This window comes from Macrotis lagotis, chromosome 3 (genome assembly GCF_037893015.1).
Source record: "Macrotis lagotis isolate mMagLag1 chromosome 3, bilby.v1.9.chrom.fasta, whole genome shotgun sequence".
NCBI lineage: Eukaryota > Metazoa > Chordata > Mammalia > Peramelemorphia > Peramelidae > Macrotis > Macrotis lagotis.
In genome coordinates this window covers 291565843-291637931 of record NC_133660.1, presented here as the reverse complement: position 1 = coordinate 291637931, position 72089 = coordinate 291565843, and the positions used below count along the sequence as shown (strand labels likewise).

The 72089-nt window shown below is 36.9% G+C and overlaps 1 protein-coding gene, 1 long non-coding RNA gene and 1 pseudogene across 2 annotated transcripts; 2 read left to right on the top strand and 1 right to left on the bottom strand.

The window, feature by feature from the left end:
• Positions 1 to 479: 479 nt before the first annotated feature.
• LOC141519009 (uncharacterized) lies at positions 480 to 13258 on the bottom strand. Its single transcript, XR_012477338.1, has 3 exons — positions 10350 to 13258; positions 2668 to 2843; positions 480 to 2405 (listed from the first exon to the last, which is right to left on the bottom strand). It is a non-coding gene; the product is annotated as an uncharacterized LOC141519009 (long non-coding RNA).
• A 7179-nt stretch (positions 13259 to 20437) lies between these two features.
• LOC141519008 (glycine N-acyltransferase-like protein 2) lies at positions 20438 to 47952 on the top strand. Its single transcript, XM_074231443.1, has 6 exons — positions 20438 to 20544; positions 24752 to 24857; positions 27587 to 27694; positions 37476 to 37602; positions 39854 to 40034; positions 41531 to 47952. Exons 2-6 carry the CDS (start codon positions 24780 to 24782, stop codon positions 41955 to 41957), a joined length of 921 nt encoding a protein of 306 aa, XP_074087544.1. The 5' UTR covers positions 20438 to 20544; positions 24752 to 24779; the 3' UTR covers positions 41958 to 47952.
• On the top strand, positions 47232 to 70869 carry LOC141519487 (uncharacterized; annotated as a pseudogene).
• Positions 70870 to 72089: the final 1220 nt, after the last annotated feature.

Here is a 72089-nt window from a genome sequence, read left to right as displayed (position 1 = left end):
TTAAACTGCCTCAATTTGAGTCAAGACCCTCATAACTAGTGACCTGAAGATTATACTGATCCCTAAATACTTGTGTTTGAACAACTCAATAAACATTATTTTGCAAAATCATCATGTGTTACTTACTGTATAGAGGACTTACAAAGACCTACTCTAACCTGAAGACAACAAAGGATAGAATGGGAAAAAATAGTTGCCCACAATCAAGGGAAATTTTTGTCCCAACAGTGCAGTAGGGATATAATAGGGAACAAAGAGTTAACTGAAATTCAATATCTCTCCTTCTGGTGAGAAATCAAACTGCATGTTACAGAGATTTCTCTTGTCCCTATAAATTAGAAAGCATTGCAACTGGGCATCTTTATTTTATATTTTAGAATGATTTTATCTATTTTGAGTTTTACAAATTTTCCCCCATTCTTGCTTCCCTCCCCCCACTCCCCACAGAAGGCAGTCTCTTAGTCTTTACATTAGTTCCATGTTATGCATTGATCTCAGGTGAATGTGATGACAGAGAAATCATATCCTTAAGGAATAAAAATAAAGCATGAGATAGCAAAATTATATCATAATAAAACTTTTTTTTTCTAATTTGATGGTAATAGTCTTTGGTCTTTGTTCAAAGTCCTTAAATCTTACTCTAGATACAGATGGTATTCTTCATTGCAGATCACCCAAAATTATCCCTGGTTGTTGCACTGATAGAATGAACAAGTCCATCATGTTTGATCATCAACTCCATATTGCTGTTAGGGTATACAGTGTTTTTCTGGTTCTGCTCATCTTGCTCAGCATCAGCTCATGCAAATCCTTCCAGACTTCTGTGAATTCCCAGCCTTCCTGGTTCCTAACAGAACAATAGTGTTCCATGACATACATATACCACAGTTTGTTAAACTATTCCCCAATTGAAGGACATTCACTTAATATAGAATTTTTTTGTCACCACAAACAGGGCTACTATAAATATTTTTGTGCAAGTGATGTTTTTACCTTTTTTTCATAATCTCTTCAGGATATAGACCCAGTAGTGGGATTGCTGGGTCAAAGGGTATGCACATTTTTGTTGCGCTTTGGGCATAATCCCAAATTGCTCTCCAGAAAGGCTGGATAAGTTCACAGCTTCATCAACAATGTATTAGTCTGGGACAGACTTCCCACATCCCTTTCAACATTGATCATTGTCCTTTCTGGTCATATTGGCCAGTCTGAGGGGTGTGAGGTGCTATCTCAGAGATGCTTTAGTTTGCATTTCTCTAATAAGTAATGATTTGGAGCAATTTTTCATATGTCTATGGATTGCTTTAATTTCCTCAGCTGTACATTGCCTTTGCATATCCTTTGACCCATTTGTCAATTGGGGAATGGCTTGCTTTTTTGTAAATTTGACATGTCCATCTTCTTCCCTGGAAAAGAAGGCTCAACTTTGCTGGTAGTGGATTCTTGGCTGCATTCCAAGCTCCTTTGCTGTTCAGAATATCTCATTCCAGGCTCTTCAATCCCTTAATGTCACTGTAGCCAGGTCCTGCATAATCCTTACTGTGGTTCCTTGGTATTTAATTTTTTTTCTGGCTGCTTGTAGGATTTTTTCTTTTACCTGATAGTCCTGGAATTTGGCCACAACATTCCTTGGTATTTTCATTTTAGTATCTCTTTCTGGAGAGAATCAATGTAATGTATTCTTTCAATAACTATTATGCCCTCTGGCTCCATAATTTCAGGGCAATTTTCCATCACTAAATCCTGTAATATTAAGTCCAGGCTTTTTTTTTTTCTCTTCAGTGTTTTCAGGAAGGCCAATAATTCTCAGATTCTCTCTCCTTTATCTGTTCTCGAGGTCAGTGGTTTTGCTGATGAGGTATTTTACATTTTTTTCCTATTTTTTTTTTGATCTTTTGGTTTTGTTTAACAAAATCTTGTTGTCTCGTGAACTCATTAGTTTTCTTTGATTCCATTCTTTTTTTTTTTAGAGAAGATTTTTCTTTATTTATCTTTTGCAACTCCTTTTCCAGTTGGTCCGTTCTATTTTGGAAGGAGTTTTCTATTTGGCAAATGTAGTTTGGAGAGAATCATTTTCCTTTTTGCATTTGTCCAATTGAAGATTTGAGTCTTTCTGGGCTGGAGACCAATTCAAATTCTCCACAGCAGAGCTAGATCTCTCTGGGTTAGAATCTGTTTTTCTAAGTATTTCTACATGGACCCCCCTTTTCTCTGGTCTTTCTTCATCTTGTGTTGGGGGGGGCCGATAGCTGACTCTCAGAGATTGGCTTTTGAAGATCCTAGAGGCTTTGTTCACTTGCTTTAGTAATTCCAAGGGCCAGCCAGTAGGGGGTGCTGGTTGCTTTCTCTGGAGTGAGGTCCTCAGCAGCAGGGTCTGAGTTGACCTTGAACACGGGGGCTGGTCCCTGGGGGAGAGAGTTAATCTCCTTCCCTTGAGTGAAGTTTGTTGCCCTGAGGGGGTGGTGGTGGTACTGGGGGTTCTCTATTATTTATTCTGGCTAAAGGGCTCTGCTAAGAGTATTGAGCTCAGGTCCCAGGCCCAGCTGGCTGTTCTCCAGGCCTGCTCTGAGACTCTGCAGGAACTCACCCTCCCACTGCTCCTCTCCCCACCCCCCTCCCCAGCCCAAAACTCCACAGTTAAAGTTGGATTTTGCACCTGCCACTCACCAAAGTCTCCACAACTGAGGCCAGTCCTCTGGCTTCCTCTAGCTGCTGTACCCACTGATCCTCTTCTCTCATCTCCCAGTTCACCCATGGTCCCCTGAGACAGACCTTCTTCTCCTAGCTTCTCTTTTTAGGTTTTGTTGATCAAATTTCGTTAAGAGGTTACTCTCATATTATTTCTGAGGAGAAAGAGAGAACACCTATCACAGTGCCTGTCTTCTCTCCACCATCTTGGCCAGAAGTCATGTCTCTGCAACTGGGCATCTTTAACCAGAATTTCCAGTAGGTACCCACCACAGATAGGGAGCATAAAATTTCCTCAATGGACTGCTAAAATACATAGAGCATAATAAATATAAGTTAGAACTTACCCATCATTAGAAAAAGCATTAGTTTAAAACAAATCAAACTTCAGAAAGGCCAAAAGAAGCTCAAGTTCCCCAGAAAAAAAATTAATTCCTTGGAGGTGATTAGTTGTGGATTTCTAGATCATCAGGTTTATCTAACCTCATTGATTTGCAGACCGTAAAAATCTTTGGAAAACTTCCTAAACTTACATTATAACATAAAACAGAACAGTGCATATTACATCTTAAGCATTCAACAAATATGGTCTGACTTGTAATAAAAATAGAGTCAGACCATATTTGTTGATATATTTGATTTTCCTTCAAAAATTGTAGAGACTATTGGAGGGATTTTTCTTCTTATATGACTTAGTATTGCAGTACTTTTTTCTCATAAAGTGCTGCAATACTAAGTCATATAAGAAGAAAAATCCCTCCAATAGTCTCTACAATTTTTGAAGGAAAATCAAATATATCCAAAACTCCCATAGTATAACAACTTCTCTGTTCTACCCCACCGCATCCACATCATTCTTAGGTTTATATATTAGGTTCCCATGGATAACTTCTACTTTAGGTAATACTTCAGTTATAAGGTAATCTGTAAATTTATTTTCTTAAAACTATAGCTCATGAGCCTCTACTAGAAAGCTTTTCATTAGCAGTTAACCAGTAGACAGAATTATCTTGAAGCAAAGGGAATGTACAAAAATGGCATAGTAAGAATAGTTATATAAACAAATGTGCATAGTATCCTCAGAACTCAGTCCTTTATCAAAGTAGTTAAAGAAATACAGTATAAGAAAATAATGTATATGTCTCAGAATCAAAAAATGATTGATATCAATGTATCTCTGTAAATCTTTGAATCCAATCCCCTCTAGTAAGAAAGGGAAAAATAACCTGAGCTTCAGAGAGAAAAGAATGAGATATCCAAGATCATGCAGTAATTCAGTCACAAAACCTAGGTTACCTGACTCCCTGGTCCAGAAATTTTTTTTTTCACCATCTCATCAGGAATCCTATTTCAGGGAAGTTATAGGGTAACAGGAAAGAACATCATATTTCACTTCAAGAACTCGAGGTTAAAGTTCTGGTTTGGCAATTCATTGACCATTTTGGTCTTCACTTTTTATTGTTCTTTTTTTTGTTTTCAACATGGGCTTAATAAATGCCTACACTCTCCACCTCACTAATCTAACTTAAGTTATAGATATTTGTGCATTCATCTCCTTAATCAGAGTGAAAGTTTCCTAAAGGCAAAAACAAGTATCTTATTTATTGTTCTAACCTCAGAATTCTGAATGACAGATTGCATAGAAAGTGTGAATTTATTTTTTCCATTCATCCCACCTTGGATAATTAGGTTTTGATTCCAATTGATGACAGTATCAGGTTCCTGGATCTCCTGAAGTTTTTTAGGAGCCTTTACATAACTTTGATAAAAATTCATGTTGTAATTCATGTCTCTGATCGTCTAGAGAATAGACGAGTATCCTAGTATGAATCTGCCTTTCATAAGAAAAGTGTGCTCCCTTGCTAGGTCTAGATAACAAGGAGATCAATAGAAAAGAAAGCAAAAGGTCATCCATAGACAGATGTAATTATAACAGTTCTTTCATAATGACAAAGAATAGGAAACTAAGAAACTACTTGTCAATTGGAGAATGACAGAAAATTATGAATATATGAATACAATGGAATACTATAATACTTTAAGAATTAGAAACATTACAGAAAAACTTGGAAAATTCATATGGAATAATCTAGAATGTAGTGAGCAGCAACAGAACCATTTATGTTATCACATTATTTTTTACAAAATGAACAGTTTTGAAATACTTAAGAAATCTGGTTATTGCAAAAGGATTATATGATTTCAGAAGACTGATGATAAAGCCTTCTACCCATATTTTGACAGTGAAATAATGAATTATTATGAATGAGGCAAAAGTTTTTAGACAAGGATGATATAGGAATTGTTTTGCTTTGCTGCTTATTTGTTGCAAAAGTTATATTTTTCTCTTTTTTCTTCTCCAAGGGTAGGATAAAAGGAGAAAATAAAAAACTCTTGAAATTTTTTTTTAAATTAAGAAAATAAAATATATTGTAGCCCCATTCATACAAGGACTGACAATTTAAAATCATGGGGAGACTGAGAATGGTCAAAGTTATAATGTGATGTGAAGTCCTAATATTTCCTCTATCTGAGAAGTTCTCACTGCCCATACCACAACTTCTTTTCCTGTCCCAAAACTCATCCTTTCTGTCTTGTGCCTCTTTTCCCATGCAACATCAAAGATTTGGTCCTTTTGCCTATGACATTAGGTGTGACCCCATCAAACACCAATATCTTTTTCTGTTTTCTCCAGCCACCATGATTCTTGAGGTTCACCAATTCATGGAATGGCAATAGACCCCAAAGTCAAACTGATGAGAAGTTAGTATATGAAGTATAATGACGCATGTCCAAGGCTTATAAATGATCTCTAAAGTTTGAGTTTGTAGAGAGGAAGAATCAATTAGAAATGTCATTAATGAGAACCAAGACTTTACTTTTAAAATGTACCCATTGGGTTACACTTTTGAGGGTTATTCTGCTGAGTCTTGGGTAGCAGATGGACTGTCACTGGTCCTTGTTCTCAATCTTCAGTCTCCATCAATCTTTCAATCAATCAGTCTTTCAGTCTCAGTGGCCCTATTCTAGTACCTTTGGTATTCACTGATCTTGCCTATTTTTGAGGCTAGGGAATAATAATCTAATACTCTGGTCAGGAGTCTATATACCTTTAGATTGAAAAGGTTTCCATAATTGCTATATAAAATGGAGTTGAAGGAAGACTTTGAGATGTTGGAGAAACCTAATTATGTCTCTGTTTCTGATCTCTGTCTGTTGCCTGTCTTTCTGTCTGTGTCTCTTTCTCTCTGTCTTTGTCTCTGTGTCTTTGTCTCTGTGTGCATGTATATCTCTCTGTCTCTGTCTCTCTCTGTCTCACATGGATAAAAATATGCTCTCACATGGTTTCTTCAAGATGGGATGGGATAGTGCGATGGTGCTGTTAACAACAGCTGGATTTCCAATCTTTCCCAACACCATAATTTTTCAGTCTACCCTCCCAGCTTTATTATACTTACTCCCCTTTATCAAATGTGCAGTATGTCTACATTACCTTTACACATGTCATTAGATCTTCCATCACTGGCCCTTGATACTGGTTATTCAATATGCCTAGAATGCATTCTCTCCTCATCTCTTCATCTTCCAAAATTCCTTGTTTCCTTTAAGACAGCTTGAGTATCATATTCTACCTGAAGCCTTTCCTGATCTCCCCCAGTTGCTAATGCCCTCCTTCCCCGAATGATCTTGTATTTAGTATGTGTGTGTGTACCTCGATGAGCCTATATATACATGTTGCCTCATATTCTAGGATGCACTGTGCTGAGAGCATACTCTCTAATGCAATGACTGGTAGGTGTGCGGGTCAGGAATTAAGAAGACCTAAGTTCAAATCCAGCCTTCGATACTTAGTGACTGTGTGACTCTGGGCAAGTTATTTAACTACTTATGTCCCAATTTCCCTAACTGTGAAATGGGGGTAATAATAGCTCAAATCTTGCAGGATTGTTCTGAGGATAAAATAAGATATTTATCAACTAGTACATAGGTTCGAAAATGAATGGGAACTATTATGATTATGATTATGATTATGATTGTCTAGTGGCAGGACCTGAAGGGGGAGTGATGACTCTGGTGTCTTCATTAGTGAGCATTAGGAGAGCGCGCATATACCCAGACAGTCTTTGTAGACTTGGATATACACAGTTATATCCTGTTAGGGCAAGCATCTATAAAATAGCAGTTCCCCCTCACAGTAGCTGATGCCTAGAAAGGAGTGGACTACCAATAGCTATACCTAGGACCATCAGACATTTGGAGGAAAAAAAAAGACCACTGATCTTGAATTTCCAAAAATTATTGGATGAGGGCTTATTGACATTTCATAATTTTGGTGATGGTAAAGGGTCAGACTTTGCTTCCTTGCTGATGGGAAGGTTTTCTCTTGACCATGGCAAGAAGTCCAGGCTGGAGTTCACCTCCTGCCTAGTCCCACAGATATTTATAGAATTGTACAATTCCAATCTGACCACAATGGAGCACTCAGATTGGCATGGTGGACAATGAGGACATTTATGACAACTGCCTCTGGAACCTAGACATTGAGATTCCTACATGCACCAACTTCAAATGGTTCATCAGCCAAATAAAGTTTCTCAATTATCCTGTGTTTGATGGTTCTCTCAGTGTGGACCTTATAGAATTGTTCACCAACCTTGCATCTTTCTATGAATCCACTTCTCTCCAGTCACCTACTGAAAAGACCTGTCATGAGCAGCATCCTATAGCAAAAATCATGGTGTTCCAGTGTCCTTATTCATAAGTTCCCAAGTGTAGTATCTGGTGGTGACCTGGCTAAACTATAGAGTATACATGCTAAAACTGTACATGCTAAATAAATCATTGCAAAAGCCTGAGGCCATCACAAGTGGACAATTTAATACACACCTACACTCACACCCATAGTAAGGTATGTAAGAGAAGGTATATATAATATGGTATAAAGAGAAGAAAGTAATCATATATTAAGTGCCAAATCTGTGCCAGACACTGTACTAAGTAAGCCCTTACTAATTTCAATCATCACATCGAAGCTGAGATAAACAAAGCTTAAGGGGCAAGGCCAGGCTCACACATTAAGTGTGAGATTTGAAATTATCATTTATCAAGTACCTATGTTCCAAGCCTACAGGAACCTGGCCTCCAGAATCTCAGAGATAATAAGTGGAGTCATCTTTCTAAATCCTTTCCATAAATGCTAATACTAATGATATAATTAAGAGTTTTAGACATAAAAGTGGAAAATTGGTGGTATCTATGTCCCAGATAAATATGTGGTTTAAGTATGAAATGTGGTCCAGGGTTCAGCAATCAGGAAAGTCCAGTCCCTCAGTAGGCTCCAAAGTTTAGTAGATGACTCCGCCAAAGTAGGGGTTGAGATATAAGGAATCAAAGCACTGTTCCAGGTGAAGACTTGTGCTCAACTATCTGAGGTAAATGGCTAGATAGAGAACACAGACTGATATACAATGTTTTTTCCCATTACTCCCAGGTGTTTAAGAATGACCTCCTGCTTTGAATTTGCATCCTAAGTACCTAGGACAAGGCATGTAACATAATAGAAATGTAATAAATGCTTTTTTATAGACAAATCAATTATAAAATACCTACCCATAATTTCAGAAGGCAATTTCAATTAAGCATGGCAGAGCAGAACATTCTCTAATTTGGGGATCAGCAGGTCTGGAATTAAAATCTAGTTCTTTCCCTTTTTTCCTCTGTGACTTTAGTCAAGTTGCTTAACTTTTGTGACCCTCAGTTTCCTTATCTGTAAAATGGGATCATCTGAGATCCCTTTTAATTCTAAGTGTCCTACTCATAGTTTTTTGGTAAAATTATTTATTTCCTTTCCTCATTTGTTGATGCATTTCCTGAGCCTCCATTTTTTGTCAGTTCTTTAGGACTAATTTCCCATCTACCTAAAAGAAAAAAAAAACTTGGAAAGTTCAAATAAAAGAATTTTTAAGTATTTCATGTATGAGTGTTCCATGCTTTGCATATTCTAGGGAAGTGTCTGCTTCCCTCTGTGATACCCTGCACCAGATAATAGCAAACAACCCCAAATACATTAAAACAAAATGAATTTACCTTCCTCCATCATCTCCCTCAGGTTTACAACTGCCTGGGAAGTTAATATTGCAGTTCCCATTCATCTGTATTTGTACCTGATCTCTGTGGACAGATTTGTGACTTATTTCAATAATTGGCAGCTGTTCTCAGTTTGAGTGTCGTTGAAGTTTTTAAAAGCATATTTTGTTCACAATTTTTGATGTGACTTATTTCCTTGGTGTCCCAAATGTATTTTATTTTATGCATTTAAACTCATAAAACCAAGAAAGGGTTCCAAGACTTTGTCAGACTTCCAAAGGGTAACACACACACACACACACACACACACACACACACACACACACACACACACACACAGACACAGACACACAGACACACACACACACAGACACACACACACACACATACACACACACAGACACACAAACACACAGACACACACACACAGACACACACACACACACACACACACACACACACACACACACACACACAAAGAACCCTAGGAGAAATGGGTCTGTGAGGCATGAGGCATTTTCCAGATTTGGATCTATGATCCTAAACTTCTGTAACAACACTTGCCTTAGAGACTAGTTTTGAAAAAAACCCTCTGTATATTTGGATACTTTGTTGTGAGGATAAAATAAGATATTTGCCAACTAGTACATAGCGGGTTCTTAATGAATGGGAGTTTTTCTGATTATTGTCCAGTGGCAGGACCTGAAGAGGGAGTAATGACTCTGGTTTCTTCATTAGTGAGCATTAGGAGAGCGCGCATATACCCAGACAGCCTTTGTAGACTTGGATATACGCAGTTATATCCCACTGGAATAGATGATGTTAGGGCAAAAATGTGGATATTTAGGGTCTCTTACTAGCCCGAGTCATTCACTCATGATTGATTTCCCCAATCATTAACTAAACAATCATTTTTGCATGTTAACATCATTGGTCTTGACTCCCAAGTCCATTCAACGATTTATATTAAATGTCTATTGAGAGTGATGAATGTCAGGAACCCAAAGTGGAAATAAGTCTAAGTCTAGGAAATAATTCTTAGTATCTTACTCATAGTCTATAAATGAAAAATTATAGTGTACAAATGCTCACAAAAAGATGAATGTTGAAAACTCACTTTGCATGTAATTGGAAAAACATAATATTCCAAAAAAGAAAAAATCTATAATGTAACAAGGACCATCTTATAGAATAGAGTTATCCCACTTGCTTCTGGATCATATACTTAAAGGAATTGATATTTAGTATGATAAGGCAATTTTTGATTTGGTCCTCTTGTAGCTGCAGTGGTGGATAGGGTACTGTTTTAGTTAAAGAGAGGGAGGGAGGGAGAGACAGAGACAGAGAGACAGAGAACTAAGAGAGAGACAGAGAGACAAAGACAGAGAGAGACAGAAAGAGAGAGACGGAGACAGAGAGAGAGACAGAGCGAGAGAGCGCGCGAGAGAAATGCATCAGGATCATATTCTCAATTGTTAATTCATAAAAATGGGCAGCAAGATGGTGCAGTGGATAGAACACTGGCTTTGGAGTCAGGAGGAATTTGAATCTGGCCTCAGATGCTTGATACTTACTAGCTGTATGACTTTGGGTAGGTCACTTCACCCTGACTGCCTTGCATCCAGGGCCATCTCCAGTCATCCTGATCCATATCTGGCCACTGGACCTAGATGCTTCTAGAGGAGAAACTGAGACTGGTGACTTAGCACAGCCCCCTTCACTCAAATCCAATTCATGTGCTTGTCATGGCTTCACCTCCTTGATGTCATGGTCTTCTTCAAGAATTGAAGGACAAACATCGATCAATTGACAAGAATTGTATTAAATACTTACCAGTCAGTAGGGGATACAAAGAAAAGCAAAAGACAGTTCCTATCCTCAAGGAATACACAACCTAAAAAGGCAGACAAAAATCCATATGGCTAGGCACAAATAGTTTGTATAAGTGGATAAATTATGAATAATTTCAAATTTTCACTATATTTCCTGGACTTCCTATAAAAGGGTAGAGAAGTGTCCACTCTTCTCCAACATAGTATCATGGAACTCTCGCCCATGTAGAAACTAGTACAACTAAATGAGATTATGGGCCCAAGGATGCATTTTTTGTTTTGGTGCTGATTCTTTACCCCTCTTAGGTGACATAATAGAGAAATCCTTTTAGGGTCATTGTCTCTTTTTCCGGTGTGGTCTATTCATTTGTGATGCAGAGGCCAAAGTTCTAGGACTTAAGAGCTAGAAATGGCCTTAGAAACAATCTAGTTCAATCCCCTTGTTTCACAGTTGAGGAAACTGAAACCCAAAGGAATGAAGTGGACTGTCTCAAATCCTGTATGTGACAGAAATGCCATAGGAGTCTACTCTAAATACTAAAGTGACTTGGCTAATCAAAATATGCACCAATTATTTGTTTCAAATTTAGGATCATAGATTATCTCATTTTTCCAAATATTAGTATGTTTAAGTCATTAATATGTTATAACCAAATCCCAAAGTAATGTCATCCAGTTAGTTTATTCCATTATAAAGAATTAAAAGTTGCAAATAAATTAAAAGTTGCTAAGAAATTAAAAGTTGTAAATGCTAATACAATAGGAGGCAAATATTTTTGAAGTTTCTACAGAACTCATTAATAGATAATCTTGAGTGAGTTTGGGGAAGTCATTTAACCTCTGAGTTTCAGTTTCCACTTCCATAAAATAGGAAAATGAAAAGCTACATTACCAAATCTTAAAACACTATAAGAATATTACTTTTGTAGTAGTAGCAATAATTGTAAGTTGAAGTAAAAGCAATTTTGTAAGGATAGTAGCAATAAATAGTATTAAAAATAAATTCGTACTTGCAGGAATAACAATAAATAGTATTGGTCCAGTGATCCCCCAAAAATGTGATGGGAATATCTTGTGTCTCGTATAGCAAAAAGAGCACTGAATTTGGTATTTGAAAACATGCACTCCAACCCTGGTAATCTTGGGTAAACCTTACTATTTCTCTGACCTTAAGAGAAATAATTCCCTAAACCAATAAGAAGTCATTTTTACATAGTAACACACTGATCTTGCATTCTAATTCCAGTCAACTCAACCTTTTAAAAAAGGAGATCAGTCCCTGTTGTCTTATTAAGATTAAGCTCTTTACATGTCTATGCCTATCTTTTCTGCACCAAAAATATTATAGACACATCTTGCACTTGTCAAAGGCCAAGGCTCTGTTGATTATGAATCTCTTTAGGCAAGATCAAGTGTGTGATAGTTCCAAACCTGCCAGAAAAAAAACAAACATACAGTTGCATCTGGATGAAAAAAAAAGGAAGGGGGAATATATGAAGACCAGAAAGTATCATTTGGGGGGGGGGGGGATTTTTAACACGACAATCATACAAGTTCAGTAAAATTACTATTAAATGTTGAGGAAATAATTTTCAAGAGGTTTGTGCTATTTTTTTTTTTTTAAGTTTTTGCAAGGCATGGAGTTAAGTGGCTTGCCCAAAGCCACAAGGCTAGGTAATTGTTAAGTGTCTGAGGCTGGATTTGAACTCAGGTACTCTTGACTCCAAGGCCAAATGCTCTATCCACTGTACCACCTAGCCGCCCCTGTGCTATATCTTAATGTGATTCCCATACTGGGATCCCCTTGTATAGGCTGGGGTCATCTACTCACTTTCTGTTCCAGCTCATCCACTTCCACCTGATGTCACATTGGTAGTTCTGGATTCCCAGAGAAAGATCACAATAATCTAGTTACAGTCAGACTACCAGATTCCTTGGGTTAATTCTGTTGTGGAAGAACCTACTCGCAATAGCTCTCAAACCCCCATTGGTAAGCTACCATTTGCACAAAACCTACTTAGATAGCTAGTAGATCTTAAATATAACATTTGATTATAAATTTAACAAAACTGATAATAAATAATAATGCATCACAGGCACTCAATATAAATTAAATGCAAAAATATGCAGTACATCCAGTACTTTGTACAGTACCTAGTATGCAGGGAGCATTTAAGAAATGATTAATTGATATCACAGTCTACACATAACCCTTGGTTATACTCTTCTACCAAAGCACTCAGATTTGTGGAGGAGTGCACGCAGAGACCTGGCCTGGAAGTTCAGAGTGGGTAAATTGTCTGTACCTAGGGTGACTCACAATTCTAAATAAGACATAATTTTGTGAGTCTATTTAGAAAAATCTCCAGCACGTGAAGTGAGTTTTATGCTTACTTCTTTTCCTGGTCCTCATTGCTTTCATGCTGGAACTGTCAGAGATAGAAGGTATAGATGGTAAATGTCAGAGCAGGAAGGAGAATGTTCTACCATAAACCAGGGCTTCTTAACTTTCTTTTTGTCATGAACCTCTCTGACAATTCAGTGAAGCTTCTAGATGTCAGGATAGTGTTTTTCAAGGCAAAAAATAAAGTATACAACATTATGGAGGAAACTAAATCTATTAAATTTTGTTTCTTTAGATATTCATACATATGTATAGCTGCATGTAGGTATGCATATGTGTATGTGTGTATCTATGCATATATACATATTTAATCAATGTACACCTATATATAAATATATATTTATTTATATAAATATATAAACATATATATATATATATATATATATACATGCATACATACACACAGACATGTAAATATCTAATTCCTGGATCCAAGGCTTAAAACCTCTGCTGTAAATAGGAAGTGCCTGAAACATGAATATTTATGGTATGGGAGTGAACTGATTGATCCTTAGATTGTACAATCTAGAATCTTAGAGCTGTAATGGACTCTAGAATGATAATTGGGTTGTTGTTATTTTGTTTTTGCAAGGCAGTGGGGTTAAGTGACTTACCCAAGGTCACACAGCTAGGTAATGGTTGTCTGAGGCCAGATTTGAACTCAGGGGCTACAGACTCCAGGGCTGGTGCTCTATCCACTATGCCACCTAGCTGCCCCCGCCCCAGAATGATGATGGTTAAAGTAATAAAATGTTGGTATTAGAATGTTAGAGCTGCAATGGACCTTAGAAAGAACTAGAATGTTGTGATGGAAAGAGATCTCAGAAAATAGGAGAGTGTTACAACCGAACAGGACCTTGACAACACAGATCACAGAACATCAGATCTAAAAGGGACAATAGAACAGCAATTAATTAGCAGATATTAAATGCTAATTAGAGACTACCAGAACTGGAAAGAATCTTATAATCACAGAATCACGGAATGGCAGTTCTGGCAGGGACTTGGAAGTCATCTAGTCTAACCACCTCTTTTTTTACTTTTTTTTGGTTTGTTTTTGTTGAGGATAGGACTGCCAATGTTTTTATTACAGAAGTTGATTACCCTGTTAGGGATGTCTGTTTCTCATAGACAAAAAAGAGATCCCAGGAGATCTTTGTAATACTGTAGGCCAAAACAGAAGGATTATGTGAAATGTTGGGGTTCAGTATTTTAAATTATCCCAAGGGGATAGAAACCACTATCTTTGGTTATACCTGAGGTAGCTGTTGGAAGCACTTTAATGCTCCCCATAATTTGTACCCTCATAGTGGTATTTCTATCTATTTCCCCTCCCCTTCTTTACTCTCTCACTCATTCTTTCTCTGCCCCTCTATCACTCTGTCTCTGTCTCTCTGTCTCTCTGTCTTTGTCTCTGTCTCGGTTTCTCTCTCTGTCTCTGTCTCTCTGTCTTCCAATCAGTGGTCAGCTAGGGGATCCAAAGACAAAGCAGCAAAGTCTGTCTTCTTTCCTTTCTCCCTTTCTCTTTCAAACCAGAGGAATTAACAGAAAACATCAAGCAACCTAACTCTTTCAAATTCTTGTTTTTGCAAAGACTATCTCCCTCAGATGCTCGCATAGTTATTTCTCTATAGGAAGACGCTTTAATGCATGAAACCAATTTCATCTGTAGTGTCAACTCCAGTCTCACTATCCCAAAGTGAAGTAATCTTCTCTTCAAAGCTCTGGCCATCCCTGAAGGCATTGGGAGGTTCTCATCTAATGTTGACATCTCACTTTCCCATTCTAGCATGTTTCTGCAACTGTTAGCTGCCGGTAATTAATTCACCAGTTTCATTTAGTCGACTAGCATGTTCGATTTTACCCAGGAATACTTGTTAAAAAAGAAAATACATACCAAGAGTAGGAATATTTTCCCTATTAAACCTTCCATAGACCTTGCCTAATTCAGTTTTTTTTTAGGTTTTTGCAAGGCAGTGGGGTTAAGTGCCTTGCCCAAGGCCACGCAGCTAGATAATTATTAAGTGTCTGAGGTTGGATTTGAACTCAGGTCCTCCTGACTCCAGGGCCGGTGCTCTATCCACTGCGCCACCTAGCCACCTCCTAAATCAGTTTTTACACAGCATTGAACCTACCAAGTTCACATTCAAATAGAGCCTCATTTTTGGAAGAGCTGGCTGCTGTGATGAAAACTGCCTCTTCCTCCTCAAATCATTGATTCTAGATTAGTTGTTAAGTTCATTGTTGGGAGCCAGGGTCTCTAAGCTGTTTGACACAGTCGCAGCAAGAAGACTCAAGGCAGTCACACCACCTGATGGAACAACATTTCCTTCTTCAATATACATATATATATATATATTTATACGGATTCCATTCATACCAATATTTATAGGTTTATTATTGATTACAATATTTACTCACCCTAATGGTGGAATGACTATAAAGGAAGGATTTCAGAAAAATTCCTTGAATAAAACAGATTGTGAACTCTGTCCAAATTTAACAGGACTGCCTCTCCCTGAGGCATACAAAAGGCTTCAACATTATGAAATCTCTGGAAAATCCAACACTGAGAATTCCAAGATGTCAGAATATATACAGGGAAAACAGATACAAGAGGGGTCAGATAGAATTCCAGGGAAATTAATAGTTTTGCCCCCCCTTACCATACACAGGAATATATGAAAAAGATGATGAGAAAATAGTACAGGTCACCGATATGTGAACTCCAGCAGCCTTAGTTTCATGGGAAAGAATAAAAAAGTCACAGAAACTGTGGCTTCTACCAACAAGGCCTGAAAGAAAAATTGGTTATTGTAAGAGTTAACAGATGGGTGGACAAGCATAAAGACCCTCACTATAGATTGTTAAGGAAGTGTATGGAAAAACATTACTTACACAAAAAATATAAAAACTTTCCATTAAAGGCGGCTAGGTGGTGTAGTGGCATCGGGCCTGGAGTCAGGAGTACCTGGGTTCAAATCCGGTCTCAGACTCTTAATAATTACCTAGCTGTGTGGCCTTGGGCAAGCCACTTAATCCTGTTTGCCTTGCAAAAACCTAAAACAAAAAAAACTTTCCATTAAAAGAATTACTTAATTAATGACTTTAAATGAATTAACAATTATACAATGTAGTAATAAATAAGGTAACAGACAGGTTGAGGTCATCATGGTCTGAGTAGGGATAAGAAATCAATTAACTATATGATTATTACTTAAACTTGTAATCACATGGTTAAAACTTGTAACCACATGAACTATATGATTGTTGATGAATATTGCACACTCTTGTAACCAAGGAAATGATCTCAGCTTGCTTGCTTGAAACATACATGATTCTGAGACTATAAAAATAAACCCAAGCAGCTGACAGTCAGTCAACCTGCTCCTGCCTTTACCCCTTTGTTGACTCAACTCATTTCGCCGACTCTATCCCTCCTGTCAGGTCCCAAGGACCCCACGGAGGCTGGACCCCCGCAGTTCATATAGGATTACTTCTGCTGGCTTAAATTTCACTGCAGATCTCCTCTCCTGATCCTTCAAAACCTACATCATCACCCCCCCCCTTCAATCTCTATCACCTGAAACAAAAGAACAAATATAGGGACAAAGAACTGATTTTTCCCATATTCATGAGACATATCAGCCTCATATATAGAGAGGACCAAAGTCCTCTTCCCTTGAATTATGTCTCTTCTCTCATTGGGACACAAGCAACAAGGAAAGATTCAAATCACAAAAAAATACAGGCTTAGGTTGGTGCATACCAGTTCCAGCTGAGTATAGTCAAAGAGAGAGGTTCCTCTTTGCCAAATGGGAAGCAGACCAGAACATAGTACAGAATGCCTGTGCGTGCTCCAAGGTCCACATGAGGATTGCATCAACCAAACTCATTGTGTGCTCACAAGAACTGATCAAATTGGCCAGTGCCTACATATACACAAGAATAACCACTGGGGGGGGAAAAGCAGGCTGATTGAAACACAAGAGTCAGAACATTTTACTGCAATAAACAGAAAGCATCCAGGTACCTAAAGGGAGAAGATAATTAATAACTTCTTCTTTTGGGGGGAGGAATAGAAGAAGGAGAGAGGAATGACCTCTCTGAGACATTGTCACACTCATCCGGATATAGCAGCATTGTCAGTAATTCTGCTGTTACCACTTCTCCCAGCTATACTTGATGAGATTAGCAGGACCCACATGCCCCAGCAGCCTTCCTCAAGGTGCTGCTCAGTCTGCCGCCCCTCATTCTCCTCTATCTTCTTTCTTCTTCCCAGGAATATCTATAAACCAGTTATAGTTCCATACCTACATGCACAATCTTTGGAAGTTTTCCTAAACTATCTGTCATTAACCCTTCTTTGAATGTGAGCCTCCTTCATTGTGGTTACATTTGTTTAGTCTGCCAGCTATCTGGTGAAGCGTTATACCACAAAAGCCAGTGTTCTGGCATTTATATAAACCAATGACCCTACTTGAATGTGTGCTCTAATACACAAAAAAAAATGGTCATTGGTTTTAAGTAGAAAATAGGATATTATGATTTTGAGATCCCAGATGAAGGGAATGGTGTCATGGTCATATTTCAAGGCATTCTGTCCTGTGATAAAGGTAACACATCTCTTTAATTAGAAACCATTTAAAACTCTAGACTTTAATTCAGGATCAATCCATTAGTTAGTAAATCTTTCTTAAGCACTTAGTATTTTCTAGGCACTGTGCTAAACTCTGAGGATATAATGAATGACAAAAAGATTCCCTGAAAAAGAACTTATATTCCAGTGAGAGAGATAATATGACATTTTTCATACAAAATAATGAAGAGATGGAAGTTAATTTTAGAGGGGGAAGTACTAGAAGCTGGTTAGAGAGGGGACCAGAAAAAAAACAGCTTTTGAATTATTAAAGGATGTCAGTGATTTTTAGAACTAGAAGCAAGGAAGGAAAACATGAAACTATATCCTTAAACCTTGACCTTTGTTTCCTATCACGTCTAAAATAAACTATAAACTGTTTTGTTTACCTTCTCAAGCCCTGCAGAACCTGCTTTACTATTTTTCAATTATGTCTGACTGGATTTTCTTGGCAGTGATATTGGATAATTTGTCATTTTTTTCTCCAGTTCATTTGACAGATGAAGAAGCTGAGACAAACTGAAGAGTGTCTCAAACTCATTCTTTTTAGAACTTATAGTATTAAATATGACATTAGGCCTTCTACCTCCTGCTACACCTGTCCCATGAAAGAAGAGGAAGATGAAAGTTGGTCGGAAATGAGATGACCTTACAACTTACCAAAGCTAACCCCTTTATCTTTCAAGAGTACCCTTTCCAGTGGCAGCTAGGTGGCGCAGAGGATAGATAGAGCACTGACCCTGGAGTCAGGAGGATCTGAGTTCAAATCCAGCCTCAAACACTTAATAATTACCAAGCTGTGTGATCTTGGGCAAGTCACAACCCCATTGCTTTGAAAAACCAAAAATAAAAAAAGAGTACCCCTTCCATCCCATCTCCTCCCACAAAATTTCTTTCCCTTTGTCATCGTCAATTTTTTGCTTATTTTCAAACTCTTCCCATCTACAGGCTCATTTCCTACCACCTACAAAACATGCCCACATCTTCCTTATCCCGAAAAAACTCTCATTTGATCCTTGGCTCCATGACAACAACCATCTTATACATCTTCTGCCCTTTGTGACTAAACATAAGAGGTCTTATAGGGTCATATAATTAGTAGGTATGAGACTGGATTTGAACTCAGGAATATGAGTCTTCCTGACTCCAGACTTGGCTCTCTATCCACTGCCCCATCTAGTTGCCCCTAGGAAGTTGATTCCAATCTATCGGTTCAATCTCATCAGACAATTAACATCCCCCCCCACACACACATACACAAAGACACACAAACACAAAGACATACACACGTCATATCATGTGACATTTCTAAAGTAATCATCATTCAATTCTGGATCTCTATATTGGCATTTCTCTAGGACTGTCAATAATGTGCTGAAACCAGTTCTAACTTGTTGACAAAGTTCAACCATTAAATTTTCAGTGGTAGAGAGCATTTCCACCTTAGAAATCAGCAACTTTAAATCAGGACTCTTTTATTGGTTTTCTAACCTTAAGAAAACAATGGAGAAAGTTTTAATGAAGCAGATTTCACTCAAAAGTGAAATGGATTTTTTTATATGTATTTTTCATATGTACTTTTTCAAGAACTATTTGTACAACATTTCTCATTACAACACTTGAATGAACACTCTACTTACCTCCATTTCACTGCATCCTTGCTTCCATTAAAATGCAACATGAAACTTTTGCATGACACTTTGGTCCAATTCCCTCAACTACTAGTGTTTCCTTCACATACTACCTTACAATGAACTATTTTGTAGATATTTGTACTAATTAACATTAACAAGTATTCTTGTATTTACCTGTTTCCCTCAGTGTAGTATAAAAACCTTGACTATAGGGATTTGATATATATGTATAAAACCTTGGAAATCTTAAAACCTAATATAATTGTTAATCATTATGATGATGATGATGATGATGATTATTCAGCTAGATGGCACAGTGGTTAGAACACTGACTCTGGAGTCAGTGGAATCTGAATTCAAATGTGACCTTAGACATGAGCTCTATGATCCTGGACAAGTCACTTAACTCTGTTTGACTCAGTTTCTTCATCTGTCAAATGAGCTGCAGAAGGAAAATGTCAAACCACTCCAGTGTCTTATCCATGTAAGCTTCAAATGGAGTTATGGAAAGTCAAAAACTACTAAAATGACACAATAACAAATTATTATTAATTTTCTTTATTGTCATTATTTGAACTTGTGAAGCTAAAATAATATTTATGGAATATTTTGCAAATCTGAAGTACTATATAAGAGATACTTAACATTATTAATATTAAGGTTATTTTTATCTTCACTACCTAGCACATGGCTTGGTATATCATAAAATATTAATGAATAATAATTTGTCAGTGCTTTGATTACTCATGACAACTTTTTAAAAGAGATAGGTGTTCTTTCCCCCATTTAACAGATGTGAGTACTGAAGTTTAAAGAGGGGAATTGTAATATCAAATAGGATTGCAGGCATCATACCAAGACTTCCCTTTTTTAATATCAGTGCCTCGGTATAACATCCAACATATATGCCGATAAAGTTTTAGATAACACTCAAAATAGAAACCAAAGAACCAGGGAAATCCTCAGAAATTAATGATTACATATTTTCCTGAGACTTATGAAGTCAGCTTTTAATGAGAATCAGAGGATCAGAGGATCAGAGTATGTGTTCCCACTGCCCACTTCTCAAATTCTATTTATTATTTGAAATACTTTACTTAGTATAAGAAACAGAACAGGATTAATTTAGTTAAAGATTGGTTCAGGGTGGTTCTGGACAAAGGTTAACTTCAGCAAGGGTCAGATTCTAACCAACAAACTTAGGGAACTGGGAAATAGGCAGATGACCTCCCCTCATTCTTCAATTTCTCCATTTTCTAGGTAAGTTCAATAATTTTATTATATATTTTAAAAACTAATTCCCCAAATGGAGATATAGCAGTAGCTTGTTCCAAAAAGTAACAAATCAAACAGTAACTGTGTTGGTCTAAATAGACAGTTATTTTTTCTCCACCAAATCAGTTTGCTGCTTTTTTAAAAAATTCAACATGAGTGTCATCTATCAGAGAACACTTAATAAAAGAATGACAGTGAAATGTATGAGATCATGAAAATGGTGGTGATCAAAATGTTTTTGACATCTATGTTAGAAGCATTATCTATTAGATTTTCTCTTTCTCTCATTCTTATCTCCCTCAATCACTACAACATAAGTTAGGTTAATTTTCCCCAAAGATTGACAATTTTTTTCCCCAGGACCTGATGGACCTAAGAATAGGGAAAGGCTTAAACTGTGCCTCCCTTATCTTATACTGAAGTATCTTATACTTAGGGATAAATAAATCTTTGATGATTGTTCCATGAACTCACAATATCTCCTTTCATTCCAACATCAACCAGAAATAATAGAATTCTAGAATTTCAGTCCTACTCTTAACAAAATCTTTACCTGAAATATTCCCCCCAACATGAAATATATATACCTATTTAAAATAATTATATTTAAAATATTTATCATATTAAATAATTTAAGTTTAAATTTCAAATAATATATAATGACTCAATATATAAATAATTGTATTCTATAATATTACATATAATATTGTTGTGATAATATTAATATATTGTACAACACATATTATATATTAATATATTATAATATAAACATAAATGTATTCTATATGCTTAGAAGTATGCATATAAGTTGATTCAATCATTCATTTATTAATATTAATATAGTTACTCAGATCCACCACTCCTTACCTATTTCACCTTAGCAAAGGTACAATTATTCTGGGTTTCAACTGTCTCATCTGTGAAATGAGAAGGTTGGGTTAGGTGACTCTGAGGTCCATCCCAGCACTACTTCAATGTGCCTATGATTTAACTAGAGACTACCTAAGTGCAAAGTTCAACTCTGCAACTTACTGTCTCTAACTTAAACAGGGCACTTAACCTCTGATTCCCAGCTATAAAATGAAAAGCACTCACTTTGGCTCCTTTTATAGCATTGCTCATAAACTGCATATCTGTGTTTATGTAGCTATACATGCATACAGAAATCCATCCATGTGCATGCACACACACATATATGCACGTATGTATACATATATATGTATTTTCCATAATTGTTTTTTCACAGCATAGCTATATATACATATACACACACATATATACATACAGGGTTTTTTGGGGGAGTGGTTTTGTTGCTTATTTATTTTTTGAATCAAACCCATGATTTCATTGATATGGAGAATTTATAGTAGAATTCTTCTATCACTGTAGATGGGGCCTATAACTTACAGTTTCAGTGAGTTCCCTGGTCTAAGTGACTTTAACAGGGTTAAAATAGCTATCTCATATCAGAGGCAGGATGTGATCCTGAGTCTTCTATTCTAAGGTCATCCACAAGACTGGGCATGCCTGTCTATTCTGTTCTAGAAGGAATTTTAACAGAAAATATATCATTCTTCTTTTCAAAGATGTCTCATTTTAGGACTATGGCCTATATTTGAAGATACCCCATTTGGAACTAATAAGAATTTTATGAACAATACTCATATGACTTCAGAACCAAAGGGGCCAAAAAGCAATCACCTATCCCAGTTCTGCCATTTGATAGCCAAAGAATCTGAGACCTAAAGAAATGAAGTTGAGATTTGAACTCTACTTTCCAGAATCAATCATAAAGTTGGGAGACATCTCACTGGTCCCCCAATTCAGTCCAATTCCAAGAAATTAGGCAATTGTTCCGCCACAAAGCTAGTGTCAGAAGTAGGATTTATACCAACATCTCCTGATTTCAGAAGTTCTAATTATTCCACAGTGTCATGCTGCCTCCAAGACCCACAACCCATCCACTCTGCCATAGTACCTATAATGACTAAGACGACTTCCCTAAGGTACAGAACCTTATAGTGTGCATCCTAATCTGTGATCACAGATCACCTATCATATTCCATGCCAATATCAGTTCTGACAGACCATGGCATTGTCCAGAGTAATAATATAAGTGCTTAGTTGAACAATCTTTTTATTACTGCCTACTTAATAACTTGTAATCAAATCTTCTGTCATACAACTACTTGAAAGCACCTTCCCACCCACTTGACCCTCCAGAATCTTACTGTATGATGGAGGATAGCTCATTTTATCTGCTCAATCCTTCATCCAAATGTTTCACAAATGTCACATTGCCACACTTCACCACCCTCTTACTTCTTACCTTTTGCTCTGGGAACTGTGACAAAATCAATTCCATTATTTTTTCTGGAAATAATGATGATGATGATGATGATGATGATGATGATGATGATGATCCTTCATTCTTGAAGACCATGACCTCAGGGAGATGCTGCCATGAGATGCATGTGAATTGGATTTGAATGAGGGGACTGTGCTAAGTCACCAGTTCACTTTTTCCTCCTGAGTCATCTGGATCCAGTGGCCAAATATGGATCAGGATGACTGAAGATGGCCCTGAATGCAAAGCAATCAGGATTAAGTGATTAGCACAAGATCATATGTCTAGTGTCGAAAGCTAGATTTTAAATCAAGGCTTCCTGACTTCAGGACTGATGCTCTATCCATTGTGCTATCTAGCTACTCCCATTTATGAAAAAAAGTCATGTCAATGAACTGTCCAGTGTCTTCACTCGTTATTTCCATGACTCCACAGACCAAAATTCCCTTCCCGAGTCACCATTCCTCTATTTATGATGTCTCCCTGATTAGAAACTATGAGTCTTGAAATCAGGGATGATATCATATGTGTAATTTTATCCCTAATACTTACTAAAGTGCCGCACTCATAGAAATCATTTAACAAATGCATTTTCATCTACTCATTTGTTTGTTCCTTCACATATCAAATAAACCATTTCAGGGAATAAATCACAGATCTTTGATGAAGAGTACCAGCACTGGCAGTCTTCTAACTCCTGGGATGGGGAAGGGCATTTCATTAATTAGTATAGGAAAAAAAAGATCTTTAAACTTGGAGTCAGAAAAACCATTCTCTGCTCAGATACTGGATGAATGGACCTAATCAGCATATTTCTATTCAAAGGGTCTTGGCTCTCCTCCTCTGTAAAATGGAAATTTTTCTGCAGAAATAGAAATTTACATGGGAACTTTATTATATATTTAAAATGAACTGCACTTTGTAAATAAGAGATTTTCAGCTTCATGTGTAATTATTCCTAAATTAAATATAAAATAAAAATAAATACAAGAAAAGAATTATTTTTGTGTTGTTTTTTTAAGACTGGAATTAACAATAGCTGTCCTGGATACTTGACACAGTTGTAATGAAGTTAATCAACCACTAACAAGCATGTATGTGAAGTATCTAATATTTCTACTGGACTGAAATGGTAAAACACATATTAAACACTGGGAATAAAAAGGAAAAGAAAAATGATATAATTTCTGACATTAAGGAGCCTACAGTCTTTTTTTTAGGTTTTTACAAGGCAATGGGGTTAAGTGACTTGCCCAAGGCCACACAGGTAGGTAATTATTAAGTGTCTGAGGCCAGACTTGAACTCAGGTACTCCTGACTCCAGGGCCAGGGCTCTATCCACCATGCCACCTAGCCGCCCCCTTACAATCTTAAATGTATGAAAAATCCCAGAAGCAAAAATGGCCCGATAAGAGGCAATAATATACAAAGATCATTTGCACTGTCATATTGCTCTTATTAGGCAATTTTTGTTGGATTTTATGTACTAGTCAGAAAGGAATAGATCAAGGTGTGAGTGACCTTGGTTCTCATTCACTCTGGTGACCTCACAGATTCAAAGGTGAGTGCTATGGCATCCCTCAGACTTCCATGATACCAAAGGATATCGTGCATTCCCTAAGGGAAACCACTGAAAGACTGAATTTCCCATGGCTGGCTACCCAAACAATTAAATAACCTAGGACCAAATTTACTCCCTTGGCCAATGAGTTAAGTCAGACTGAAATGGAAAAAGTTGAATTCACAATGTGTCACCAATCACTCATTTTATCTCTACTTCCTTAAGTTTTTGAGAAATCCCATGGGATTCCTTAACTCTTTTTATTCCCAATGTTTTGGTTAAAGGGCAAAGAGGTGGACAGTGCCATAAAAAATGTTTCTGTTGAGAGAGGTCCACATGCTGCAGATTCTACACCAATCCCTGGCCAAAAGCATCCCAGAGTCCCTGAAGGTAAGTCAGGTGGAAGCCACCAGAGACAACAAGAGATGTGGTTAACCCTGATGATACCCTGATGTGGATAACCCTGATGAAACTCAGCAAACAAAAGCAGGAAGCAGAGAAATGGGAGCCTAGAGTGACCACTCTTGACAGCAGACAAATCCACTTCATATCTTGGACACTCAGTTTCCTCTACTGTCAAATAACATTTTGTTCTTTTCTTTGTTCCATCCCAACCCTTCTTATCTCCTCATACTTTTTAAATTTTATTTTATTTTATTTGCAAGGCAATGGGGTTAAGTGGCTTGCCCAAGGCCACACAGCTAGGTAACTATTAAGTGTCTGAGGTCGAATTTGAATTCAGGTCCTCCTGACTCCAGGACCGGTGCTCTATCCACTGCGTCACCTAGCCACCCCTCATCTCATACTAGTACTCTACTCTTCTTCCTTTTAAAACTGCAGTGCAATCACTTTTAGCTGCATAGTACATTATCTCATAAAACTTCTAGAGACAATTTACTCAATGTACTAAAAGATCTTTTAACATTTCAAGGGCATTTGAAGGCCTGGGACTTTCCCCCTGTTATCCTTCCCACTCTATGGAATCTATCCTTTCTATCTAAGTAATGGCAGCATTAATAGAGTTTTGACAAAGCACGTTACATATGCTATGCCATTTGAGCCTCACAATAATCCCATAAATGTAGGTGTGATTATAATTTTCATTTTTTTTAAATTGTGGAAACTGAGATAGATGACTTTTCCAGGATTATAAATTATTGTCTGAGCTTAGGACTTCTGATTCAAAGCCTAACACTATTTATTTTGCCACATAATAGTCTTTAATACATGTAACCGACTCCTTTTCCAATTCATTTCTTAGACATTTCCCTTAACATTCATGGAATCACTGGAAATGTGGTGCTGCTTAGTTGTCTATTTATAAAAATTCTCCATCTCTCCAGTATTCTTTGTTTTGCTCACAGTTTTTAAAATGTTCACTTTTTTAATTCAATAATTATTTAAAATCTTACTTCATATAAGATAATATGCTAGGCTCTGATGCTATAAAGTAAAAAATGAAACAATTCTATCTCTCCAGAAGTTTACATTCTACTAAGAGAATACATTATGTGTTGTACTCATGAGGTACTGGAAAGGAATTATGAAGCAAATTCAGGAGAGAGAGAGAGAGAGAGAGAGAGAGAGAGAGAGAGAGAGAGAGAGAGAGAGAGAGAGAACAATTTAGAGGATTAACATGATACTTGGAAGAGTAAAGATTCTAAGAAATAGGAGAAAAAGGAGTGACATGAGCAAATAAACAAAAAGATAAAAATTGAATTCCTAATTTGAGGAACAGCAAAGAATTCAGATTGCCTAGACATAGTTGGGGAAGGGGGGGTCCAAAGCTTTGAATTTATTGCTGTAGAGACTTACCAATGTGCAAACATCTTCTGCCAGTGCAGTTTCGATCTATAACTTGCTTGGCTTCCTAGAGAATTGAGAATTTAAGAGGCTTTAAAATCTCCTAACTAGCACAGAGTCAAGAGTTGGATCTGAGACCTTGATTCCAAAGTCAGTCATGTTGCTTCTCTGTCAGAAATGCTGAAAGAAGGGAACTCATGTGAAATCACAATGAAGAAGCAGAGGGAGAAAAATTGTGGAAGAATGTTAATGCCAGGCTAAGGAGTTTGGGGTTTTTCTTCAATGGGGAACTACTGAAAATCACTAGACAGAACAATGAAGTCGTTGGTGAGGATTTCAGCTTCTGTGTGGAGATGGCTCAGAGAGCTAGAAGCTGATGGGAGGGAGACCAGCTCGGGGCCTATTGAAACAGTCCATGTGTTAGATGAATGAGTATAAGTAGCCTGTGGTGGGACAAATGAATAAGATCTTCAGGTAAAATGGGATCGAAACTACAATTGACTGGATGTGGACAGTGAGGAGGAAGGAAGATAATTCAGATTATAAAATTGGGTACAAGAAGCCTAGTCACAATCTTTACAAAAATAGTGAGGTTTTAAAGGATAATGAGATTGGGGGGAACTGAGTTTTGTCTAACCCAAGTTGATATTCATGTGATAATATACAGCAGTAGTTGCTAATGAAGAATTGAAGTACAGAAGACAAAATAAAGCTAAATAAAAATAATGATGACTAAGTTTATAAACTCATCTCTTTAGTCATCATTATTTTTTAGCTCTATTTTGTCTTCTGTACTTCAATTCTTCATTATATATATATGTATATACATATATATATATATATATATACATATATATATATATATATATATAATTGCAACACAGGCCATTTTGGGGGGGTTAATTTAAGACTGAGGAGTGACAAAATGGAAGCTATTCCTATTATTAGTATTCACCTACATCACAGGATGAAATGTAGCATCTTCATCTCACATAGAAACACTAGTTTTTTTTTTGAAGAAATCTGCAGTACACTCTAGAATGATGGGAAATAGGAAGAGAAGACAGGAATGATAGAAAGAGATGGGATTTAACAGAGAAAAAGAAAAAAATGGAATTTTCTGAGACATTAGCAAAATATGCATAAATATGAGCATCAATGGTTCTATTTGTCACTGAAGTCACAATTGACCTTGGAATAATGTTATCATTTTCCCACAACTACAGGTCCCACTTCCATTTTACTACCCTGCCTTACTACTTTGATGAAATGATAAAGCTTCTTTGGTCTTACCTGTCTCTGTCTTCTTACTGAAGGTGTATGGTTCCATTTTCCATATAATTAGAGGAAACCCCTTCAAGTTGGAGGTTCTTGTGGACTCCTGGCCAGACTATCAGAATGTCATTACCCGGCCTCAGAAAGAGGTAAGATTATTAATTAGCAAGCATTTATTATCCATCTGTTACATGCTAAGCACTAGGAACACAAAGACAGAAATGAACACACTCCTGACCTCCTTGGATCTTTCATTGCATTGAGAGAGACAATATCCATATGTTAGTAGATATCCAATATATTAAAAATAAAGACAAGGGAATTTGAAGGGAGAGTTCTATTACTTGAAGGTGATCAGGACAGTTTTCAAGTAGTTCAAACTGAGTTTTGAAAGAAATTTTGAAAACATTCTAACAGACAGAGAGGTAAGAAAAGAGAGTATTCCAGGAATGGGAGACATTCTCTACAAAAGGTATGGACATTTGATGGAGAGAAAAGGCTGAAGACTAGGAAGACTAACAGCACCTACCTCAAACCAATCAGATCTTCTCTAGAAGTCATAGAAAGCTGGGAGCCACCATTAAAACACCTCTTGACCAAACCAGGAAGAGTCAAAACAGAAACCAATTATTATAGACTAATTTCCCTAATGAATGCGAATGCAAAAATCTTAAATAAAACCTTGGCAAAATAATTACAGCAAGTTGTCATTAGTATAATACATTATGACCAAGCAGAATTTATTCCAGGAATGCAGGGTTGATTCAGTATTAGGAAAACTGTCAGTATTATTGAGTATATCAATAAGAAACCTAACAGAAATCATATGCTGAAAAAGCCTTTCACAAAAAGCACCCAATCCTACTAAAAACAGTAGAGAGCATAGAAATAAATGGATTGTTCCTTAGAATGATAAGCAGCTATCTGAAACCATCAACAAGCATTATGTACTTTGAAGACAAGCTAGAGGCATTCCCAATAAGATCAGGGTAAAACAAGGATGACTGTTATCACCACCACTATTCAATATTATATTAGAATGTTAGCTTCAGCAATAAGAGAAGAAAAAGAAATTGAAGGAATTAGAATTGGGAAGGAGGAAACAAAGCTTTCACTTGTTGCAGATAACATGATGGTATATCTAGCGCAGCCTTAAAAAAATCATCTAAAAGGCTACAGGAAAAATTAGCAACTTTAGCAAAGTTGCAGGATATAAACTAAACCCACATAAATCCTCAGCATTTCTATATATCACTAGCAAGATACAGCAGCAAGAGCTAGAGATAGAAATCCCATTTAAAATAACTTCAGACAATATAAAATAATTGGGACTCTACCTACCAAGGCAGATTCAGAAACTCTATAAAAACAATTATAAAACACTTTTTCACACAAATAGAATCAGATTTAAATAACTGGGTAAATATCAACTGCTCATGAATAGGCCAAACTAATATAATAAAAATGACAATTCTACCCAAGTTAAACTATTTCTTTAGTACCATAACAATCAAATTTCCAAAAAATTACTCTAATGAAGAAGAAAAAATTCTACCTAAATTCATATGGAGAAACAAAAGGTCAAGAGTATCATGGGATTTAATGAAAAAAGTGCAAAAGAAGATGGTTTAACCATACAGATCTAAAATTATAAAGCACCAGTCATCAAAACTGTGTAGTACTGGCTAAGAAATAAAATGAATAAAGTGGTAGATCCATGGACTAGATTAGGTGCAAAAGAGACAGCAGGAAATGATTATAGTAATCTGCTGTTTGATACACCCAGAGTCCAGCTTCTAGGATAAGAAATCACTTGTAAATTAAAAACTGTTGGGAAAATTGGAAGATAGTATGGCAGAAACTAGAATTAAACCAATATCTTATACCCTATACCAAGATAAGATCAAAATGGGTGCAGGATTAAGACATAAAGGCAACATTATAAGCAAACTGGGAGAAAAAGGAATAGTTTACCTGTCAAATCTATGGAAAGGGGAGCAGTTTATGACAAAGGAAGAAATGGAGAACATCATTAAAAACAAAGTAGATAATTTTGATTACATCAAATTATAAAGATTTTTCACAAAGAAAACCACTGTAACCAAGATCAAAAGAAATGTAAATTGGGGGGGGGGGGAATTACAGCTAGTATTTCTGACAAATAACTCATTTCTAAAAAATATAGAGAACTGAGTGAAATTTATATATAAAACAAAAGTCAATCCTCAATTGACAAATGGTCAAAGGATATGCAGAGGTAATTTTCAGATGAGGAAATCAAAACTGTCTATAGTCATATGAAAAATTGCTCTAAATCATTACTGATTAGAGAAATACAAACTAAAGCATCTCTGAGGTACAACTTTACACCTCTCAGATTGGCCAATATGATAAGAAAGAACAATGATCAATGTCGGAAGGGATGTGGGAAATCTGGGACACTAATGCATTGTGGATGGAATTGTAAACTGATCTAACTTTTCTGGAGAGCAATTTGGAATGGCGCTCAAAGGGTAATGGAAATGTGCATACCCTTTGATCCAGCAATATCTCTACTGTGCCCATATCCTAAAGAAATCATGAAAAAGGGTAAAAACATAACTTGTACAAAAATATTCATAGTAGCTCTGTTTATGGTGGCAAAGAATCGGAAATTGAGGAGAGGTCCATCAATTGGGGAATGGTTGAACAAACTGTGGTATATGTACATTATGGAACATTATTGCTCTATTAAAACCAGGAGGGATGGGAATTCAGGGAAACCTGGAAGGATTTGTGTGAACTGATGCTGAGTGAGATGAGCAGAACCAGAAAAACTTTGTACACCCTGACAACAACATGGGGGCGATGATCAACCTTGATGAACTTGCTCGTTCCATCAGTGCAACAATCAGGGACAATTTTAGCAAATCTGTGATGGAGAATACCATCTGTATCCAGAGAAAGAACTATGAAATTTAAACAAAGACCAAAGATTATTACCTTTAATTTTTAAAAACAAGTTGTCTTATGTACTACATAATTTTTTTATTTCTAATATTTTATTTCTTCCTCAAGGATATTTTTTTTTTCTCTCTCAACACATTCAATTTTGAACAATGTATATCATGGAAACAATGTAAAAATTATCAGGTTGCCTTCTGTGGAGGGTGAGGGGAAGGGAAGGTGGGGGAAAATTGTAAAACTCCACACTTTATAACAAACATGATAGGTAGAAATTGCTATTGCATATAATTGGAAAACAAATAAAATACTTAAATAAAAATAAAAAATAAAGCACCTCTTAGATGCTTTGTATTAGTTGATGATAGTTATCTCATTACGCATTTCTCCTCCCATACATGAAGATTTCCATTAAATGTGTCATTATATTTTCTTACTGGATGTTACCTTTATCAGGTAATCATTCTGTTCTCTTGCTTTCTTGCCAAACACTTTTATTTCTTTTTTTTGTCGTTTATTTCCATTATGTTTTCCCCTTTGTTTTACAATTATATACAATGTTAGTTTCTACAATCTCTCTTTTTCAAGGTTTTGAGTTTTAGAATCTTTTCCCCCTCACTCCCTTCCCTCTTCCCTCCCCCAACAGAAGGAAATCTGTTATAAATTTTACATTTGCATTCACAATATACATAGGTCAAAATAGAATGTTTTATGAGAGAAGAAACAGATCCAAAAGGAAGAAAGAAAACATTTGAGATAGCAAAATTACTTAATACATAAGACAATTTGTAAAAATTAAAGATAATAAGCTTTGCTATTGGTTTAAAGTCCACACTTCCTATTCTGGATACAGATGATATTCTCCATCACAGATCCCCTAAAATTATCTCTGATTATTGCACTGATGGTTTAAGCAAGTCCATCGAGGTTGATTATCACCCTATGTTGTTGATTATGTACAATGTTCTTCTGGATTTGTTCATCTCACTGAGTATCAGTTCATGAAAGTCTTTGCAGGTCTTTCTGAAATCCTGTCCCTTATGATTTATTAAAAAATAATATTCCATCTCATACATATTCCACAATATGTTCTGCCATTGCCCAATTGATGGGTATCCCTTCAATTTCCAATTTTTTTTTGCCACTTGTAGCAGAGCTTCTATGGGATTTTTACCCTTTTTCATGATCTCTTCAGGATTCAGAGGGTATGCACATTGTTATTGCCTTCTGGGTGTCATTCCAAATTGCTCTCCAGAAAGGTTGGATCAGTTCACAACTCCACCAATAATGCATTAGTACCCCAGATTTCCTACATCCCCTCCAACATTGATTCATATTGGCCAATCTGAGAGGTGTGAGGTGGTACTCTCTAAACTCTCTAATTGATAATAATTTAGAGTAATTTTTCATAGTACTATCAGAAGCTTTCATTTTCTAGTATGAAAATTGCCTTTGCATAGCCTTTGATAATTTGTCAATTGGAGAATGATTTATTTTTTAATAACTTTGATTTTGTTGTCTATTTATTTTATAAATAAGTGCTTTCTCAGAAATACTAGATGTAAAAATTATTTCCAGGGGTGCCTAGATGGCGCAGTGGATAGAGCACTGGCCCTGGAGTCAGGAGTACCTGGGTTCAAATATGGTCTCAGACACTTAATTGCCTAGCCGTGTGGCCTTGGGCAAGCCACTTAACCCCATTTGCCTTTGATTCTTGGTTACAGTGATTTTGCTTGTGCAAAACCTTTTTAATTTAATGTAATCAAAATTGTCCAGTGTATTTTTTCAATAATGTTCTCTATCTCTTCATTGGTTATAAACTGCTCCCCTTTCCATAGATATGACAGGCAAACTACACCTTTCCCCTCCTAATTTGGTTATAATTTTATATATAATTTATATATATAATATATATAATTTATAATAACTTTGACCTTATGTTGGTGTAGGGTGTGAGATTTTGATCTAACCCTAGTTTCTGTCTTACTGTCTTCCAGTTTTCCAAGCAGTTTTTTGAAGAGTGAGTTCTTATCCCAGAAGCTGGACTCAGGTTTATTAAGCAGTAGTTTACTATAATCATTTTACACCTCTCTTCCACTGATCCACCATTATTTCTGAGTCAGTACCGTAGCCTCTTGATAACTAATGCTTTTTAATATAATCACAGATATGGCATGGCTAGGATGCCTTCTTTTTGCATTTTTCATTAATTCCATTGATATTCTTGATTTTTGTATTCCTCCATATGCATTCAGTCATTATTTTTTTAGCTTACTAAAGTAATTTTGGGTAGTTTGATTATATGGCACCAAATAAGTAGTTTCATTTAGGTAGAATTGTCACCTTTATTATATTATCTCAATCTATCCCATGATATCGTTGTCCAGTTATTTAGATCAGATTTTATTGGTGTGAAAAGTATTTTATATTGTTTTCATGGAGTTTCTGAGTCTGCCTTGGCAGGTGGCTTCACAAGTATTTTTATGCTGCCTGAAGTTATTTTAAATGGGATTTCTTTTTCTAGCTCCTGCTGCTGATTCTTGCTAGTAATACATAGAAATGCTGAAGATCTATGTGAGTTTAGTTTATATCTTGTGACTTTGCTAAAGTTGCTAAATCTTTCCAGTAGTTCTTTTTAGATAACTTTTTAGCATTCTCTAAGTATACCATCGTAACATCTGCAAAAAGTGAGAATTTTGTTTCTTCCTTCCCTAGTCTAATTCCTTCAGTTTCTGTTTCTTCTCTTATTGCTAAAGTTAACATTTCTAATACAATATTGAATAGTAATGATGATAACAGGCATCCTTGTTTTACCCTGATCTTATATGGAATGCTTCTAGCTTATCTCTATTACATATAACACTTGTTGATGGTTTCACATAGATACTGCCTATCATTTTAAGGAACAATCTATTGATTCCTATGCTCTCTAGTGCTTTGAGTAGGAATGGGTGTTATATTTTGTCAAAAGCTTTTTCAGCATCCATTGACATAATCAAATGATTTCTGTTAGTTTTGTTATTGATATAGTCAATTATTCTAACAGACATCCTAATATTAAACCAATCCTGCATTCCTGGTATAAATCATGCTTGGTCATAGTAAATTATCCTTAGTGATACCTTTCTTTAATAGCTTTGCTAGTGTTTTATTTAAATATTTTTAATCTTAATTCCCTAGGGAAATTGGTCTCTAATTTTCTTTCTCTGTTTTGACCTTTCCTGGTTTATGTATTAGCTCCATATTGGTGTCATAGAATGAATTAGGTAGAGTTCTGTCTTCACCAATTTTTTCAAAAAGTTTGTATAGAAATGGACCCAATTGTTCCTTGAATGTTTGATAGAAATCATTTTTGAATCCATCTGACTCTGGAGATTTTTTTCTTCATTCCATTGATGGTTTGTTGAATTTCTTTGCTGAGAGAGGGTTATTTAGAAATTTAACTTGGACTATTTATATTTTTGTAAATATTCATCCATTTCATTTAGATTATCACATTTATTGGGACACAGGCAAAATAGTTCCAGATTATTACTTTAATTTCCTCCTCATTGGTGATGATTTCACCTTTTTCATTTTGGATACAAATAATTTTGTTTCTTCTTCTTTAAAACCAAATTTACCAAAGGTTTATCTATTTTTGCTGATTTTTCATAAAACCAACTCTTCACTTTACATCCTTTTTTTTGGCAAGGCAATTGGGTTAAGTGACTTGCCCAAGGTCACACAGCTAAGTAATTATTAAGTGTCTGAGGTCAGATTTGAACTCAGGTCCACCTGATTCCAGGGATGTTGCTCTATCCACTGTGCCACCTAGCTACTCCCTCAGCTCTTCATTTTATTTATTAGATCAATAGTTTTCTTACTTTTGATTTTATTAATTTAATCTTTAATTTTCAGTATTTCTAATTTGGTATTTATTTGAGATTTTTAATTCATTCTTTCTCTAACTTTTTTAGTTACTTTCTCAGTTCATTGATTTCTGCTTTCTCATTTTATTCATGTCCATACTTAGAAATATAATATGACCAAATACCTACTTTGGTATTTGGCTCTATGCCATAAGTTTTAGAAAGTTGTCTCTTTATTGGCATTGCTTTGAGGAGATACAAGTTGTAACTGTGAAAAGTTTTTCATTTGCTTGTTTGTTTGTTTGTTTGGTTTGAAAGAAAAATCAGTAGGGAAGTCACCTGGCCAAGGCTAGACCTAGACCTCTCTGCTTCTCCAACCCCAAAGTGAGTCCACCTCACAGCCATGTTTACTCCACCTCTTTGAGTAAATCCAGTACTAAGTAGCTTGATAATGATACATTTCCTTGGGAAACACATTTCCTCAGTCTATCTAAACACAATTTTCCAGAACTATTATTTCAGTTTGAAGGACTTTTCTAGATTATTATCAGGTAATTAAAGTATCAATGTTAAAAGAGGGTGAGGCACTTTAGAATTCACTCTTCTGCTAAATGTTAGCCTAACTAAATCCTACAAAGCAAGAAAGTCCCAAATTCTGGAAGAGTTAAATAGTCAATGCTTCTTTGATATCTCAAGGGATACGTAATCCCAGTTTAATGAATCCTCCCTCCAACAGTGTCAATTATAACTCATCTTTAACTTCTCATCCTAGGAAGTTCTTGCCTAGGATTTCTCATTAATCATCTAGAAAAGATGTCTTTAAAAAGAGCCTCCCAAGACACTGGTACCTTTTTTCAAAATAGTGACATCCCATAGCTATCAGTGCAATTTTGGGGTTTTCCATTTTTATTAACCTTCTTTTAACTACATGTCCATATCATCTCTTTTTTTTCTGATAATACATTTAATAGAAATATTGTATGAGAAAGTGGGGCAACTAGATGACGCAATAGATAGAGCTCTGAGTCTGGAGTCAGAAAGACTCATCATTCCTGAGTTCAAACCTAGTCCCCGATACTCATTATGAGATCCTAGGCAAATCACCTGACAGAAATTGCCTCAGATTCCTTATATGTTAAATGAACTGGAGAAGAAAATGGCAAACCACCCTGGTATATTTGTCCAAAAAGCCCCCAAACCCCCAAAGCAGTCATGATGCATCAGATGGAACTGAAATGACTGAACAACAAAAACAAGAAAGAATGCAATAACGGTAAAAACAAAGAAAAGTAGTTGAAAAATCTTGCCTTAATAATCTCCCAGATGGAACAAGATTGGGTTGAAATTCTGTTGTAGTATAGAAAATGATAAGCTGGTTAATTGGAAAACCATGGAAAGATTTGGATTTATGAGGGAAGACATTTTCCAGCTTCAGAGAAACAAAGGAAGAAATATGTATGAGTATGTATGTATGTTTATAGGTATCTAAGTATATAGATATAGATATGTATGATATATTTAGATATCATATATCTATATCTCTATATATGCATATATTTTTAAACTTATTGAAGTCTTCTTTAATGTGGGATGAAGTGAGAAAGGGGAAAAAATAAAATAAAGCAAAAGGTGCATAGCAGAGAACAAAAGAAAATCAATAGGCAAGCAAACAAAAGCTGGGTAGCTTTGAAAATAATATACAGTATATAGTATATAGGGTTTTATAATAGAAATCTGTTGTTTTATTGAATCTTCTCTTTTTGTCTGCTGTGTGTATGACAATGCATTTTTTCTCATTTTATATTTAAAGTAAAAATTTTAAAAATTGCAAAATATATGCAGCATAATACATAGAGTATGGTTCCCTTAATGATTGTTCTCTTCCTGAAATCTATGTCTTTCTTCTAAAATTCCTCTCTTCTGTAAGAAGTAGTGATAAAAATATCACCTATCCTAAATGATATTTGGTTTTTAGTCAAATGTCTGTCTAGGATAAAAATTATAATAAAATCAGTCAGGGGGACCAGAATTAATGATATAATGCCTAGGAACTCATAACGAATATCAGAGACTAGATTTGAATTCAGAAATGATGAGTCTTTCTGACACCAGACTCAGAGCTCTATCTACTGAGTCACCTAGCTGCCCCATTTTCTCATAAAAAATTTCTTTTAAATGTATTATCAGAAAAAAAGAGATGATATGGACATGTAGTTTAAAAAAAAGGTTAATAATAAATGGAAAGCCCAAAAGTTGCACTGATATAATTTTTACATTGATATTGAGGATTATTAATATAGCAGCTAATATTAATTTGGGGCTTTAAGGTATGCAAAGTACACTATATACACTATCTCATTTGATCCTACAACAGTCCTGTGAGATAGGTATAATTATTATGCTGATTTCTTACATGAGGAAAATAAGGCTAAGAAAGACTAAGTGTCTTGCCTTGGGTCACCCAGATAATAAAGGTCTAAGGTGGGATTTGAAATCAACTCTTCTTGAGTCTAAAACTCATATTTTCTCTTCCACGTTGCCTGTCACCTAACTCATATGTAAATAAGTTTTATGATCCACAAGTAAAGAATGACTTTGATATTTCTTGGTAATATCAAGATGATCCAGAGTTTTGAAAGTATTCCTGGGAAGCCCAAGTTCTCAGATTTCCTATCAAGCTAGAAAGGTCCTGAGAATGATCTCTAAGGTGCCATCTGAGGATCATTCATCATCAGAAAGCTAACCAGTATAAGATGATAGTTTTTCAGTCACATTAACTCAAAAAGACCAACTATGAAATATTGATGGATCCTCATCTATCATCAAAGAAGTTGCCAATCCAACTTAAGCCTCTTCCTCTTGAGGCTTCTAAATTCAACACCTTTACAACTACCTATGTTTTTCAAGACAATACAGTTAAGTGACTTCCCCAAGGTCACACAGCTAGCAAATATCAAGTGTATGAGACCACATTTGAACTCAGGTCCTATTGACCCTAGGGCCAGAGCTCTATATACTGCTCCTCCAACTGCCTCTTGATTTTGACCCTTTAATCAAATCTATCTGCAATTAAGTTGCGTCTTTAGAGGCAGACTTTGACAATGATACTCCACTTCCTCTAATCCATCCTGCACAGGAGATGACTGATGACATGGATCCTTATACAAACACTTATCACATCTTCACCAAAACTCCTGATAAATTGCCAGAGATACTGGAATCTAGTAAGGTTATCAACTGGGATCAGATTTTCCATATTCAAGGTAAGCTTTGAAACAAAATGAATTTTTATAATCAGGTAACATTTCTCAAGTAACGGCTATCTGAAAGTTATCATTGTTGGCATCACAAGCTAGTTGAGGAGACATAGATGAGAAACTGAAGAAAAAAATAGGATACTAGCAAGTTGGTAAGTATAAGTTTTATTATCTTTATTTTAGGACTAGGACCTCTCTCACCAAAGACATGAAATGGTTCTCCTGGAAATGGTAAGCCTGGAATTCAAACAAAGTATATGTTTAGGATAAATTTAACTGTGTTGTAACTTCTTTGAATAGGAGTTCTTAGGAGGAGATAGCATGGTGTCTTTCCTGGAATCTATTCACGGTTTTGTTATTGCCTTACTGTATGGGCTTTAATGACATTCCTTATTTCTAGACTTTGGTATTATTTGATATGAAAAGTGTGAAGTAGATGATTTCTAAGATTCCATTATTGTTAGTATTTTTGATACCATCTATGAATTTTCTCTTTTTCCCATCCTTTTTCATCAAGACCTCTTTTTTTCATCTTTTATTCCAGTCTTTTTCTCACTAAGATCAACGTTTCTACTTATATGCACCTGATAACTTCTTTTTTTTTTATTCTCCTTTCAGAATTTGCCTCATCAATCCTTTCTACTCTTTATTCCATTTTCAGGTTCTGACTGCCCAATGACTCCTTCTCAGTCATTCACAAATGGGTGCATACCCATCTGCCTTACCCACACAAATATTTTGAGTGATCTTGAACTTCCTCAGCCTAATGTCTTATAATTTCATCCCCTTTATAGCCAAACTCATAGAATCCTATACTCTAATTTATTCCATTTTCTTACCTTCCATCCCTGAACCCTGTGCAATCTGACTTCTGACCTGACAATTCAACTCAAACAGTTCTTGCCAAAGTCATGAAATCCAGTGTCCTATTTCAGTCTATCTACTACTTGGCATCCACAGCATTGGAACAACCATTCTTATATATGCTTTTTCTTGGCTCCCAGGAAAATGATCTCCCCTAGTTTTCTTCCTACTTCTTTCACCAAGTTCATATTCTGACCGACAGTTAAATTGTCTGCATAAATTTGGACAAATCATTTAACTTTTCTAGGTATTCATTTCCTCCTTTTTTTTTAAAGTGAAGAGACTTGAATGCATGAACTCTATTGACGGTTGCTTCTCAAATCAAACATTCTTTCTGTTAATGATTATGATAAGTGCATAAGAAGGGCATAGAAAAATATTTATGAGAACTACGAGCAAGTCAGAAAGTATTCATTAAGGCACTTTCTATGGGTTGGGTCACTGTGCTAAGCTCTGGGGATACAAATACAAGCAAGAAAAGAAAAAATAGAATGTACCTACTTGGGGGTCAGGTGGAGAAATGTGGAGATTCAAAAACGGAGTCAAGGAAAAAAAACAAAGATGTGAGAATGACTGGACCGAGAACTTCTGGGAAACAGTGGTTCCTCCTAGAACACTTATCAATTAATAAACCTATCAAGCACCTACTGGGTGCAAATCATTAGAAAACATTTCTAACTTGGATGAGGAGAGGAGGATTATAAAGTAGAGAAAAAGACATCATTGAAGAATTTTCAAGAATAAAAGAATAGGGGCAGCTAGGTGGTACAGTGGATAGAGCACTGGCCCTGGAGTCAGGAGAACCTGAGTTCAAATCCGGCCTCAGACATTTAATAGTGACCTAGCTGTGTGGCCTTGGGCAAGCCACTTAACCTAATTTGCCTTGCAAAAAAACCCTAAAAAAACAAAAAAAAAGAATAAAAGAATAGAGGGAAAGGATCAACTGTCAAAAAGGTAAAGATGGAGTCAATGTGAGAGAAAGCATTGTCTTAACTAAAATGAATTTCTTTTTTTGTTTATATAGAGTTAGGGAGGGCCAAACGAGTTCAGGTACATGTGATTCTTCCAGTTTGCAGGAGAACCTAATATTCATGTTCCAGAGTTCTGATTTATTGTATAATTGAGTTAGATTTAGAGCCAGAGAGAATCAGGTGAGATCATAGGACCACGGATTTAGGAATAATGAGGATCTTAACAACCACATAGTACCGCCAATTTGTTTTACAGAGGGCCAGTGAGAGGAAGGGATTTACCATTTTCCAAGGAAATAATAGGATTGGAATTCTAACCCACATTTTCTGATTACAAATGCTATTTACATTTAAGCTGAACTTTCTTAGAAAAAGATAGAGACAACTTCAGCAAGAACTTTTTTTCCTTACTCTCTCCCTAGGTTGCCAACAAGGTTTGGATGAAAAGATAAAAAGTGTTGCAGCTTCAAAGTCAGTACAAATAGATTACTCCAAGAGGTTTCTCTATACAACTGAAGCTATTCAGCAATTGAAGTCTTCTAATAAGAAAATGATTGAGAAATTCCATGAAACAGCTACCCAAAATACTAGAAAGTTTAAGAGGTAAGATATGGATAACCTCCTGTTATAATATGATAACACTGGATTGTTGATAATTAAAGAGTAAGATTTTATCATCTGGAGTTTTTGGTATGAAAAGGAGATTGATGAGAAATAAAATATCCTTGGTAATCCACTAAGATCCTCCTCTCCTGTCTCCCTGTGGCATGGATGTAGATTTGGGTAGCCAGGGGAATTCAAGCTCTGTCAAATACACCCATTCAGATAGGCTGAGTATAAGACTGGCAAAAGGCAGTGTACCTCAAATCATAATTTTGGAAGGGCTCAGTCAATTTATTGCTGAATACTTTTGGTTATTTTAATATTATTTAAGTAAGAGAGAGAGTGTGTGTGTCTGTGTGTGTGTGTGTGTGTCCACTCTCTAATTACAAAAATACAATGCTTCACAGACCAGAAGAAAGAGTGATCTCATCTTTCATCAAGGAAATTTATTAGCATAATCTAGGATTGCAGACCACATTCTGGGGGAATAAGTTGTATCATTTAAATTAAGGGAGGCTTTGTAGGCTCTCATTATTCACTTTCCTCTATCTTTCTTTTGAAGTCTTCCAATTATCTGAAGAAATCTTTTCTCTGGTCACTCAGCTAGACAATAAATTCAGTGTTTTCTCTCAGCCAATCATAAACCATATCTCATTCTTTATTCTTAGCACAACTTCAAAGGTCTGCCACTCACAGCCTTCCAAAATAATGTGGACAAAAGTGTTACTTAAGTCTCTTGAGGTTAGGGATTGCTTGCCTTTGTATTCCCCCAACAGCAACACTATCTGACACAGAGAGGGATCTTAATGATGTTGTGCTCTAAGCAATGCTTGATGAAATGTCTAAATTATAATTTGTATTGAAAAGAAAATTTGATAAGATATTCAATAAATCTTAGTCTTGTAATAGTATAGAAACTGAAAGACAAGCAAAAATAAACAAGAAATGGTCATTTTCTTCAGTAAAGTAAAACTGATGACACTACACCAATGTATATACTAGATTGAATGATGTTAAATGAATAACAAAAAAAAACAGTGAACAATGAGATAAGGTAAAGAAAAGATAATTACACCTGATGAATCCTGGATGCACACCTAGAAGGTTCACATCTTAGACACCATTTAGTATGGCCCCTTAGTTTCAGATATGAAAAAAATGCAAGACCCAAAGGTCACAAATGACCAAGGCCACACTACTAGCAAGAGAGATTTTATTCCATGTCTTCTCATTAAAAAGACAATTCGCTTTCCAGTAGAAAGTGGGATTAGGATAGGGAAGACTTAATGGAGAGTATGCCACTCAAAATTGGGATTTTAAACATGGTGAAAAATCAATGAATAATGATATGCCCGAAAAGAAAAGAGAGGAGTACATGAAAGCCATAAGCAATTAATGTGAATAAGGCCTAGAAGTGGGAAAATATATAAGCATTTGGGAAATAAGTGACAATGAAAATGATATGTTCCTTTGGTCTTTATTGCTTTCTTTTGTAGTGAAGTTGATAACCGCAAACCTACCTTGCTGGATGTCTCACATTCTGAGCTGGTGAACGACAACTGGAAATTTGGAAAGAATGAGAAAAGCCTGAGATATATCAAAAGATGTATCCAGAACTTTCCTGGATATTGTCTGCTTGATTCCAAGGGGAATCCTATATCTTGGAATGTAATGGAGGCAACCTGTGAACTGAGAATGGCCTATACTCTGCCGGAATATCAAGGCAAGGGCATGTTACAGGAGATGATGAATGCATATATGAAATATCTTCAAGAGAAAAACCTCCCTTATTTTCTTCATGTAGAAGACATGAATGAGAACTCCCACAAAGCAGTGAGACGCCTTGGTTTCCATGCCATGCCTTGTGATTGGCATGAGTGGAAAAGCACCCCAAAGAGATTTCAGCAGTTGCCCCATTTCTAACTCGGGTTGTGTCAGGCCTGAGTTGTACACTTGTAATCTATTATATCTTATTCTGAGACCAAGATACCCACATCTCAACCAAACTACAAGTTCAACAGTCACTCTTGGTCCTAGTCCCACTGCGGATATAGACAAAAGCCTTGTTCTACTCCATTTTCGATCTGATTCAGTTCTTCAGCATCTCGATGACCTGACCTCAGAAGAAAGTACGTCCGTCACCTGATTAGCTTTAGCATTACGACAGCTCATAAAAACCTAACAAATAGAGAGAGACTGAAATATTAAATGCATGCATTTCAGATGGCAATGCAATAAAGATCACATGTAATGATGTACCATAGACAGGCTAAAAATAAACTGGAAACTAAATAACCTGATTTTAAAGAATGAGTGGAACAAAGAAGAAATCATAGGAAAAAATCAATTATTTCATTCAAGACAATGGTAATAATGAGACAACATATCAAAACTTATGTGGTACAAAGTACTTATTGGAGGAAATTTATACCTCTAAATACTGACATGAATAAAATGGATAAAGAGGAGATCAATGAAGTGGACAAGCAACTAAAAAATGCTAGAAAAAATTTAAAATCATCAATTCAATACAAATTAAATACCAACTTAGAAATTCTGAAAATCAAATGGGAAAACAATAGAATTGAAATTTAGAAAACTATTGAACTAATAAATAAAACTGAGTTGACTTTATGAAAAGCCAATAAAATAAAGCTTTGTTTAATCTGATTTTTAAAAAGAAGAAAACCAAATTATCAGTACCCAAAATGGAAAGGGTGAATTCAACACAAATAAGAATAAAATTAGAGAAATGATTCAGAGCTATTTTTCCCAAACAATAAATTTAACTTAGATAAGTGAAATGGATTATTGCATAAAAATGTAAATTATCCAGATCTACAGAAGGGGAAATAAAAAAAAATTGAACCAAACATCAATAAACTCTCTAAGGAAAAGCCTCCAGGTCTATACGGATTTACAAATGAATTTTACCAAACTGTTAAAAAACAATTACTTCTAATTCTATATAAACTATTTGAACTATGGTGCTGATACCTAAACCACAAAGAGTCAAAATAGAGAATGAAAACTACAGACCAGTCTCTATGATGAATATTTAGGGAAAAATTTAAATAAAATATCAGCAAAGAGATTATAGCAAGTTATACCTAGGATAATGGACTATGAACAAGTAGAATTCATACCAGGAATGCAGCATTGATTCAATAGTAGGAAAACTATCAGCAAAATTTATCATATCAATAGCAAAGTTAACGCAAATTGCTTGGTTATCTCAATAGATACTGAAAAAGCTTTTGACAACATACAGCATCCATTTCTAATAAAAAGATTAGAGATCAAATGAATCAATGGAGTTTTTCTTAAAATGATAAGGAGTGTCTATCTAAAAACAATTAGCATATATTATAATTAATGGAATAAGCCAGAAGCATTTCCAATAAGATCTGGTATGAAATAAGGATGCCCATTATCACCACTATTATTAAATACTGTATTAGAAATGTTAGCTTTAGGGGCAGCTAAGTGATGCAGTGGATAGAGCACTGGCCCTGGAGTCAGGAGTACCTGAGTTCAAATCTGGCCTCAGACAGTTACTAATTACCAAGCTGTGTGGCCTTGGGCAAGCCACTTAACTCCATTGCCTTGCAAAAACCTAAAAAAAATGTTAGCTCTAGCAAAGAGAAGAAGAAATTGAAGAAATTGGAATAGGCAATGAGGAAATAAAACTTCAGACAATATAAAATACTTGGGAGTCTATTTGCTAAGGCAGACTCAGAAACTTTATGAAAATAATTACAAAACATTTCTCACACAAATAAAATCAGATTTTAATAATTGGGCAAGTATCAACTGCTCATGGATAGGTTGAGCTAATATAATAAAAATGACAGTTCTACCAAAACTAAACTACCTGCTTAGTGCCCTACCAATCAAAATTCCAAAACTTTAATGAGCTAGAAAAAGTTGTAAGTAAAATTCACATGGAGAAATAAAAAGTCAAGATTTTCCAGGGATTTCATGAAAAAAAGTGCAAAAGAAGATGGCTTAGCTCTACCAGATCTAAAATTACAGTATAAAGCATCAGTCATCAAAACTATCTGGTATTAGCTAAGAAACGGAGTGGTGGATCAGTGGAATAGACTAGGTGCAAAAGAGATAGCAGGAAATGATTATAGTAATCTGCTATTTGATAAACCCAAATAGTCCAGCTTTTAGGACAAAAACTCTCTCTTCAATAAAAAAACTTTTGGGAAAATTGGAAGTTAGTATAGTAGAAACATGGATTAGACCAACATCTCACACCCTATACCAAGATAAATTCAAAATGGATACAGGATTTAGGCATAAAAGACAATATTATAAACAAGCTAGGAGATCAAGAAATAGTTTACCTTTCAGATCTATGGAAAGGGAAGCAGTTTAAGACCAGGGAATTTCGATTACATTAAATTAAAAAGCTTTTGCACAGACAAAACCACTGCAACTAAGATCAAAAGAAATGTAGTAAATTGGGAAACAATTTTCACACCTAGTATTTCTGACAAATGACTCATTTCTAAAATATATAAAGAGCTTAGTCAAATTTATAAAAAAAGTCATTCCTTGATCGGCAAATGGTCAAAGGATATGCAGAGGCAATTTACAGATGAGGAAATCAAAGTGATCCATAGTCATATGAAAAATTGCTCTAAATTATTACTTATTAGAGAAATGCAAAACAAAGCATCTCTGAGGTACCACTTCACACCTCTCAGACTGGCGAATATGACTAGAAAGGGCAATGATCAATGTCGGAAGGGATGTGGGAAATCTGGGAACCTAATACATTAATAGTGGAGCTGTGAACTCATCCAATCTTTCTGGAGAGCAATTTGGAATTATGCCCAAAGAGCAACAAAAATGTGCATACTCTTTGATTCAGCAATATCACTACTGGGTATGTATCCTGAAGAGATGATGAAAAGGGGTAAAAACATCACTTGCACAAAATATTCATAACAGCTCTGTTTGTGGTGGCAAAGAATTGGAAATTGAGCAAATGTCCATCAACTGGAGAATGGCAGAACAAATTGTGGTTTATGTACATTGTGGAACACTATTTTTCTATTAGAAACCAGGAGGGATGGGAATTCAGAGAAGCCTGGAAGGATTTACATGAACTGATCCTGAGAAAGATGAGTAGAACCAGAAGAACATTGTGTGCCATAACAGCAACATGAGGTTGATAAGCAAACTTTATGGACTTGCTCATTCCATCAGTGTAAAAATCAGAGACAATTTTGGGGTATGGGCGATGGATAATGCCATCTGTATCCAAAGAAAGAATTGTGGAGTTTGAACAAAGGCCAAAGATATTATCTTTAATTTTAAAAAAAGTCGTTATCTTAATATATAATTTTGCTATCTCTTATATTTTTCTTCCTTAAGGATATGATATCTCTCTCAACACATTCACATTAGATCAATGTATAGCAGGGAAACAACGTAAGGACTAACAGACTGCCTTCTGTGGGGAGGGGAAGCAGGATTAGGGGAAAAATTGTAAAATTCAAAATAAGTAAATAAATTAATAATAATTTTTTTAAATGGGCAAAGAAAGATTTCTATCCAGATTATTTAACTGATAAAGATCATTTATATAGTGCTTACTGTATGCCAGGCATTAGAGTTAGCACTTTACAGATACTGTCTTATTCAAGTTTCACAACAAGCCTGGGAGAAAGATGTTATTATTAGCCTTATTTTACAATTGGGGAAAATGAGGCAGAGAGAGATTGAATGACTTCCCCGGGATCAACTAATTGGTTATTGTCCGAGGCTGCATTTGAAATTGTCTTCCTGACTGAAGACCCTTTTCCCCTGAATGACACACCTGCCAATTCGACAAATATTTATTAATCCAAACATATGATTAACATCACACTAAAGAGACAAGTTGTTTTCCCTAAAATATTCATAGCTTTTAAGGCATAAAAAAATTAGGGACTATCTTTTGCCCCTTATTTGTATCCTTACTGTCTAACACAATTTAGCATAGCATAGCATATAGTAGGCACTTAATAAATGTTAGCTGATTGATTGATTAATTAAAGTAGAGGAAATAATCTGTTTCTGTCCAATCTTATTTCAAAGAGTAATCAAAGTATAACCCAGTTTCTGGGGCGGCTAGGTGGTGTAGTGGATAAAGCACCGGCCCTGGTTCAAATCCAGTCTCAGACACTTAATAATTACCTAGCTGTGTGGCCTTGGGCAAGTCACTTAACCCCGTTGCCTTGCAAAAACCTAAAAAAAAAAAAGTATAACCAGTTTTTTAAAGTGCCATTGGCTCTGACCTTTGCCTCATTCTCTTTTATTGTAGGTGAAATGATTTTATTTGCGACATTTTTGGCATCCCAAAAGGGAATAGCAATGCCTGGATCTCAACCTCTGCCACAGTTGAGCCAAGTGAATTCCTTCATAAAAATAGCTAGATAAATGTTTTTTCAACATAAAGAAGGTTAACTTTGAAAAGGAGAAGATAATTTCCTCTCCAATGTTATCCTGCTTCCTGAAACCTGTGACACTCTACAATAAGGAACATATTTTGTCAAGTTGTTTTTTGGGGTCTGATTACCTATAACTTAACAAAAATTACGTAATTGTAACCAATTCTAATTTCCCCCAAACTCTTAAACAAATTGGCATGAAATGTGCATTTGTAACTATTACAAAAGAAGGATGGGGGTTAGTAGAGGAATTCATTAATATAGGAAAGAGAGTAATGTTGTAGGGGAAATTAGAGAAGTTAAGAATGAGTCAAATAGTAAAGAAAGTTATAGTCCTTGCACTGACACAAAGTAGATTCAGGGTTTAAAAATTAAAAAAGTTCCTGTAAAGGATGAGGAATACAACAAAATACTAAAAATTTGTTTTTCCCTTGAAATTAGGACAGTGCATAGAGAAATAGCTTTGGAGCAGGAAGTCCCAGGTGAAAAACTCTGTTTACTCTTTGACCTGGCAATGCCACTACTAGGTCTATATTCCAGAAGAGATGAAACACAGGACGGAAAAGGATCTATATGTATAAGGATGTTTATAGTAGCTCTTTTCTCTTGTTAGGGAGCTGGAAATTGAGGGGATGCCCATCAGTTGGGGAATGATTGAATACATTGTGGTATGTGATTAAAATGAAATGCTATCCTGTTACAAGAAATGGTGAATTGGATGCTCTCAGTAAAAAGCATACATGAGCCGATGAAATGGGAAATGTATTATACACAAAGCAACAGCAATTTTTTTAAGATGTTCAGCTTACCTCTTCTCATCAATGCTATTACCCAAGAGAACTCTGAAGGACGTATGATAAAGAATACTATTCATTCCAAAGACAGATTTGATGACGGTTGAATCTATTGAAGCACACTTTTTTAACTTTAGGGTTTTTTTTGAGGTTTCTCTTTTTTCAAGGGGGCTTATTTTTACTTATGCAACATAATTATTGTGGTGATGCTTTTTATGACTACACATTTTTAACCTATATCAAATAACTGGTTTTCTCAATAATGGGAAATGAGATGGGAAGAAGGGAGAGAATTCAGAATTAAAGTTTTTAAAGTGAATGCTGAAGCTTGTTTTAGTTTGTACCTGGAGGTAAAAAAAAAAGATAACATTCTATATCTACTTGAATTGAAACCTAAATAATTAAATTTAAAAAATAAACTTGGAGGGGGAATGTCACTAGGGAGATTGACAAATTCCCCAAACCTGACTTTAGGTGAATGCTTCTTTGTTTTATCTGTACTCCTCTATCTTTTTTTTTCACTAGCATTTACTATTGTCAATCCAAATATATTTAATACAGTGAGGGAAAACCAGAACTGTGATTGTTATTATCATGGTCTCAGTCTCATGTCATTATTAATTTGGTAATTTACATTTTCAGAATTCTCTAAATTTTACAAAGGATTTTCCCCACCAGGACCCTGGGAGGGAAAGAATCCTTGTGTTCTTATTGCCATTTGATGAGAATACCAAGAACAGTGAATCCAGAGAAATGATCAAGTTTATAGAGCTAGGTAGTGCTTAAACAGAAGAATAATAGAATAAATATATTAATTATATAATAATATAATTTAAATCTAATATAATAGTAATAGTAATACTGATGATGACTATTATTTCTCTCAGGCTTTAAGCTTTAAAAAAAACTTTTTATAAATATCTTATTTTATCTTCATAACAATCCTAAAAGTTCAGTGCTGTCATTGATCCAATTTCCAGATGAATAAATGAATGAATGAATTAAAGCTGTTTTATACTACATGCCAATCACTTTGCTAATCCTTGAGACACAAACACAAAATCCAAGACAGGCACTTCTCTCAGGGACCTTACTTTGTGGTAGAGGGAAACAATATATTTGGGAAGTGTTAGGCCAAAGACAGAGGGAAATGTCCCATGGTCTTTAGGATACAATAGCAAGATAGAAATACCTTTTTTATTTGGAGTTCTATCCATCAAGTCACCATTACTGAATGTCTTCCTACTTGAGGCCCAGTGCTCTATTCCTTGGCTCTTCATTGCCACCATGCAAGCCTGCTTTCTGCTCCATTTTTCTCTCTGTCTCTCTGTCTCTCTGTCTCTCTGTCTCTCTGTCTCTCTGTCTCTCTCTCTCTCTCTCTCTCTCTCTCTCTCTCTCTTTCTCTCTCTCTCGTTTCAGAACAATATAACTGGAGCATCCTCTTATCCACCAACCTGGAAAGGAGTGACCTGAAAACAAAACCTTAAGGCTAAGTGAGGTTGGTAAATAGAGTGACAACATTGCCACAGACTGTTCCACAGATGGCACAAAAGTGGAATCTGTCACTGAAATAGCCCCAAAGTACAAACATTCAGAAGACAATGTTGATAAGGTACATGGAGAACCTAGTGATGAAGAGAATACCACACTGAAGAACAATGAAGATATTCCAAATGCCCTGCAGAAATAACCAGAGCAGCAGATGATACTGTCCATAAGTGGCACTAGTAGGGCATATGTGAACTTTGACAAGTCCTAGAAATATGTGCTGAAATTTTTCCATTTTCTTACTATATTTATCAAAATTGAAAAGAGTTAGAAGAATATACGACAATACAACAAAAGCACTGACCAAAAATGTTTCACATTTTACATTTCTATGATGGATAGATAGACAAAAACATTCATTCCAATTATCTTCACAACGAAGAGGGCAATCTGTGGGTCTATGGCATTAAAAGAGTGATGTGTATAATGTGTAACAATGGCAGATTTCTTTCCTGAATGAAAAAGATATTCAAAAACAAGCTAAACACAGAAAACTACCTAGGGAAAAAGTAGCAGACCAAGAAGCTGAGGTTATTGGTGATTTAAAATAAAACCAATTGATCATAAAAACATGAACAGAAAAAGTAAGAAAATGACCTTGCAATGAAAGTCCAATTCAAAGGAAGAGATTAATTCCTTTGATACAACACAAGAAGGTGCAAGGTTGATCAGTCTTGATGGCAAGTTTTTAAGCCAGAGAAGAAAAAGGGAGGCAAGAAACTAATTCCTTCAGGATCTAAGTCAGAGAAAAATAAGTTCTATATTGTAAGCATTATAAGCATCGCAGAAATATATCACTTTTTCCAGGGAAAAAAAGTTAATCAATAATTTCTTTAAGAAAGAATCCAAGTGTACAGAAAAAAGGTGACATTGAGCAAATAAATCTACATCAAGAAGAATTTCCCAAATGATCTGAGGATGCCAGAACATCCAAAGGCTTTAAGAATTGCAAATCTTTGCAAGGAAACAATGAATTGAATTACTCCTTGATTACTGACATCATTCCTGATTTGCTGTTTCCTAGAGACTGACTGAAAAATCTGTTTACATTAAAATCAGTAAACAATAGAAGGGTAAATAAATTTTATTCTACCTTCCTAGTTCTTATGTTTGTGTATTTTTTCACATGTTGCCACAGAAATATGTTCTGCATGTCTGTACATATATTACCTACATCAAATTGCTAAGCTTTTCAATGAGAGGGAGAAAGGCAGGAAGGTAAGAGAGAATTTGGATCACAATTGTTTTAAAAAATATATAAAAAATTATTTTATTTGTAATTTGGAAAATATTTTAAAAATTAAAAGTAAAATAATAGTCTTTGATGTCTTTAGGACAAAGTTTCCTCCTCAAAGCCTCCCTTAAGTTCTTTGGAGCTAGTTCACTATTTCATTTTGAGATTGAAAATTTTAAGATCTCTAGCTGATGTTCTGATTATTATAATGTCTTACATTTTTGTAGATAATTATTTATTTCTTTTGAATTCTTCAATTATACATTGACGATTTTATTTTTGTTTTTGTTTTTAGGAATTCTACTTCCTCTGACTTGTCTATGGTTATTAAGCATAAATGGCAGAATCTGAATCTAGATCTTCTGGTTTCATATGTTCAGGAAAGTCTCAGCAAGAAAGTGATCATTTTGGAGTGGGGTGTTGTGTCCACTGTACCATCTAGATGCCAATAGGAAGAGATTTTTTTTAAAGGGTTAAGGGGTGGGGGGGATAGGTTCTCATGGAATCATTGGCAAAATTGGGTTAAGGCTACTTATTCCTTCTGTATTTTCACCTCTGCCTCAGAATTTTTTCACCTGACACTCCCTCACTCCTTAGTCTACAAAAGGACTTCAGTTTCATTTCTTTTTCAGAGCCTAGCAAATCTGTTTCCCAGAATTACACACCCTACATCCTATTCATCCAAAGGATTGGGGAACTTACATCCAAGTTCCTGGATGAGTTCCCTCCCTTGCTTCTCTCTTTTCTTCTCTTACCTTTCTCACACCTTTCCCTGGAAGGTCAGACTATAAATGAATCCTCCAGAGTCTTAGGAGCTGAGATCCAGATGTCATCACTAAAGCTGAATTATTTTGAGCACCCCAGTAGTCACTTGTCTCCTGAGCTGAGGCAATGTGGAGCAAACATCAAGCAATCAATCAATCAATCACTCAGTTAATTACTCTTATTAAGATTCTGATGTTATCCTGGTACTATGCTCAGCATCGACAATGAGTCAGCATTCAATGGAAGCCTTCAGATGGAGACTGGAAGACAAAATTTTCAGGTAACCTGTGGCAGAGATGTTTATATAGTTTATTTCCAAGGATCTTTGGACTCAAGGATCTCTCACGTGCCCTAGCTCTTCCTCCCTTTTCAGTCCCAGTATTTTGTGATTCTGTGAAGCAGATTGGTAGTAGAATAAGATCACAGGTAACCTGCTAGGGAGCAGATGCTAGAGTTTGGCAGAAAGGAGTGGGTTCAAATCCCACCTCTAACATGAACTAACCACCTACCAAGAAGCAAAACTTTTAAAAATCATTTCCTCCCCAGTCTAGGTTGAGGTTCTTCACTTTTTTAAGAGATCATGGACCCCTTTGGGAGCATTCTGGTGAAAACTATAACTTATTTTCCAGATCAAGTGTTTAAAAAAAAAATAGAAGAAAATGCTTAGGGTTACAGAAGAAATCAATCATATTGAAAGTGTACATATTTTCATGCATATTCTTTTGATTCTGAATTTTTGCAAGGCAATGGGATTAAGTGATTTGCCCAAGGTCATACAACTAGGTAAATATTAAATGCCTGAGGTCACATTTGAACTCATGTTCTTCTGACTCCAGGACTGGTGCTCCATCCACTAGGCTACCTAGCCACACTGAATATTTATTTTTTTATAAAAAATATTTGACTGTTACTCATAATGTGAAAGGAAACACAGACCAAAAGCAAGAAAAATAAAGTAAATGAAAAGGATGCTTCAATCCACATTCAGATTTCACTAGTTTTTTCTCTAGGAATGTATAACAATTTTCATAATAGCACCTTCAGAATCATTGTATTGTTAAGTATTGATAAGTAATTCATAGTTGATCATCATACAACATTTCTGTAACTATATACAGTGTTCTCCTGGTTCTGCTTATTTCATTTTGCCATTTGATGTAAGCCTTTTCAGGTTTTTCTGAGATCAACCTGATCATCATTCTTATAGCCCAATAGTATTCCAAGACAATCATATACCAGAACTAGTTCAACCATCCCCCAAATGATGGACATTATTTCAGTTTCCAGTTCTTTGCCACCAAAAGAGTGCTATAAATATTTTTGTACATATAAGTTCCTTTTATTTTATTTTTCATCTTTTTGGGATGAACATAGTAGTAGAATTGTTTAGTCAAATAATTTGCATGGTTTTACAAGACTGCAATGATGGACCTTTTGTCTAACCAGCATTGGTGTTTTTGTGGGACTATAAAACATCATTAGAAGGTATCCCCATTGCACACCTGACTAAATAAAGAATTGAAAGTTTATTGAATCCAAGAAGACCTGATCACTAATCCCTGGAAGAGGTCTGAATACTTATAACAGAAACTAATTAATTGTAATAACTATCATACTACTTTACCCCCTGCTTCTAAGATATCAGGACAATTTTCCTGTGCAAATTCTTTAAAAATGAAGTCAAGGCTCTTCTCCTGTTCATGATGTTCATTGTCCAATGCTTTTTAAATTGTCTCTCCTGGATCTATTTTCCAGATCAGTTGTTTTTTCAATGAGATATTTCACATTTTCTTCTAGTTTTTCATTCTTTAGGTGTTGTATTATTGTCTCTTGATTCCTCGTAAAGTCATCAGCTTCCTTTAACTCCATTTTACATTTGAAGAAGTTGTTGTCTTCAGAGAGCTTTCTTATCTCCTTTTCCATCTGCCCAATTTTGCTTTTTAAGGTATTCTCCTCATTAAAATTTTGGACTACCTTTTTCTATTTGGTTTTTAACATGTTCTTTTCTTCAGCATTTTTTTGGATCTCCTTGACTAAGCTGCTGACTTGGTCTTCATGTTTTTCCTGCAACTCTCTCATTTCTCTTCCCAATGTTTTCTCCCTTACTTGATTTTCAAAAAGTTTTTTGAGCTCTATCATGGCCTGAGCCAAACTCCTATATTTCTTGGAGGCTTTGGATACAGAAACTTGTATTTTCTCGTCTTCTGAGTGTATGTTTTGATCCTTCATGGGGACCAAAGTAATTGTCTATGTTCAGGTTCCTTTTTCTGTTTACTCATTTCCCCAGCATGTGCCCTGGTTTTGGGGTGCTTCCCAATCTTTTGAGTATTATTGGGACATCCCTGCTAGGACCTCAGTTCCTTCAAGGTCATATGAGAGGTTCTGACTACTCTCCTGGACTGTGCTCTGATCTGTGGATGACTATAAGCATACTCCTCTGCCCTGAAGCTATGAGGATGGTCCCTGCTCTATGGCAATGGGGGCCCAGAGTGTAACCAAGGTCTAGATATAGAGAAAGCACCAGAGTCCTGTCTCAGGGACAGAGAAGAGAACTCAACAGTCTCCCCTACCTCCTTACTTTCTGTGGACTATGCACGCTGTGAGCAGCTGCCAGGTAGCTACCTGCTGGGTGACTCTGCAAGCCTGCTTCTGTTTTCTGGGATCTGGGCTATGCTTAGGGTTATAGCTATTCTGATGACTGCTGCTGTGCTTCCAGTGAGATGAACTTAGCTGCACTAAAGCCCCCTCCAATCCCATGGAACATAGTCTTCCCAGGATCTTCCAGGTTACCTTGGCCTAGAGAATTTTCTTACTGGATCTTTCTGTGGATTCTGTCTCTTGAAAATTTAATTAGAGTCATAATTTTAAGGGCTTTGGAATATTTTGGAGAGAGCTCCTAGGAAAGCCTGTCCTCATGCCACCATCTTGGCTCCAGCCCCCTGGACTTTGCTGTTAATGGAATTAAATGCTGCCTTCTTAGAAGTGGATGAACTTTCCTGCTGGCAAACTGTGTGGAGTTCTCGTTTTTCATTTAGCAGTTTCTATATTTTTCCCATAATTTTTCTCAAAACAGTCTTAGTGTTTGTGAATCTTCTGTCCCAGATGAACAAATGCAGTGCTGTTCACCAGATCTCTGAAAGTTGTCCACTCCTTTTCTGCTCCACTGTTGTCAACTGTGTGTTGGCTCAATTTCCTCTCCAAGTTAGCAACAAACTGTTGCCTCTCAGAAAGACACTCTTGACATTAATTCTTCTAGTATTCATTTTGTCTTGGGGCTGCCACTTTGGTTGAGTATGAATATTTAGCTTAGAGAGGATGAGTCTGTGATCAGTCTAGTACTCTGCACCACACATTGCTTTTGTCACTCTCACATCCTGTCTGTCTCTTCTCCTAACAATCACATAGTTTAATAGATGCAAATGTTTACTATGAGGGTGCATCTAAGAAATTTTATTGCATTTAGGTAAATGGAAGACAGTGTTTGTGATGAGAAGATCATGAGATGCACAAGCCTTCAGTAGAAGGTGACCATTGCTGTTGCTGTTTTCAACTCCATTCCTCCCAAAGACTCCCTGCCATGTCTGGTAATCAGAGTCTACTCTAGCATTAAAGTCACCTAGAATCATAAGCTTGTCCTCTTTTGGTATATTGATGATAAGGGTCTCCAGGTCCTCATAAAATTTTTCTTTAACTTCTTCATTGTTTGTCATAGTGGGAGGATAGGCACTGATGATGGTGGCATGGCATTTTCCTGGAAGGGGCAACCTTGTTGTCATGAGCCTGTCATTCCCTCCTTTTGGTAGGTTAGTTTTGATTACAAAATCTACCCCAGCTTCATGGTGTTTCCTTTCACTGGTCCCACTCCATAAAAATGTGTATGCAGCTTTGACTTCAGTAGGCTGGCCTTCATTTGCCAGCCTTGCTTCACTCAGGGCCACTATTTGGATATCACACCTGCTGAGTTCTCTCACAAGAGCTATTCATCTTTCAGGTCTATTGGATTTGTGTTACCTATGAGTGTGCACACATTACACACACTGATGATGAGTGGAATCTTCTTTGAAGGAGTTTTTGTAGGATTTTGTGGGATTCTCTACCTGCCTCAGTAATCAGGCCAGGGTTGGGTAAGCAGACAATCTTTCAGAAACCTTTTCTAGTTCCGTCCTTGCATCAGCAGGTGAGCAGTGCAATCCTTAAAAGGACCTCTCAGTCATCTAGGAGGCTGCCAAATCTCACCATTGCTTTCATTGGGAAAATGACCCTGTGCTCTAGATCATCTGTGTTGGGGGTTGTGACTACAACTCCCAATGTAACCACACTAGCTGCTTCATCACTTGCCTGTTGTCATAGGACTTTGAAAAATGGTTATGAGTGATGTCTTTTGCTGAGGCTGTAAATTGTATTTAAGTGAGATAGAACTGCACAAAGTCAACCATCTATCTCTCTTCCAAAGTCATCATGATCCAGCATAGAAAGACAGAGTCAAAACAGCTGGAAATGGTTCGAGATGCAAAGAATGACTTTGGCATCTTCAATGTCTAGTCCAAGCTCTAAGTGCTCCACGGCACCTCCTTCAGCTGGGTTCATGGCCATTGGGATGAATTGTTCTCCTCTGCCATTCCACCAGTGGAAGACTTCACATGCTTGCTTCTAGATAAAAATGGTTACTTTTACTGGGATTTAAATTCATAATACCTGCAACTCCTCTGCCATTCCACCAGTGGAAGACTTCACATGATTGCTTCTAGATAGAAATGGTTACTTTTACTGGGATTTAAATTCATGATAACCAAAAATATTCAAAGGAATCTCTCATGTTAAAAACTGATCAGTTTCCTCTAGGAATAACATGAATTTTGTAACATTGGGATTATGACTTAGGCAGTACAGGGTGCATTATTCCTATTTTGGAAGAGAGGAGATTGGGATGGGGATGATGCAGTGAAATAGTCACTCAGCTGTAAATGTGAGAGTCTATATTTGAATATAGATCTTCTGATTTCAATTGCTTGTCTCACTGTGTTAGAAGTGATGGTATTTCATTTTTTTAGTAACCCTAGGGAAAAATGTTTTCAGAATTTTTCATTTGTAATACATTTCTTTGCTTCTGGTTTTATTTTCATTTTAGTCCCAGAATAGAGACAAAAAAAAACCATAATATCGACAGATGCTAGGATGATCAAACTGGTAAGAATCTCAAGTAAATCTCACATTAGGTTTGATGACTGTTCCTTTCAAAACTGATCCTTAGGGGCAGCTATATAGAGCACAGGCTCTGAAGTCAAGAGGACCTGAGTTCAAATCCGGCCTCAAACACTTAAAAAAATTACCTAGCTGTGTGACTGTGGACAAGTCACTTGACCCTATTTCCTTGCAAAAACTAATCCTGAAATTTACTAAATCAAATTTGATGACTGCTCAAGAAATCAATCAAATGCCCTATGTTGCATTAATAATTTCTTATCTCTTCAATATATCTGATTAGCTCAACAAAGAGATGCCAATTCTCTCTGCCAAAGGAGTCCCAGTTCTAGTCAGAACACTTCTGGGTACTGTAAGGAGATTCCTGAGAGTCAGACTGGAGGAAATACTTCACCTGAGAAAAAGTCAAATGAGAGAACTACTTCCCTGAGAAAAAAAATTACAGTAACTTTGAAAGGAAACTAGAGGAAATACCCAATATTGTGTGATGACTAGTGCAGCATACTTGATTCCATTAAAAACCCAAAGTTGTCAACAAAGAGATAGAGAACAACAAGACAAGTTCCTGTTGATATGTGGGATAACTGGGTCTGAGAATGGATATGTTAGCTTGGATGGGCCATTCCAATGTGTGCTCAAGGATTCTCACTTTGAAATTCCATTTTCCTGAAGATTTCACAAGAAAGATGGTAGTAAGCACCTGAGACAATATGATCACAAAAGTGGAGTGTGCATCAAATTTTATATTTTGCCATTAGAAAGAGAGTACAACCTATTGTGAAGTATCCTGAGTTTTCAAAAGAAGGGTAGAAATGCCTTAGAGGAGAAACTACTAATAATGTCCTGAACAAAAATGGATTTCTTCCTTTCCAGGGAAACTGGAATCAGATAGAAAAGGTGGATTATGTTTTAGATAATAGCCTTCCAGTTGATGATTTAGATGACATGTTTCCAGGTTGAGATTTGTAATACCAGAGCATTAGTCAAGAGTCTTCTCATAGCTTTGAGCTGGAGCAAAGATAAAGTTCTGTCTTAGGAAGGCACATTTTGGATCAGTCTCTCAGTTTCAGAGAGGAAGAAGAAATAATCATAAAGAAATTTTAATCAAGAGTAAAAGGAGAAAAAATTGAATCAGTACCTTATTTAACATTCATAGAAAGTTTTGAAAAACCAATCCAAGGTTAACTGAAGCCCAGTATTTGGGGTGGGGGACTATGTGGTAAGGCAGACAATGAATAATAAGTGATTAATGGCAAGGATGGAATTTGGTTTCACTAAAAGAATACTGAATAATGATTGGGAAGATCTTAGGCAAAGTGCTTAAACTCTGGAATTGAGTTCTCCCAACTGGGAAATGGTAAAGTTGAAATAAATGATCTCTCTCAGTTCCCTCATGGCTCTACATTCTATAATTTTTATGTTAATGATTTAATTTTGAGGAAGGGATTTGGTTTAACTGAAAGAACCCTGGATATTGATTGGGAAAATCTTAGGTAAGATGCTAAACTTTCTGGGACTTAGTTTCCCCTTCTGTGAAATGGAAAGATTGGGTTACATGATCTCTCAGTTCTCTCCTAGCTCTTCATTCTAGGCTTTTTATGTTAACAATTTGGTTTTTATATCCTTCCTTGAATCCTCATGTTTACTTCCTCCCCTTTCCTGAGAGGCCTTCTTAATATTTCAGTGAAAAGAGTGAGGCTATTCTCTTTTTCCCTTCTCATCCAAGTCTCTCCCTCACTATCTTCATCATCTCACACAGAAGAGGTAGCCCTCTTACCAATGCAAATCCCTTTTCATGCCCAAGAGATCCCATTCTGCCTATCTTCACCAACAGATTGCTTCTCTATGCTCTGCCTGTGTCCTCTTGTACAAACATAAAATCCATGATTCCTCCTCCGCCTAAAAAAATCTCATCTGATCTGTCCTTTGCTGATAGTTTTTATCTTCCATTTCTCCTCCTTCATAGTTAACTTCTTGGGAGAATCCCTTACAGTCAGTATTTCCAGTTCCTTTTCTCTCATAATTCTATGATCTAAATTTTGCCTTCATCATTCAAATGAAACTGCCCTTTCTGGTTATCAGTGGTCCTTATTTGTCATACGTAATGGTCCTGTCCCAGCTTTCATCTAGGAATTCCCTGTATCCTTTAACAGTGTTAGTAACCACCTGGATGATCCTTTCTCTCTAGGTTCCATGTTTCTTCTCATTCTTGTTCCCTAGTCCTTTCTCCTTTTCTGAATCATTATATGGGCCTCCATTTAACAACTGGGAATGTCCTCTAAGGTTTTCTCCTGGAATCTTTTCATCTATACTATTTTGCTTGGTGATCTCATCAGTTGCCACATTCTCTCTGCTGATGATTTTTTTTATATCTACTCATCTATTCCAGTTTTCTGCTGACATCCCTAATATCATGTACACATCTTAGAATCAACATGTCCAAAGATGAACTCCTCTTTTCTTCATTGCAGACCTTTTCCTCTTCCCAACTTTCCTGTTTCTCCTGAGTATTTCATTATCTTTCCAGGACATCAGACTCTGCAATCTGGTGTCATCCTGAACTCTTCCCTCTCACCCCCCGCCACAGCCAATCTGCTGCCATGCCCCACCATTTCTGTCATTGTGACATCTCTCTCATCTGCCCCCTTCTCTCCTCTGATGCTGCCATCATGCTGGTGCAAGATCTTCTCACCACAAACCTGGATTATTTATTTCAGCCTGTGGTCAAATAGATCCTCATAAATCTTAGATTTGACTGTAACCCCCTCCCCCATTCACTCAACTTCAGGAATTCCCTACTACCTCCAAGATCAAATATAAAAATTCCAAATTTGGCATTTAAAGTACTTCACAAAGTCATTTAAATCCCTCCAAGACTCCAACTAAGCCCTCAATCTCCCAGATCCAACAAGTGTCACTTCCTGTCCCCCATCTTTGCTCCTGGCTTCCTTCAAGTTTCATCTAGAAGGAATCCTTTCCTGAACTCTTCCCCCCTCCCATTTAATGCTAGTCTTCATTTTGGGATTATTTCCAATTTATCCACTATGTATGTTGTTTGTACAGAGCTGTTTACATACTGTCTCAATCTATTTCCCTCCTCTCCCCATGCTTATAGACATTTTTATCTATTTATGCTCTCTACAAGGATATCTTCTCTCATCACTGTAACAGGGTAGTCGTTTTTCAACAAAAGTTTAAATTTGTTTTTCAACAAAAGTTTAAATTTCTTTTCAGATTCCAATATTTCCAAAACCTATGTGCAAGGTAAACAGTGTTTGAACTGGCTGCACTTGAACAGATGCCCAATGGTCCTCTAATTTTTATATCTTGTAAAGTATGTCTAACCAGGTCCTCCTGACTCCAGGGACTGTGCTCTATCCACCACACCACCTGGATGCCTGCTTTTTGCATTTCTGCACATGTGTAGAAAGACAAGAGAGAATTTGGAATTGAAATTTTATTTATTTTATATGTAATTGGAAAAAATATTTTAAAAAGAGAAGTATAGTATTATTCTCCTTTGAGCTCTTTTGAAAGTTTCCCACCAAAATCTTCCCTTAGATACTTTCTAGCTAGTTAACTATATACATCATGTTGTTGGAGATTGAATTCTTTAAGATCTCTATTTGATCTTTTGTTTATTAGAATACTTTACGTTTTATAGATAAGTATTTCTTTTGAATTCTTTAATTATACATAAAAGATTTTTATTTTTATATATATCTCTGATTTGTCTATGGTTAATAAGCATAGAAGGCAGCATCTGAATCTAGGTCTTCTTGGAAAGTACCAGTAAGGAAGTGATTGGGGGGAGGGGCAAGGGGGTTAATTGACATGCCCAAGGTCACACAGCTATTAGGTATCAAGTGTCTGAGGAGGCATTTTATCTCAGGTCCTCCTAACTCCAGGGCCAATGTTCCATCCACTGTACCATCTGGCTGCTTCTAGGAAATCATTTTTCAAAAGGTTAAGGTGGGGAGGAGAAGGAATTGGTTCCCATGGGAGCATTGTGGGCAGGAGAAATTGGGCTAAGGCTATTCCTTCTTGCCTCTCACCAATCTGCCTCAGAAATGTGTGTCCTGCCACACTCTCTCTCTCTTTTTGGTCTGAAGAGGTCTTCAGTTTCCTTCTCTTTTTCAGAACCTAGTCAATCTGTTTCCCATAATTACCCTATTCACCCAAAGGGTGGGGTAATTTCTTGACCACAGCTTGCTGGCTGAGTTCCATCCCTTGCCTCTCTTTTTTCGTCTTACCTCTCTCACCCCTTTGCTCGGCAGGCCAGGCTGTAAATGAACCTTACAGAGTCTTAAGAGCTGAGACTCAGAATGCACCATCTTGGACTCCCCAGCAGTCATTTGTCTTCTGAGCTTAGGCGATGTGGAGCAAACTTACTGCAATCAATCACTCAATTAATAACTCTTAATTAAGATCCAGGCACAATGCTCAGCATCTGTAATGAGTCCACCTTCAATGGAAACCTTCAGATGGAAGCTCAAAGACATATTTTCAGACAGGCTGTAAAGGAGATGTTCATTATAGGTTGTTTCCAAGAGTCCTCTGGAATCTGGGATCTCTTAAAGCTGAAGCAGGAAGGGAGGACTAGATGACTGATTAAGACCAGATGCTAGAGGAAAGCAGCAAGGAATGGGTTCAAATCCCATCCTTGACAAGAACTAGGAACAAAGGAGCAACAATTGTGGGCTTCATTCCCACTTAGTGCTATCAAGGGTTCAGCACCTTTATGAGGAGTCATGGATCCTTTGGGAGACTTTCTGATGAAAACTACGTCCCATCTTCCAGATTCAGATGCTTAACAGCATCAAAAAAAAAATGCATCAGATTTCAAAAGAAAGCAACCATATTAAATTTTATATACAAATACATGCAAATTTTTCAAAACGTTTCAGTGATGTTCATGATGGGAAAGAAAACAGACAAAATAAACCAAGAAAAATAAAGTAAGTAAAAAAAAAGTATTTCTCGACCTACATTTACACACCATGAGGGCTTTTAATGATAATGGATCATGGGGGCACCTTCAAAATCGACGTGGGTCCTAACTGAGAATAAGAGGGAGTCACAGTCGATCACCCCACTGTATGCAGTGCTCTTGGTTCTGCTGATTTCATTTTGTCACAGTTCACGTAAGTCTTTCCAGAATTTTGTGCGATCATCCTGCTCATCACTTCTTAGAGCACATTATTCCGTCCCAATTCTTTACCCCAACTTGCTCAGTCATTCCCCAGTTGATAGTCATCCCTTCAGTTTCCAATTCTTTGCATGGCTAAAGTGTCACCATAAATCTTTTTGTGCATATATGTTCCTTTCTATTTTATTTGTCACCTTTTTGGGGATACAAACCCGGCAGTGGTCATGTTTGGTCTGAGAATTTGCATGGTTTTAAAAGACTTTAATGTTATACTTCTTGTCTACAGTGTTGGCGCTTCTTGTGGTACCCCGAAACGTGACGAGAAGAGGGAACCGGTGAGTCTCCCCCCTTGGCCTCCCCCATTGTTCTAGAACAAGCTCTCTCTCTGGTTGGGCAGCAGAAGATTTTAGGGTTCCCCTAAGACGTGTCTATAGGAGTGAAGTCTGCGTGATGACAGCTGCTCATGCCCCTCCTGGACTCCTTCTAGTTCTCCTCCCACTCTGGGCTGCAGAACCCTCCTGGGCTAGAAGGAGTCAGCAGCATCCTCCTCCCAGGTGCCCGGCTACACTGCTGAGGCCCCAGGAAAAAGGTGCGGGGTGGCAGGGCAGGAGGGTGCAAAGAAGGGACAGGAGAGAGAGAGAGAGAGAGAGAGAGAGAGAGAGAGAGAGAGAGAGAGAGAGAGAGAGAGAGAGATTGAGGGGCCTGGTGACCTGGGGGAGGGGAGGGAGTGGAGAAGGGAGTAAACTCCATCCAGATCAGGAAGGGGCTTCCCAAGCCGGATTGCATGGGATGTGGACTTGTCCAGGCTCCGCTTTGTGCCCCCACCTACCTAGGCTCCGGGAGGAGGAGGGAGAAGGAGGGAGGAGGAGGAGGGTCTGGAGCCGAGCCTGCAAGCCTGCTCTCTAGGAATGCTTGAAGCTTGGTACCTTGGGGGCACTGGGCAGTGGGGGGGGGGAGAGAAGAGAAGAAGGCCAGACCACGGCCCAGCGGTCATCCAGTCTTAGATTCCTCAGATTTTCTGCTTCTCCTATCCTGCAGGTTGGGCTGGGAGCAAGGACTCCTATATCTTCTCCATTCTCTCTCTCTCTCTCTCTCTCTCTCTCTCTCTCTCTCTCTCTCTCTCTCTCTCACTCTCACTCTCCCTCTTGCTCTCTCTTGCTGTCTCTCTTTGTGTCTGTCTCTCCCTCTGTCTCTCCCCCCCCTCTCCCTCTCTCTCTCTGTCTCTATCAATCTCTGGCTCTCTCACTTTGTCACTCTCTCTTGCTCTCTCTCTCTCTGTCTCTCTGTCTCTCTGTCTCTCTCTCTCACTCTCCCTCTTGCTCTCTCTTGCTGTCTCTCTTTGTGTCTGTCTCTCCCTCTGTCTCTCCCTCCCCCTCTCCCTCTCTCTCTCTCTGTGTCTCTCTCAATCTCTCACTCTCACTTTGTCGCTCTCTCTTGCTCTCTGTCTTTCTGTCTCTCTTTGTCTCTGTCTCTGTCTCTGTCTCTGTCTCTGTCTCTGTCTCTCTCTCTCTCTCTCTCTCTCTGACTCTCTCTGTTTCCTCTCTCTCTCGCTCTTGCTCTCACTCTTGCTCTCTCTCACTCTCTGTCTCTTTCTGTCTCTCTCTCCATTCTTTCCCACCTTCTCTCTAAAAACAAGAACAATAGCATTTAACCCATATTTCTCAATTTTGAGATTCATTCCCAACCTTGGGAGATGAGTGCTATTGTCATTTCCACTTTACAGATGAGAATATTGCTGTCTGGGATTGGCACTCCTTTCTCATGCTCTCAGCTGCTAATCTTATAGCCATCACTTTGCCTAGCCTTCTACAGAGCCATTCCCCATTCTCCTTCTTTCTGGCCCTTCGTCGTTCTCTTCCTTTCACTATTCCCCATGTGGCAAATGAGTTGAAAGCCCCCAGAATCCGGGAAGACCTGACCTCTAAGCTCTGATAGAGCCCTGAATGCTTGGAGCAGAGATATTTAATAGTAATAGTCTGCATTTTTACAGTAGTCACTTACTATATATGTGCCCAACACTGTAGTAAACTCTTTCCAAAACTTGCATTTGATTCTCACAACAATTTTGTAAGTTAGGTGCCATGCCCACTTTAAAGGAAGGGAAACTGACACTTGCAGAGAAAGTTTGGTCAAGATTCCACAGTAAGTTTATAAGTCCTTATTTGAACTTATGTTCCTGACTCCAGGCCAATCACCAATGCCTATAAAATTATCAGTGAGCTAGCTAAGATATAGTTCCAAACCCCTGCAGCTCTCAGTGGGTCCTATTTGGCTGGTAGGAGCAAGAGGAACAAATCAATGCCGCCATCCTGTGGTCATTATACAAGTTTAAAGAGACATCAAAAGGGTTTCTTTTGAAGTGCTAAGAAAGTAACCATTATCAAATTATTATGTTAATGCTGGATATTTGGGGAAATCTTTCTGACAGACAAGGCTAGAATGGCAGCTATTTTGTTCCTTCTTCCTCTGCCCCTTCAACAACCTAAGTGTTATTTAAACCCACAGGTTTTTGTACCGTGGAAATCTGTCTTACCCAGAATCCATCAGGGTCTCATCCACAAGTCTTCTAATGTCTCCTTATTCCATGGAAGTTACCTTGATATATTTCAAAGACTATATCTAGGACTCTTCAAGGTTTCGGAGTTGACTTGGGCATGAAATGTGAAGTCCACAGGACCTGGTTCTGTCATGTGAATTTGAGCAAGTCACTTCCCCTCTCTTTCATTGGTTGGATTAAAGGGTTTCTGAGGGCCTTTATTTCTCTAAGTCTATAGACTCACTAGTCTGAGAAGGTTTCAAGGCTCCCTTATATAGCCAAGATATATAACCAACTGATTCACATGTATAATATCCAAACGTATAAATACACAGAAGATCAAAGGTAAATATGTATGAACTATTTTCAAAGAAAAAACTCAAACTCTTAATGGTCACTAAAAAAATGCTTCAGATCTCCAATGATTAGAGAAATGCACATTAAAACAACTCTAAAGCTACTCCTAACATCTATCACATTGTCATAGATGACAAATGGGAAATGATAAATTTTGGGTGTTGGGTAGGAAACCTAACCGACTGGCAGCTCAGTTGCTGGAACAGTAAATTGATCTAGTCATTCCATTAAGAAAGCTAGCTGCCTCCTAACTCATTAAACTGCATTTGGATCCAGAGAAGCCACTCCTAGATCTGTGCCCCAAAGGGATGAAAGAATGGCAGTACGTTTATATAATCCCTAAATGGGGACTGTTGTCATGGAGCCCTGTGCAGTGATTTGTAATTTTTCTTTCTGTAATTTCTTGCAATACCTATCATGTGTCAGTATGTGAAGGAATGTGTAGGAAGTATTGTGAAGGATAGAGGGATGAGCCTGAAGTTCAAATATTTTCCCAGACATTGACTAGCTGCATGACTGTGAGAAAGTCATTTAACCCTGTTTATCTTACTTTCCTCATCTGTCGAATAGAATGGAGAAGAAAATGGCAAATCACTCCAGTGTCTTTTCCATGAATACTCAGACAAGATTAAATGACTGAACAACAAGGAGGCAATCATTTAGTCAACCACACAAATTGTTTTAGAGCTGCCAGAACAATCTCTTTAAACCTCAGGTTAACCAATTCCTACTTTTGCTCAGAAATATCCCTATACCCTCTTAGATTGGTACACATAAGTCTTTTTAATCCTTGATCCTAACTTTGTAGTCTGTAGAAGCTCATAAATTCACTCTACAAGTCATATTCTTAAAAAATAGAATATCATATGATGTTAATAATGAAGCTATTCATTTTAATTTATTCTGAAACAACAAATTAACAGACCATAGGTAAGGAATGTTCTAGACTACTACAATCTTTTCCAGACCACATTATTATCCATTCTTTCCCCATGAGATCATTTTCAAACTCCCATCTGTTTAATAATATATTATTTTCTCTCAATCACATATACAAATTAATTTTAACATCCATTTTCCCACATTTTGAGTTCCAAATTCTATCCTTCACTCCCTCCCCTATGCCATATCTAACATGGAATTCAATCTGATATAAATTATACACTTGCAATCATAAAAAGATCTCACATTAGTCATTTTGATCAAGGGAGAAGGAAGGAAGGAAGGAAGGAAGGAAGGAAGGAAGGAAGGGAGGGAGGGAGGGAGGAAAGGAGGGAGGGAGGAAGGGAGGAAGAAGGAAGAATTATTTAAACTTATAGTACTGCTGAACATAGAAAATTTTTTCAATCATTTCAGAAATAAATTTGGAACTACATTGTAGGTGACCAACTATGGCTAATAACTTCCTCACCTACCCTAACCACTAAATGGGTATTGCCTCAGTCAAACTGAGAGTTGTGAAGAAAGTAGATTAAATAGGTTAAGGTCTCCCACCACATCCAGTGCCAGCTTTAATCATCATGATCCAGATCTGACTACTGGACCCAGATGGCTCTTGAGGATGAAGTGATATTGGTGGACTTTGCACAGTCCTCCCTCACTTAATCCAATTTACATTTATGTCAAGGCATCACTTCCCTGGTGGCATGGTAATCTTTGAGAATGAAGAATAAACAAAAACTATTACTATTTATAGTTTTCTCTTGGTTCTGCTCATTTCATTTTGTAAAAAGTTCATGTAATCCTCTCCAGGTTTTTCTGAGAGCATTCTACTTATCATTTCTTAGAGCATAAAAATACTCCATCATAATCATACACAACTTGTTCAACCATTATCCAATTGATTGGGTATCCCCCCAATTACCAGTTCTTTGCCATCACTACTAATAGAGCTGCTATAAATATTTTTGGACAAATGAGTCTTTTTTTTCCCTATGGGATACAGACCCAGTAGTGTTATTTCTTGGACAATAAAGATATGTGGTTTTATGAGCTTTGGGCATAGTTCCAAATTGCTGTACAAAATATATACAAATCCACCAAAACATTAGTGTTTAAGTTAGTTCTTCAATTTTCCCACATTACCTCCAGCATGTAACATTTTCCTGTTCTGTCACATTAGACAATCTGATAGGTGGGGTGGGGTGGGGGGATTAGTTCTGAATTGTTTTAATTTGCATTTCTTTAATCAATAGTGAAATAAAATACTTTTTCATGACTTTTGCTTTTGTTATTAGATCCCAAAATTGCCTGATCATGTTCTTTAACTATTAATTATTTGAGAGATGACCCTCCTTTTTAATAAATTAAACTCTATATTTGAGGAATGAGGTCCTTATCAGAGAAGCTTTCTATAAACACTTTTTCACAATTATTACTGATTGCATCCCATTTCCTCTGTTTATCCTGCTCTTTCTCTCTTTTCACTTTGACTATCCTCAGAAGTGTTTTGCTTCTGACCACCACCTTCCCCAATCTGCCCTCTCTTCTTTCAGCGCTGCCCATTCTCTTATCACCTTTCCCTATTCTTTCTTATAATGTAAGATCAATTTCTAGACCTTGAATCTAGAACTGAGTGTGAGCTAATTCTCTTGAAAGTAAGGTTCCAGTGATATCACTCCTGAACTCCCCATCCTCCCCTTCACTATAAAAGCTCTCTTGAAGTTTCCATTTTAAAGGCAGGCGGTAAGGTAGCACCATGGATAGCACGATTAGACTTGGAGTCTGGAACACCTGAGGTCAGATCCATCCTCAGACATTTCCTAGCTGTGAGACCCTGGAAAGTCGCTTCCCCTCTGGCCTTGTCAGCTTTCATAGTTGTACAATGAAGATACTAATAGCATCTACCTCGGAGAATGGTTGGGGACGACCAAATGAGATAAGAATTCTAAAGCACTTGTCACAGGGTCTGACACATGGTAAATTCTTGATGGATGCTTGTGGCCTTCGTTCCCTCCTAACCGGGAAAGGATAAACAGCAAATGTTGATCTAGCACCTAACTATTTACAAAGTACTCATCCTATGCTTCAAGCAGCCCTGTCATGTTTTAGCATCATTTCCTCTTTTTTTGCAAATGAGTTAATTGAGTTATTAAATTCTTGTACTCAGAGTAACCTAGCCAATTACAGAAAAGGGCTGGGGTAACAGATATGAAAAAAAAAAAGATCATAGGGGAACATCAGGACCCTGAGCCAAAGGGGATTTTCTGACCCACAGGATTTAAAGCATCAAGAAAAAGGCCCTGGGGCCTTCCCATTTTAACTGATCTGCCTAGATCTATCTTCTGGTGGTCCTGAACTTCAGGAAGAGCAAGTTTCACACTGAAAAAAAAGCAGAAAGATGAATGAGTCTTTGAATCCGGTAAGTGAATGCTTCCCCCATGGGCAGGCAAAGGCCTGGGGTATGCCACCCTTGCCATAGCTCTTTGAGCACTTTCTAGAGCAGCACTTTCTCCACTAGTTGACCACATTGATGAAGTTGAGCTGATTAAATATAAGAGAAGACTACGTTTCTTCTCAGTCTTTCCTTGGTGGTCTGCTCTGAGACACTTCTAGCCAAAGGCCAGGCACTGGGATCTCCCAGAACTCTTCAAATCAGAAAAGACATTGACCAAGAGAAAGACTTCTCACAGCTCTGAATTAGAGCAAAGAGAAAAGTCTGTCTTAGAATAAGAAATTTGGGGTCAATAGAATTTTAATCAAGAGAAAAAGGAGAAAGAGAAGTGAATCAGTACCTTATTTAACATGTATGCAATAAACTTACCCAAGATTCTACCCCAGTTAAAGTCCATAAATTACTGGGTCTCTTGGGTAATTCTGTGGGACATAGATATAGATATAGATATAGATATAGATATAGATATAGATATAGATATAGATATAGATAGATAGATAGATAGATAGATATTTCCAGATACATATATCTGGAAAAACAGTGGCATTTCTCAGGGAGTTACTTGTTTTCTCTTGAAAGATCACTGCACACTCACTTGGTGCCACATAGTAAACTAATAGCAGGAGTAGAGGGAGAGCCAAGTGTGTGGGTAATTGAGATTAGTAATCATTCATGGGTGACCTTTACTGATGTAGATATTGTTTCAAACTCAGATAAGAAATGGTCCATTGAGTCTTGGTTTCAAGTGTTCGATAAAACTTTGAATTATGCAGTATTGAAGCTAAAGGAAAGTGACATTCCTCCTCTCATGGATTTATGGGACCATTTTCCTTCTCCATCATTGAACAGCCTCCTATATAACACTGGTCACTCAGATAAACAGGGAAAGGTAACTGATCCCTGCTATGTGATTCCCCCAACCATGTCAGGAACAGAAGAGTCAAGACCAAGCCCCAGACAGAGAAGAGAATTGTTTTGTTGGTGACAAGCATGAAATGCACCATGTTCACATATTTATGCCAAGAAGTTTCCAGAAGGGAGTCAGCAGACACCACTTTTCTCTTTGAATATTCTGGTTCCCCTATCTTCAAGGCAGATTTAAAACTGATTGCCACGGCTACTGTCAGTTTTTCACATCCCCATGAGAATACAATTTATCCTATTTATTTGGATCTTCTATGGAAACATATTAGTCAGAAATATTTGACCTGGTAGAGCTCACAAATATTAGGTCAAGAGGATATTTCCATGGTACTTGAAGAGTGAGACTAAAATTTACCATCTTTAAAGAAATTATCCTTAGTGACCAAATGGTCTGTCTGTCCACAAAAGAGATACTATGGATTTTATTAACTAAAAAAGTTCCTGGTACATTAATTTTGTCGTTCACTTGCTTCATCTATGGCAGACTCATTGTGACCCCATTTCAGGTTTTCTTGGCAAATATACTGGAGTGGTTTGCCAATTCATTCATTTGTCAAGTATTTATTAAACATCCAGTACATGCAAAGTTCTGAGGAAGGAAGGAAGGAAGGAAGGAAGGAAGGAAGGAAGGAAGGAAGGAAGGAAGGAAGGAAGGAAGGAGGGAGGGAGGGGAGGGAGGGAGGGAGGGAGGGAGGGAAGGAAGGAAGGAAGGAAGGAAGGAAGGAAGGAAGGAAGGAAGGAAGGGAGGGAGGGAGGGAGGGAGGGAGGGAGGGAGGGAGGGGGAGGGAGGGAGGGAAGGAGGAAGGAAGGAAGGAAGGAAGGAAGGAAGGAAGGAAGGAAGGAAGGAAGGAAGGAAGGAAGGGAGGGGAGGGAGGGAGGGGAGGAGGGAGGGAGGGGAGGGAGGGAGGGAGGGAGGGAGGGAGGAAGGAAGGAGGGAGGGAGGAAGGACGAAGGAGGGAGCGAGGGAGGGAGGAAGGGAGGAAGAAAATCAATTTCTCAAACTTGATGTTATAGGCATTGTTAGGACTGCTAGAGATAGAAACTTGATGATTTGAGAAACAAATTACAGTGAAATGTATGTTTTTACGTGAGCACTTGTGTGTCTGATGTGTGCGGGAGAGAGACATGGCTGCTGACCCCTTTAAGTCGGCTTAAGCTTGGTCTATTTCGGACTTGCCTAACAACAACAATAATAATAACAATAATAAAATTAAAGTTAAAATATTTTGGCCGCATAAAACACCACGAGTATCAATTCCATTTATCCTCACTACAGCCCTGAGAGATGAATATTTATATTTATTTTAGACATGAGGACATAAAGGCAGAGCGTCTTGTCCTAAAAGTTAGTATCTGAGACTAGATTTGAACTCAGGTCAGGAAGACTCTAGGACCAGATTTTGGTTCTTTTCACCCCACAAGTGGTTTATTTTGAAAGCCATATATCATTCCCTGAATTCATTTGTTTCCTTGACTCTAAATCCAGTGTTCTTTCTACTGTCTTCAAGATATTCTGGATAGTCCTTTTCGAGCCCAATTTGCAGTGCTTGGTGATGTAGCGGTAGTCAAAAATCTGAGCTCATTTAATGCCACAAAACCTGATTCTATCACCTTCACTTCTTTGGAATAAATGGTTCTCAATCTTTTGGAGAAAAGTAAGAAACAGGGAGGTTGGATGGAGGCAGAACATCGTTTTTAAAGAAGTAAGGGAATGCAAGAGGCAGAACTGAGTAGGGGCAACAGGGAAAGTCAGTGAAAAACCAGGGAGTCTGGAGATGGAATATCAAGTTCAAGAAATGGCAAGAAAGCAGGTCAGTAATAAGAAAACAAAATATGTAAAGGGAAGTAAAGTTTAAGAAGATCGGAAAGGTGGAAACAGGTCAGTCAGGTAGCGAAAGGTTTGGATTGCCAGAAATTTTATATTTACTTGGAATAATAGGTTCGATTTGAGTTTATTGAATAGAAAAGTGGAGAAAATGGGATATAAATAAGGTGTGTTTTGGAGATCAAAAAAATAAGATTTGACAATAGACTGGTTATGTGGGATGAATGTGAGTAAGTAACCAAAGATGACATTTATATTGTGAATCTGGGTGACTATGAGAATGAAGCCCCCGTTGACAGAAAGAGGGAAATTTGGAAGAAGGAAGCATTTTGGGGAAAAGATGATGGAGTTTTGTCTCTTAAAAGTGTCTGGAGGTGGCTAGGTGATGCAGTGGATAGAGCACTGGCCCTTGAGTCAGGAGTACCTGAGTTCAAATCTGGTCTCAGGCATTTAATAATGACCTAGCTGTGTGGCCTTGGGCAAGCTACTTAACCCCATTGCCTTGAAAAAACCCTAAAAAATGTGTTTGACATGCTCTGTAACTTAAGCCATATAGGAAGCCAGAAAGAAAAATCAGAGGTCCTCTCTATGATGAATCAATTTTGCGCTTTTTTTCCCCCAGGTTCTTTCATTGGCCATCAGAAATTTAAGTGAGTGATACTGTCTGTGATTCCAGATTTCACAGAGGATGAATTTGGTAAGAAAGATGGAGAAAAATTAAGAGATCACATGATCATCAATGAATGGGGATAGAAGGAGATGGGGGTCTTCTTTAACTTCAACACCAGAGTAAAGCCTTAAAATGACATTTTTCAGATATTTTTTTTCTGAGAATCTATTCCCCTTTTGCCTTATTTGCAATTTCAAAGAACTTAAAATTAACCAGGGCATAATAGAGCATCTTTAACATAGGAGATAATCTCAAGACACATATCATTGAATCATAATTCTTAGCTCTAGCTCTGGGCAGAAGCTTGGGGTTATCTAGTGTATCCATTTCCTTTTTACAGATGAGGAATCTAAATATAGGAATTTTAAGTGACTTTAATAAAGGGCATGCAGGTAATTAGGAGTAAAACAAAGTCTTGAACCCAACTCTTCCAATTGAAACCCCAGCTCTCTTCTCTTTCAATCCATGTATTAAGGAATCAAGACTGTGGGACATGTAATCAGCAAGAACTGAGTTCAAATCTGACTTCAGACTGCTGTGTGAGTGGGCAAGTCAGTTATTGGCTGTCTGCCTCAAATGCCTACAAAAAGAGCAATAATATTACCTACTCTTGTCTGTCTCGGTTTTCTCAAATGTAAAAATAGAATAGTAATAATCTATATCTCCCACTTTTGTTATGAAGATCAACTGAACTATCGTTACAGAACTTGGCAGATTGTCTAAGATTAAGTTTCTAGTAAAAGCACAATAAGTACTTGTTTTCATCTTTCTTTTAATGCCATTGTGTCTTGCAAATGTACCAGAATGAGTTATGGGTGTTAAAATAAAATACTATACAATAAAAGAAATCTGAACTCAAATCAAGAAATTAAATATACCATTGCAACCTCCCTCTCAGGCATAGATGGTCTCTAAGATCCCTTCAAGTTATATACAAATTTATGACCCTAAGACATGAGTTAATGAGAAAAATGGATAAAGAAAAGTTTCCATCAGGATTATTCAATTGATAATGATCATAATAGCCTGTATTTATGTGTGTGTATATACATACATGTGATGTGTATGTATATATTCATGTGTATGTATGTATGGATGGCTATATACACACACATAGATAGATCAATAGATCTCAAGAATTTACAAATATTATTTTATTTGAGACTTCTAACAAGCCTCTGAGCTAAGAATTATCCTGATTTGAAACT

Coding starts and splice junctions, on each gene's coding strand:
- LOC141519008 (XM_074231443.1), top strand. CDS start 24,780: ATGTTTCTGTTGAGAGAGGTCCACATGCTGCAGATTCTACACCAATCC. Junction 24,858..27,586: donor GCATCCCAGAGTCCCTGAAG/GTAAGTCAGGTG, acceptor TTCTTACTGAAG/GTGTATGGTTCCATTTTCCA. Junction 37,603..39,853: donor TCAGATTTTCCATATTCAAG/GTAAGCTTTGAA, acceptor CTCTCTCCCTAG/GTTGCCAACAAGGTTTGGAT.